The sequence below is a fragment of the Triturus cristatus genome, chromosome 3_2, assembly GCF_964204655.1.
Source record: "Triturus cristatus chromosome 3_2, aTriCri1.1, whole genome shotgun sequence".
Lineage (NCBI taxonomy): Eukaryota > Metazoa > Chordata > Amphibia > Caudata > Salamandridae > Triturus > Triturus cristatus.
Window position 1 is genome coordinate 250148808 of NC_140584.1, and position 72089 is coordinate 250220896.

A 72089-nucleotide genomic window follows, 5' to 3' on the forward strand; every position below is an offset into this window, starting at 1 on the left:
GGTCCAAACTGGAATGGCATGGTGAGCAAAAAACCGATGGATTTAGGCCCAGATATTTGTACTGGGGTGAATGTATTACATTGTTCTGCAATCTGTCCATCAATAGTTCTTTTCAGATTTGTCACCCCAAGATGGGTATGCTCAGACGTGAGTTCCGTGCTCCCCATGCCACTGGAATCAAGCTATCCTGGCTGAAGAGGGGTGAAACCCCGAAACCGGACCTAGGATGCTTGTTTCCAGGCAAGGGAGGACCTGGCCTGGCAGTTCGGGCTGGACTGTTCCCATTGGGCACAGGGTCAAGACTGATTTGCATATGGCTGGGTCCAAACTGGAATGGCATGGTGAGCAAAAAAACTATGGATTTAGGTCCAGATCTCTATACTAGGGTGAATGTATGAGATTGTTCTGCATTCTGTCCATCAATAGTTCTTTTTGCATTTGTCACCCCAAGTGGGACGGGTATGCTCAGACGTGAGTCCTGTGCTCTCCATGCCACTGCAATCAAGCTATCCTGGCTGAAGAGGGGTGAAACCCCGAAACCAGTCCTAGGATGCTTGTTTCCAGTCCACGGAGGAACTGGCCTGCCAGTTCGGGTTGGACTGTTCCCATTGGGCACAGGGACAAGACTGATTTGCATATGGCTGGGTCCAAACTGGAATGGCATGGTGAGCAAAAAAACGATGGATTTAGGCCCAGATCTCTGTACTGGGGTGAATGTATTACATTGTTCTGCATTCTGTCCATCAACAGTTCTTTTTGCATTTGTCACCCCGAGTGGGATGGGTATGCTCAGACGTGAGTCCCGTGCTCGCAATGCCACTGGAATCAAGCTATCCTGGCTGAAGCGGGGAGAAACCCCGAAACCGGTCCTAGGATGCTTGTTTCCAGTCCAGGGAGGACCTGGATTGGCAGTTCGGGCTGGACTATTCCCATTGGGCACAGGGTCAAGACTGATTTATATATGGCTGGGTCCAAACTGGAATGGCATGGTGAGCAAAATAACGATGGATTTAACCCTGAGTTCTCTGTACTGGTGTGAATGTATGAGATTGTTCTCCATTCTGTCCATCAATAGTTCTTTTTGCATTTGTCACCCCAAGTGGGACGGGTATGCTCAGACGTGAGTCCCGTGCTCTCCATGACACTGGAATCAAGCTATCCTGGCTGAAGAGGGGTGGAACCCTGAAACCGGTCCTTGGTTGCTTGTTTCCAGTCGACGGAGGAACTGGCCTGGCAGTTCGGGCTGGACTGTTCCCATTGGGCACAGGGACAAGACTGATTTGCATATGGCTGGGTCCAAACTGGAATGGCATGGTGAGCAAAAAAACGATGGATTTAACCCCGAGTTCTCTGTACTGGGGTGAATGTATTACATTGTTCTGCATTCTGTCCATCAATAGTTCTTTTTGCATTTGTCACCCGAGTGGGATGGGTATGCTCAGACGTGAGTCCCGTGCTCGCCATGCCACTGGAATGAAGCTATCCTGGCTGAAGGGGGGTGAAACCCCGAAACCGGTCCTAGGATGCTTGTTTCCTGTCCAGGGAGGACCTGGCCTGGCAGTTTGGGCTGGACTGTTCCCATTGGGCACAGGGTCAAGACTGATTTGTATATGGCTGGGTCCAACCGGCAATGGCATGGTGAGCAAAAAAACGATGGATTTAACCCCGAGTTCTCTGTACAGGGGTGAATGTATGACATTGTTCTGCATTCTATCCACCAATAGTTATTTTTGCATTTGTCACCCCGAGTGGGACGGGAATGCTCAGACATGAGTCCCGTGCTCTCCATGCCACTGGAATCAAGCTATCCTGGTTCAAGAGGGGTGAAACCCCGAAACCGGTCTTAGGATGCTTGTTTCCAGTCCAGGGAGGACCTGGCCTGGCAGTTCGGGCTGGACTGTTCCCATTGGTAACAGGGTCAAGACTGATTTGCATGTGGCTGGGTCCAAACTGGAATGGCATGGTGAGGACAAAAACAATGGATTTGGGCCCAGATCTCTGTACTGGGGAAAATGTATGACATTGTTCTGCATCATGTCCATCAATAGTTCTTTTTGCATTTGTCACCCCGAGTGGGACGGGAATGCTCAGACGTGAGTCCCGTGCTCTCCATGCCACTGGAATCAAGCTATCCTGGCTGAAGAGGGGTGAAACTCCAAAACCGGCCCTAGGATGCTTGTTTCCAGTCCAGGGAGGACCTGGCCTGACAGTTCGGGCTGGACTGTTCCCATTGGGCACAGGGTCAAGACAGATTTGCATATGGCTGGGTCCAAACTGGAATGGCATGGTGAGCAAAAAAACAATGGATTTAGGCCCAGATCTCTGTACTGGGGTGAATGTATGACATTGTTTTGCATTCTGTCCATCAATAATTCTTTTTGCATTTGTCACCCCGAGTGGGACGGGTATGCTCAGACGTGAGTCCCGTGCTCTCCATGCCACTGGAATCAAGCTATCCTGGCTGAAGAGGGGTAAAAACCCCAAAACCGGTCCAAGGATGCTTGTTTCCAGTCCACGGAGGAACTGGCCTGGCAGTTCGGGTTGGACTGTTCCCATTGGGCACAGGGACAAGACTGATTTGCATATGGCAGGGTCCAAACTGGAATGGCATGGTGAGCAAAAAAACGATGGATTTAGGCCCAGACCTCTGCACTGGGGTGAATGTATTACATTGTTCTGCATTCTGTCCATCAATAGTTCTTTTTGCATTTGTCACCCCGAGTGGGATGGGTATGCTCAGACGTGAGTCCCGTGCTCGCAATGCCACTGGAATCAAGCTATCCTGGCTGAAGCGGGGAGAAACCCCGAAACCGGTCCTAGGATGCTTGTTTCCAGTCCAGGGAGGACCTGGCCTGGCAGTTCGGGCTGGACTGTTCCCATTGGGCACAGGGTCAAGACTGATTTGTATATGGCTGGGTCCAAACTGGAATGGCATGGTGAGCAAAAACACAATGGATTTAACCCTGAGTTCTCTGTACTGGTGTGAATGTATGAGATTGTTCTGCATTCTGTCCATCAATAGTTCTTTTTGCATTTGTCACCCCAAGTGGGACGGGTATGCTCAAACGTGAGTCCCGTGCTCTCCATGCCACTGGAATCAAGCTATCCTGGCTGAAGAGGGGTGAAACCCTGAAACCGGTCCTTGGTTGCTTGTTTCCAGTCCATGGAGGAACTGGCCTGGCAGTTCGGGTTGGACTGTTCCCATTGGGCACAGGGACAAGACTGATTTGCATATGGCTGGGTCCAAACTGGAATGGCATGGTGAGCAAAACAACGATGGATTTAGGCCCAGATCTCTGTACTGGGGTGAATGTATTACATTGTTCTGCATTCTGTCCATCAATTGTTCTTTTTGCATTTGTCACCCCGAGTGGGATGGGTATGCTCAGACGTGAGTCCCATGCTCGCCATGCCACTGGAATCAAGCTATCCTGGCTGAAGAGGGGTGAAACCCCGAAACCGGTCCTAGGATGCTTGTTTCCAGTCCAGGGATGACCTGGCCTTGCAGTTCGGGTTGGACTGTTCCCATTGGGCACAGGGTCAAGACTGATTTGTATATGGCTGGGTCCAAACTAGAATGGCATGGTGAGCAAAAAAACGATGGATTTAACCCTGAGTTCTCTGTACTGGGGTGAATGTATGACATTGTTCTGCATTCTATCCACCAATAGTTATTTTTGCATTTGTCACCCCGAGTGGGACGGGAATGCTCAGACATGAGTCCCGTGCTCTCCATGCCACTGGAATCAAGCTATCCTGGTTAAAGAGGGGTGAAACCCCGAAACCGGTCTTAGGATGCTTGTTTCCAGTCCAGGGAGGACATGGCCTGGCAGTTCGGGCTGGACTTTTCCCATTGGTCACAGGGTCAAGACTGATTTGCATGTGGCTGGGTCCAAACTGGAATGGCATGGTGAGGAAAAAAACGATGGATTTGGGCCCAGATCTCTGTACTGGGGAAAATGTATGACATTGTTCTGCATTCTGTCCATCAATAGTTCTTTTTGCATTTGTCACCCCGAGTGGGAAGGGAATGCTCAGACGTGAGTCCCGTGCTCTCCATGCCACTGGAATCAAGCTATCCTGGCTGAAGAGGGGTGAAACCCCAAAACCGGCCCTAGGATGCTTGTTTCCAGTCCAGGGAGGACCTGGCCTGACAGTTCGGGCTGGACTGTTCCCATTGGGCACAGGGTCAAGACAGATTTGCATATGGCTGGGTCCAAACTGGAATGGCATGGTGAGCAAAAAAACAATGGATTTAGGCCCAGAACTCTGTACTGGGGTGAATGTATGACATTGTTCTGCATTCTGTCCATCAATAGTTCTTTTTGCATTTGTCACCCCGAGTGGGACGGGTATGCTCAGACATGAGTCCCGTGCTCTCCATGCCACTGGAATCAAGCTATCCTAGTTAAAGAGGGGTGAAACCCCGAAACCGGTCTTAGGATGCTTGTTTCCAGTCCAGGGAGGACCTGGCCTGGCAGTTCGGGCTGGACTGTTCCCATTGGTCACAGGATCAAGACTGATTTGCATGTGGCTGGGTCCAAACTGGAATGGCATGGTGAGGAAAAAAACGATGGATTTGGGCCCAGATCTCTGTACTGGGGAAAATGTATGACATTGTTCTGCATTCTGTCCATCAATAGTTCTTTTAGCATTTGTCACCCCGAGTGGGACGGGAATGCTCAGACGTGAGTCCCGTGCTCTCCATGCCACTGGAATCAAGCTATCCTGGCTGAAGAGGAGTGAAACCCCAAAACCGGCCCTAGGATGCTTGTTTCCAGTCCAGGGAGGACCTGGCCTGACAGTTCGGGCTGGACTGTTCCCATTGGGCACAGGGTCAAGACAGATTTGCATATGGCTGGGTCCAAACTGGAATGGCATGGTGAGTAAAAAAACAATGGATTTAGGCCCAGATCTCTGTACTGTGGTGAATGTATCACATTGTTCTGCATTCTGTCCATCAATAGTTCTTTTGCATTTGTCACCCAGAGTGAGACGGGTATGCTCAGACGTGATTCCCGTGCTCTCCATGCCACTGGAATCAAGCAATCCTGGCTTAAGAGGGGTGAAACCCCGAAACCAGTCCTAGGATGCTTGTTTCCAGTCCAGGGAGGACCTGGCCTGGCAGTTTGGGCTGGACTGTTCCCATTGGTCACAGGGTCAAGACTGATATGCATATGGCTGGGTCCAAATTGGAATGGCATGGTGAGCAAAAAAACGTCGGATTTAGGCCCAGATCTCTGTACTGGGGTGAATGTATGACATTGTTCTGCATTCTGTCCATCAATAGTTCTTTTTGCATTTGTCACCCCGAGTGGGACGGGTATGCTCAGACGTGAGTCCCATGCTCTCCATGCCACTGGAATAAAGCTATCCTGGCTGAAGAGGGGTGAAACCCCGAAACTGGTTCCTAGGATGCTTGTTTCCAGTCCTGGGAGGACCTGGCCTGGCAGTTCGGGTTGGACTGTTCCCATTGGGCACAGGGTCAAGACTGATATGCATCTGGCTGGGTCCAAATTGGAATGGAATGGTGAGCAAAAAAACGTCGGATTTAGGCCCAGATCGCTGTACTGGGGTGAATGTATGACATTGTTCTGCATTCTGTCCATCAATAGTTCTTTTTGCATTTGTCACCCCGAGTGGGACGGGTATGCTCAGACGTGAGTCCCATGCTCTCCATGCCACTGGAATAAAGCTATCCTGGCTGAAGAGGGGTGAAACCCCGAAACTGGTTCCTAGGATGCTTGTTTCCAGTCCTGGGAGGACCTGGCCTGGCAGTTCGGGTTGGACTGTTCCCATTGGGCACAGGGTCAAGACTGATTTGCATATGGCTGGGTCCAAACTGAAATGGCGAGTAAATAAACGATGGATTTAGGCCCAGATCTCTATACTAGGCTGAATGTATGAGATTGTTATGCATACTGTCCATCAATAGTTCTTTTTGCATTTGTCACCCCAAGTGGGACGGGTATGCTCAGACGTGAGTCCCGTGCTCTCCATGCCACTGGAATCAAGCTATTCTGGCTGAAGAGGGGTGAAACCCCGAAACCGGTCCTAGGATGCTTGTTTCCAGTCCAGGAAGGACCTGGCCTGGCAGTTCAGGCTGGACTGTTCCCATTGGACACAGGGTCAAGACGGATTTGCATATGGCTGGGTCCAAAGTGGAATGGCATGGTGAGCAAAAATAGATGGATTTAGGCCCAGATCTCTGTACTGGGGTGAACTTATGACATTGTTCTGCATTCTCTCCATCATTAGTTCTTTTTGCATTTGTTACCCCGAGTGGTACGGGTATGCTCAGACGTGAGTCCCGTGCTCTCCATGCCACTGGAATCAAGCTATCCTGGCTGAAGAGGGGTGAAACCCCGAAACCGGTCCTAGGATGCTTGTTTCCAGTCCAGGGAGGACCTGGCCTGGCAGTTCAGGCTGGACTGTTCCCATTGGGCACAGGGTCAAGACTGATTTGTATATGGCTGGGTCCAAACTGGAATGGCATGGTGAGCAAAAAAACGATGGATTTATGCCCAAATCTCTGTACTGGTGTGAAAGTATTACATTGTTCTGCATTCTGTCCATCAATAGTTCTTTTTGCATTTGTCACATATTACATCACTCATGACATGGTCAGTGACATCACTGATGACATCACTGATGACATCTCAAATGACATCACTAATGACATCATCCAGTGAATGTGGGCTTCTATAAAGTTTAAATATTTTTCATATATATCTATGCCAAGGTGTATTGAAGAATGAGTGGATGTAGAAGTTCCTGAATGGATTATTTAGTAGATGCATGACTGACTGTATAAGTCACTGTTTGAACGTATGCTACTGAATGCATGGGTTAGTGACTAAACTGTGTGAATGTCTATATTAGTTTCTCAGTTGTTGTGTAAGCAGGTGCATGGGTTGCTGAGTAGCTACATCAGTGTCTATGTGGGTTATTGAATGATTGCATGAGTATCTGTATGGATGTCTGAGTGACCATCTGGGTGGGTAGGGAGTGTCTGACTCTGTGCATACATGTCTGAATAGCTGATTCACTGGTTCTATACTTTCAAAAGTGCATCTCGGAAGGGCTGTATAGGTAGCTGACTGTGTACAGGTGTGTTGATTAGTGAATTGATGTCTCAATTGTATATTTGTGATCAACTATATATGTTTTTAGACAGTATATGTGAGTGTTGGGGTGTATTTTTGTCTATATGTGAGAGAGAGTGATTGCAAGAGTGTCTACATATATGAATGTGTACTTGTATTAGTGAATGTATAAGAGAGTAAGTATGTGTTAGTATCTATATAAATAAGGAAGGTGGTGGGTGTATAAATAAGTCAGGTGGTGATATATCTGCATAGGTGAGTACATGGGTGTGATTGATTTTTTGCATAACTGAGTAGATGTGTGAGTAACTATGTATCAGTAGCACTTTGTGAATGTATGTATAGGTGTATGAGTGGATATTGTACTGATGTAATGATGAGTGACAGCATGTATGAGTGACTCTATGAGTATATGTCTAGCTTACAATATATAGATAGCAATCAGTGGATGGGTATCTAGTATCTGGTATTGGTGTGTCTATGGTTTTGAAAATGGTAGTCTGTATTTAAGAGTACATATATCAAAGGTTGTATTAGAGTGTGAGGAGGTGTGTCAGACTATCACGTGGATTGTGTCATCAGTGATGTCATTTGAGATGTCATCAGTGATGTCATGAGTGATGTCACTGACCATGTCATGAGTGATGTAATATGTGACGTCATCACCAGTGCATTGCGGGCACCCAAATTATTGTTAGCTCAACTAACTATAACGGGTGATTTTCTCTGGTTATATAGTCAAATGTCCAACTAACTATAACGTCTCTGAAACCTATGTTTTTTTCAGTGAATATATATATATGTATATATACCAAGTAGGTGGTTATAGTAAGGACATAGTTTCCATAGGAAAAGCATTTTTTGTTTTGCCAATATCTTTGGCGCTGTTGGACAAATATTTGCAAACATTTCAAAACTAATGGCCCACTCACATTAGCTGCTATGTTGAGAGTTTCAGGGTGATTCGTCAAGCAGGGGCCAAGAATAAGGGGGGTTCTAAAACGCGTTTTTTCCATTTTAATTTCAATAAGAAACTGTTGATTCAGGTACAGCCTGAACTGCTGAAAGGAATTACACCAAATTTGGCAGAAAGGTAGCTGTTGGTCCAGAGTGCAATCATTTTTGTTAAATGGCTTTTTAATCGGTAGTCTTGTTTGCAGAGTGGTGGAGAGAGGGGGTGGGGCCTCCGACCAGCCTTCAAGAATCCTGCTGTGCTAGATTTACTAGAGGCAACAGGAGGGCTTCTGGGCCCCCAAGAATCCCCAGTATCCAAGTAGACGTCCTCCCCCAACCAGCACTGCGCCAGGAGGCACGCTTGCAGAGTGGTGGGGAAAGGGGCGTGGCCAATGAAGGCCTCTTAGTAATCATGGTCTGTGGGACTTAATGGAAGTACCAGGGGGGCTTGTTGACCCCCAAGGACCTTCATCATCCAAGAGGACTCCATCCACCAACCAGCTGTGCACCAGGAGGTATGTTTGCAGAGATGTGGAGAAAGGGGGCATGGCCTCTAAATTCCCCTCAGTAATCACACTTCATGAGGCTTATTGGAGGTAACAGGAGGGCTTGTTGGACCCCAATAACCATCAGCACACAAGGGGACTTTATCCCCCAAACAGCACCACAGCAGGAGGCATGGTTTTAGAATAGTGGAGGAAAAGCATGTGGCCTTTTAACTTCTCTCGGCAATCCTGCCATGTGAGACTTACTGGAGGTAACAGGAGGGCTTGTTGGTCCCAAGGACCCTTTGGAGCCAAGGTAACTTAATCCCTCAACAAGCACAGTGCTAGGAGGTGTGTTTGCAGAGTTATGGAAAAAAGGGATGTGAACTCCAGAGACTTGCAGCTTTTTGGGGTATAGGGGGCCATGTGGCCCCTGTCCCCATGCCAAATGTGGTCCCAGGGACCATATACCCTGTGGCATATCTTCACTTGTTGGTACCCTTTTCCCACCCAGGGCAGCCATATTCTAGTGATGGGACCACAGGAGGAACCTCAAGGCTCCCACAGTCCCTGCCAGCTCCATGCCTCTTGCAGGAGCCGGCATTGCTTTGACAGAGAGGGAGCTGCTAACATTCAGCTTCCTCTGTTAAAGCAATCATGCTCGCTTTCAGCAAGCGAGAGCATTTTTGATGCTCTCGCTTCCTGAAAGCTATTGCAGTGTCTAATGGCTAGGTGGCAGCGGTAAAGTTCCCACCAAGCCATAGCAAACAGCTGAGTCCCTGGGGTGGGCACCCCGGGACATAGCCCTGGGGATGACAGTTCCCAGGGACATATATTTTTCCAGGAGGGGTTCTGCCTGGCCCCCCCCCATTTGACTGCACAGCCCTGGGGAGGTATGGGTCCCCGGGGTAGTGGGGGCCGTTCGGCACCCTGTCTTTAAATATAAAGAGATTCCCCGTGGAACGGCTTTGGGGGAACGTGTACCTCTCCCGCATTAATGCTGGATTTTGCCAGTTGGAAGTTGCGGTCCCTAGGGCTGCAGGGAGCCATGTGGGCCACCACATATCTTACAGATATTGCCCTGGGGAGGTGAAGGTCTCCATGGCATGGGGACCCAACATTTTTATTAATAATATACGTGGTGGTCCCTGGGGCATAATAAGCACTGGGGGGCAGGTGCACCACCCTCCATTACATATGCAATGCCCCCAGGACCTGGCCCACCCGGGGACCCAACAAGGAACCCTGCGATTTGTATTGCTTTTTTTTTATTCTCAGTGGGATTTCCACATCCAATGCGGCTCCCACTGAAAATTTGAAAAAATATATATTTTTGGTCGCTGCAGAGTCCTTGTGCGTCTCCCCATGAGCCCTAGGGTGTCAGGGTGTTTCTACCCTGCCACCTTTTTAAAAAAATGTTTTTCCTGTGACTGGTTGGCAGCGAATCAGATCTCAGCATGAGATAGAATGGGTCACAGATCCTCCGTGTCCCCATATTTACAATTGAACATTTCTTTAAAGAACTCAGCAAGTACTTAACAAATTTACATCATTTATCAAAAGGTGGCTTTCTGGACCAACAGCGAAATTTCTGCCAAAGTTGGTGTAATTCCATTCAGCAGTACAGGCTGTAAACGTATCTAAAGTTCCTATGGAAATTACCATGGTGAAAATGCATTTTGGGCCACCCCCCTTTTTCTCGGCCCCCGCTTGATGGATTATCCCAAAATTTTCAAGACAGCAGATGAAGTGAGTAGCAAATAAGTTTTGAAAAATTTGCGACGATTCGTCTAATGACACCAAAGTTATTGGCAAATGAAATAAAGATCTTCCTATGAAAACTACATCCTTACTATACCTACCCACTGGCGACCGCCAGTAGGTCATTTTTCAAGAGTAAAACATTATGCCAGCTCATCATTGCAGTTTCTTCCTTTCAGTGTGCTATTTTACCACTCAGTAATTCCCGTTGTGTTACCTCTTACAGTATATGAAATGCAATTTTGCCGTTGAGTAAATCGGCTTTTGATTAAACTGGTTGTAGAAAATAATGCATAATACCATGCAGTAATTACACTCAGCCTGACTCGTATTCTGGGCCAATAGGTTTACCGAAATGCCATTACAAGTCAAACATAACATGTTTTACAGCAGCTAAAATGTTGGTTTAATACGATTTGAATCAAAGTTTGACTACACATTATATCTAAATGAGTTTGCAATTTTCTAAATGTATTCATACTAATCTGTTTAATTTTAAACCTTCTTTGTTATTAGGACGCATCATTGCCAAATAATGAATAGGATGACACAAGCCAACAGCCACAATACTTCCTCTACAATTCTCTTTGTTGTGTAAGGATGTGATGATAAATTGCACCCCAGCACCTGAGTTCTATGTGCCACAGAAAAACCAAAATGTTGCTGCGGTGCACTTAATAGAAAGAAGTAAGATTGTTTTCGAAATACAAAAAACACAGCGAATTTGCAGCCATGGCAATAAACAAAGGGGCTGATTTACAAGCCCCTTGTGCCTCATTTGTGCCTCCGTTGCATCACTTCTGTGGCACAGCAGTGGCATAAACCTTGCGCCACATTGCGCCCTATTTACAACGTGACGCATCTAAAGCATGTAAAGCCCTGCGCCACATGAAACCTGCGTCAGGTTTCATGCGGGCGTTACGCCGCAGGGTGGGCGTTCCCTCGCAGGTACACCTCGTAAACGTGATGCACATTGTAAATGCGGCGCATCTGTGGTGGCGCACGTGTGGTTTTGCCTGTTGCAAGTGTTCTGGCGCATCCCTGCTGATTTGCAGAGATGTGCCAGACCTTGTAAATATACCCGAAAGTCCCTGCTCTGTTGACTTTATTACAGTATTTTAAGAAATGGGACTTTAATTATGCAACTTGTTTTACTACTTCATAATGAGCTGTTTCTGACGATTTTTCCTTTGCATTACATTGTTTAGTCTTGCACGTGCCACTGACATAGCCTTTGAAAATGGGATGTTATCTTCGTATGCACACATGTCGTAGTATGCTCAGTGATTTAAATGTATGAATGATAGCAGTTGAAAGCAATTGTATTGCAATGACCCAGTCATCTGATCAATTTTCAGGCTAATGACGAGCAATAATAAAATATATTTTTATCTCTTTTTTTAACAAATTATAGATAAATTAAATACATTTTATGAACTCTAGCAATAAGTTCTGTTTTCGAATAAGTGTGACATTAAAATTCCATTTTAATAATCCCATCCTTCAAGCTTTGCAGACTCTTAAGGTATTAAAACAGAAATTATCCTAAGCAGTTACATTATAATGTATTTAAAGATTAGACATTTCATGCTGGATATTAACAGCAGTACTTTCGGGAAAAGACAACTCTACTGGAGGTATCTGTCTTAATGCGCACACTTTTAAATCCTGGTTGTGCTAGGTTCAAGATCTTTGTAGTCTAATATTTTCAAATTAACATTTAATTTTGTAGTCAGGCCGAAAAGTTTGATGGTTTCTAAAATGAAGTTTATTAAGGCATGGATGACACATTTAAACATACAATAACATCAAATATTCCTTTTCACCCAATTTTAAATGTTTTGGAGCTTGTACAAAAACATTTCATTTAAGTAGATGCAGAAGCAATGAAAATAATTCTGAAAAGTATTACAATGTATGAATATTTTTCCTTAAGTTTCTCCATTTGGTAATGCCTGTGAAGCCTGATTCCCTTAAAGAGAGTTGGGCCTCATTTAGGCTTGGCTGGCATTGTATACTCCTCTGGGCACTGGCGGAAGTGGAAACATTTGAATGGATTGCATCATATAGTTTGCATGTTAGAGGTAGCACCATGAGTCACCAATTCTTGCAAACATTGGTGGATTTTCTATTAACTTCCAAACCCAAATCAGGCATTAGGGCACTACAACTCCAAATCTTCTTCGAAAAAAGTTGTGTTCTGATAGGCCAGAGTCCTGCAGCGTTGGGATTGGAAAAAAAATTCTCACTCACAATTATAGCCATCATTATTTCAAAGCACTAGAACTTTTTTTGTATTGGAAATAATGGAACTTCCAGAGTACAAGATGTTTCACAAATTTGCCAAAAATTGAAGTGAAGGGGCTTTCTGACTTATTTGAGGTACAGGTTATATATTTAAGTGAGGAGGTCTTTAGCCAGCGCTGGCTCATTTGAGGCTAGCATTGGATCATATCAGGAGTAAAATGTTTGGCCACTTATGTAAACATATAAAAAGAGAGCACAAAGACCACTGATTCCAGGAAAGAAGCAGGAATTGAGCTTGTGACTTACTTTTCTCACAGCAGACTTCTTTTTGGCATCAGAAAAAAGTCACAAGAGGCCTCGTTAGGATTGCTCAGTTTTTGTCCCAGTGTTCATTCTCCCTCAGAAGTTACCAATACTTGCAGGAGGAGTGGCGGGGAATACAAGGTGTACCTTGATGATATGTTCAGAGATGAGGAAATACTGTTGGAATCAGTTATTCCACAAATATTAAACCCATTTACATGACAATTGTTCTTCCTCTCTCTTTTTCAGGTCGTGATTCTACCTGCTTTCACCAGGCAAAGTATATGGGAGAAAAACTCACAATCCGTAGAGATACTGCAGAGCTCATCACTCTGATTGAGCCTCTGACTCTCATTACTAACCCCACCGAACCTACCAGTGCATTCCTAATTAGTGCCTAGGAGAAGGGCACAGTAAAATAGGTTATAGGTTGCATGCAAATGTGCTGCCATTCCAAAAAGAAACACCTATGAAGAATATATGATTTAAGTATGCCATTTGGTATATAAAGCAAACTTTGTGGTATCAGAGGCTGCATCTTTGGTGACGTTAAAAAGTAGGCAGAATTATCTAGCTGGTTCAACTACTACTTGCAGTAAACGAATCAGGGTAAACCAACGTAGTTTTAGAACCAATGTATATCTAAAGGCATAAGAAGATCAAGCACTATTGCTTCAAAGACTGGTATGTATATCAGGAGGCAGTAATAGCAATATTATGTTATGTTACAGTTTCTTATAGAGTGCATGGATACCCAGACACGGGCTTCCCAGCACTGACAGGAGTCATGAGATAGATAATATGCTGGTTATGTGAACAAATGAATCTTTAGTTGGCTTCTGAAGCTGAGTATGGGGCCATTAGCTCTTAAGTGACTAGGGAGGGAGATCCAGAGCTTAAACACCAGATAAGCAAAATACTGCCCTCCACTTCTAGCTCTTTTGATTCTGGAGGTGGACAGGAGGAAACGGCTTGTTGACCTTAGATCTCATACATTGTTATGTGAGACAATGAGGTGACTAAGTATGTGTGGGCACTAGGTGTGTTTTACTTTGTGTGCAATGCAAAGTACTTTAAAGTATATCTTTTTCATTCTGGTAGCCAATGACGGCTAGCCAGGGCTGGGTGTGCAGACTGTGATTTTGGAAGCTCAGCAGAACTCGAGCTGCAACATTTTTAATAACCTGCAATCTTCTGGTGACATAGGCAGGACTTCCAAGTTAGAGCGAGTTGACATAATCAATTTACAACAGTATAAGGCCTTGTATCGCTATTCTCTGGGTTTCTGCGAGGACCCATTTGCGCATCTTCCTAAAAGCTCTCAGGAGACAAAAGCATGTCCCTGCCAATTTCCTGGACTGGGAGGCCATGGTGAGGTCTTTATCCAGGAAAACTCCCAGGCTATTTACTTCCGCTTTATGGAAGGGGCAGTCACCCAGGCATGAAGGCCAGATAAGATGGTCCCAGAGGGAAGGGTTGTTCCCAACCACTATGACGTCCGTCTTGCTGCCATTAAGTTTAAGGTAGCTGTTGGCCATCATTTTATTCACTTGTTCCAGGCAGCTGGACAGATTTGCTGCAGTTTGACTGATATTCGATGCAAAGGAGAGTACAATCTGAATGTCATCGATGTACAACACCATTGTAAAATCAGATGAGCAAATCATATCAGCTAAATGACACACATATGCATTAAAAAGTGTGGGGTGCAGGGATGAGTCCTGGGGCACTCCTCATTTGAGCTGATAAACTTCCGACAAGCAGGGTCCTTCACTGACCTGAAAATGTGGTTATCAAGAAATTATGTCAGCCATTTTATTTCCTTACACGCAATTCCTAGTGCTTCCAGCCTGTATCGAAGGAACAGTGTCAGAGGCGGCGCTCAAATTAAAGTGGATGAATGTAGCTGACCCTCCTTGATCTAAAGTTTTCTTGAGGTCTTCTATGGCCAACAAAGGAGCAGTCTCAATATTGGATCCAGGTTTGAAACTGGTTTGAGTCTAATGGGAAAGGTTATAGGTTTCCAGAAAATTGGTCAGGTAACCGTTAACCAGTTTCTCTAAAATCCTACTGACACCTGGGAGCTATTGGTCTATAATTCTCTGCCTTGTCCGAGTCGAGGGAGGGCTTTTTTAGCAGTGGACTAATAATAGCATGCTTCCACTGATGAAGGGGCTTGTCCACTTTCCAGCGGTAAGTTATACATGGTAGTCAGGACGAGTACAATTATATCGCCTCCTTTCAGCATAATACCGATGGGAGCTGGGTCCAAGGGTGATCCAGACTTAATTGTGTTTGCTGCTTCCTGAATTATTTTACTGCTTAGTTGGGGGAAAGTCAAGAGAGCTGGAGAGGCACTACTATCTAGTGGCAAGATGCAAGTCTAGGTCCCCTAACCTTACTGGGGAAGAACTTGGCAAGCTACTCACAAAGTTCCTTGGAGGTGAGAGGACCTGCTCCCACAAATTTAGGTTTCAGGAAGGGATTTACAATTACATAGATTTCGTTGGAGGCTTGTAAGGAATGGGGCATCCTGTCAGCAAAGTCCACTAGCCTAGCTTTCCTGATTGCATGCGGATATTTTTTCAATTATTTTTAATTAATAACCTTCCTCTCTTCATCATTTTGTGCCCTTCATTTCCTTTCCTCTTTCTTACATTCCTTCTTTAGCTTCCTGATCTAGGGTGTGAACCATGTAAGATTGGCCTGTTACAAAAAGACTTCTGCAATTTTCTTGGGATCAACATCTCTAAAGATGACTTGATCCATTCCTCAAACGTCCTGTAGATGGTGTTAACATTTCCATCCTGGCTCCAAGTGGAGACCTGCAGTGCCTCTACCCAGCATGCAATGTCAAGTTTGAACCACTGTCTGGTCAGTTTGGCACAGGGGACACTGGGTTTAAACAATTCTGTCTTTTTGATGGAAAACTCGACCAGCAGAGGATCGGACCAAGGTAAAGTTCAGGGGTCATTTGCCATCAGTTTAGTCAAGTTCATAAAAATAGGGTCAAATATATGACCTTTATTGTGTGCAGGGAGCATAACTAACTGTGCAAGCTGAATTGCTGTTAGGTCGTGTTTAAGATTTAATGCCAGTATGCAGGTGTTATCGTCCAAATGAATGTTTAAGCCCCATCGCAATGTAAAATTCTCTGAGTGAAGGCTGTGTAATGCTCTGATTTCTGGGACGGAATGAACAAATTCCACGGCAGGCCCTGGAGGTCGATAGAAGAGCAGGCCGGAAAATGTAATTTAGTGCGAAAGTTTAATAGTGAACATCAGGTGCCGCAAGTCATTTTGCTGTGCCGCTCTGCGTTAGTTTCAAAGCACAGGGATGCAGCATATTTACAACAATATGTCGCATCTCTGTGCTTACCCCTGCGCTGGTGCACAAACCGCTGCCATGGTGTAAGGATGCCTGCATTGTGGGGAGATTGTTTTTGTGCAGGAAGGGGCACCTCCCTACATGAAAACAATCAATTGAGGTGATTTTCTCTTCCAATGCGTGCTGTAGAATGCAGCACGCATTGAAAGAGGAAAAAAACGAGGAGAAATTAAAACATTTCTCCTCGTGGCACCTTGCTACGCCACCCCTAGGGTGGCGTAGCATTCTGACACATTTCCAGATTTACGATTTCTCGTAAATCTGGAAATGCAACTGTGGAGATGGGTACACCCACAGCAACACCCATGTCTCGCCCCTAACACACAAAGTGTTGCGTGAACAGGGGCGATATTTACAAGCACAGGTTAAGTCTCGCAGGGTGACTTTACCTGTGCTTGTAAATATCACTCAGCAGGATGCGCCACCAGTGCGTCATGCAACTTGATGCACCGGCGGCGCAAGGGGCTTGTAAATCTGCCCCATGTGTGAATGGTTGAAGAAGAGTTCCAATATGTGAATAAAACAAATGTGCATAGGGTCATGTTTATTGGAATATCGTGCAGAAAGTAGTGCATGTATCTGAACATATTTTTGGGATTATTAAGTGGAAACATAGCTAGAAAGTATTTGACGTATGCACACACTGTGAGATAAGTAATAACTCAGTTCTATGTACGAATCATGGAGATAGGAATGAGTTTGAGGTTTCTTCACAGTTATTAGGAGTTAGTAAGAGCCTCCAGCTCTTTGCTAAGTATGAATTACTTGCTTCAGAAAGGGATTTTTTGCAGTTACTTTCTAAAGAGTGACAGAGAAAGGGTGAGTGGTAAGATAGTTACAGAATCTGCAGGTGTAGATTTTGTTTTCTGATTTGACACATGTGCCTATGAAAAGTATCCAACTTCAATTCTTTGAGTTTGCAAAGAGTGTGGCTTAGATAACTAAATAGAGGGTGGAATATGGTGTGACCTGACAGGGCGACAGTAGTGCAAAAACTAAAGTGAAAGTGACCAATCGGTTGGATGCTTTTCATGATTACGGACAGTACAATCATGTTCAAAATATGTAAGAGGCCCATTAAAATGTGCTCATTGTAACTGCTGTCATCATAGTCTTATACGGACTGGAATGTCATTGTTTGGTCAATTTTCATGATCAGACTTCTCTAGGTAAAGAAAAGACGCTCAGTAAATAATCTTTTATTCTTTGATTGTTTACCTTCATCAACTGAAGTAATTATCATAAGCTGATTGCAAATCAAGGAAACCTTATTTTCCTCCAATTTTCTGGACTATCAGATGTGCTGTCATTGTGATACTTTTTCCCATTCCATAATCAGTGCTAAGTCCCTTACCTTTTCAACAACCCCTTCTGAGTTTCAGTTTCAATACCTTATTATTAATCACACTTTGCACGTCTTGCTTTAGTTTGATACAGTTACTGATAGTGTACATGGGACTGACAAATGCTACTGACGGGTTTGTGCCAGCCACAAATGAATCTCACATGATAGCTAAAGTGTCTGAAACAGCTAGGAAGCTTCTGTCAGGTCCGTCTGAGACTATCTCTGGAACATAGTCAGGGACTTCGGCAAAGACTGGTGATGGAGTAGAAAAAGTAAGCAGAAAGAGGAGTACAGCGTTGGCCTGAATCACACAGAGAGAGTTAGAGAAGAAAAGGGATTCAAAGGGGAAGCCTACACAAGGGAACAAGATGGTTATGACTCAGAAATTGGACTGAATTTGCACACTCAGAACAAGACCTTAAATGGATCATTTTGGAAAAAATACACACCCCTGTGGGTAAGGACCCCACGACCCTTAGAAAAAAGAGGGAAGTCTTCTGGATATATTATCTGAACTCTGTTGCTCAGGGTCTCAATGAGGTTTGTCCTTGGGAAAATGCTATAACATGATTGGTTTTGTTGTAAACTATCAGTTCCTTCTTTATTTGCTTCATTGTTCCCTTCAGTCCCCTGATAGGTCTCCTTCTTCAGGTTAAGAGTTCCCCTCATTCCCGGGATTCGCATAGCATTATTCTCTATTTATTTTCCATTGCCTATTGTTGATTGTTTATTTTATTGTTGTCTTTAGTGTTGTATCTAGGCTAAATTTGTATTTGTTTTTGCTTATTTTACCAACAGTGACCCCTTTGGAATCCTTCCCTTAATTCCACTTACTCTTTAATTATGTACACCTACCTGGAGATTCTGCGCTTACTATCCTGGTTATTCTATTAATTTTCTGTTCGGAGGGTTTGACCGGGCAAATTTCATTGGTTATATCCAATACCTCCGCCCTCTACTTTATTTCTATTTCTAATCATTTTCATTTGTTTTCCGGTTTCCCCTGAAATGCTGAAACATACGCGCTTATGAGAAGGGCGGGGATTGTGCCTTGGTTTTCTCGTACTTCGCTCCATTCCAATATGGCCACCAATGTTGTTGGCTCCTACTGTTTTGCATCTTGAGTCCTTTTCTTGTTTCCATACCCTGCGTACTCTCGCGTGACCTTGCATCCTCGGCTTTGCAATTGGCCCCACTATATTTAAAACCTCGGATCTTAAAGTTCAGATCCCTTGTGGTACCTTGGCTCATCATTGCTGCCACGTTTTCGTCCGAGCATCACGCCTATCGACGGTAAGACACTCCCCGACTCTGTTTATTTGTTTAATCGTCCTCCACTCTATGCATGCCGCGTTTTTGGGCTACCTTAACTCACTAGCGTAATTAGCGCGTTCCCCAGTTTCTGCTCCCGCTCTCTATCTCTGAGCGATTCATCTATGAACAGACTCTGCATTAAAGCCACTGAGCGTTTTCCTTAAATCCGGAATAGCCTTAGTTCTTTTGTTCTAATTCCTGATTTTCTGCATTGGCCCTTTCATTGCCAGCTTCGCATACCACCTGAAACAGACTGTCCCCTCGTTTCTTCCAGGCTCTGCATCCTATGGCCGGATTTTAGATGCTCGTTACTTTCATCAGTCTAGCTACGACTGCGACAACCTATCTGCGGTGTGCTTAAACCTATCGCCCCGCTCTACGGCGGCTGTCCCTGCCTGGTAAGCGCCCTGCCTACGGTACTCAGTCTGACGTATAGTTATGCCTGGACCGTTTGTTAACTGACCTTATTTTTCATTATTGCTTATTTCCCTACAGGAACAGTTTTGCTTGTGGCTCCGGTCCTTCCTGATACCCATACCCTCTACTTTCAGGGTAATCTACCCCTGACCTTTTAAAATTCCTGCTAAGTAGCCTCCTACTGGCCGTTTTTCAAGATCGTAACCTATCGGACCCAGCTTTGGGTAAGCCGTATAAATAAAATAAAAAAATTCCCTACCTGTAAGCCTCAGCATTCTTCCTTATCTGTACCCTCCGTCCTTTTGGATGGCTCTCATCGTCTCCAAGGTTATCTCACTCCTTTGTTCTCCATTTTTCTTTCATAGCACTGATGTGCCTTTTTACTTGATGCATATTTATTGCTTCTCCAACATTATCTAGAAGAATTGATCTGTAATAGCACACTTGATTGAAAGGTATTGCCTTCGTTATATTTATTTAATTTTGTTTATATCTTTCCCTCTATAGAGTTTTCTTAATATCTCTGTTTCTTATCATTTTTGGGAGATCGGCTGGCCTTATTTGCACCCTTTTTGAAATCATTCCTCCTGCACCACCGGTGACCCTCTGGTTTCTCGTTGATACTTTGTTTGTTATTATTCTGTCTCTATTCTATTTCTTTGGGTGCATCCATCTAATAACAAATCTACCAGTTTGTTCTCATGTTATTTATATCTCATTGACTTTTGAACCTGGGCCTCCTTGAATTGTACTCTTGATTCTTATCTTTTTAGTCCCTACGTGACTGTAGTGATCTTTTTGTATCCTAGAGAGTGCTGAATGAGATAGTTTGATGCAAATATACTTTGAGCAGATTGTCCTTTCCAAAAAATCTTCGATTCCTGATATGTTGTTTCCCTTTTTTTACTCAAATAACAGGTTTCCCCTGTGTTGTCCCACACGCATTCCATCACCGTTGCCCTGATGAAGGTGTAGCCCTGTTTGGGCAACCACCGAAACGTGCGTTGGCTCTTGCTTTCTCGTGCCTACCAGAAGACTCTATCTGCCCCTATGAACTGGGAGTGCACGAGCCTGTTTGAATTGCTATCTTGCTAAATTCATAGAGTGCTGATGTTACTTTTAAACCTTATTGGAAATTAATGTGTATAATTTTTGTACTTTTGCCTGTCTTGTCCTATACATGAGTATGATGTTTGAATGAGTGTGTGTATGTTTGTTCTATGTGTGGGACTCCTGTTTCTGTATAAAATTGATTATATGTTATATTGCCTATATTTTGTGTGCAAAGAATATCATCTTTATTACTGCCATTAAAATAAACTGTATTTTGTTATATTTCTTTTTGTCCTCCTTATCTTCTTGAGTCTGTCTTGGCCCATGGCTCTTTCCTATAAATCTGACCCAGTATTGAGCATAGTGAAATCAGTTGAGTGTAGACAGTGGGTTCTTCTCTCTTGATTTAAGACTCAGAAAGGACAGGCACTTATGAGGCAATTTAGCATTCAGAATAACTAACATCCAGGACAGATGGGCAAGACAAATATACAACAACATTAACAATAAAGGCAATGTGGGGTAAAGCACTCGGAAGCTCCACATGGTTAGATTGAAGCGCAATAACATCTTCACCCACAATTGCTGTTACAGAAGCTAACTGCAAATACTCACATATAGGGGTAGACAAGAAACACCACCTAGGTTGTCAGTTGTGCCCACAGAATCTGGTGATAAAACAGGAACACACTAGTAGGTAACAGCAAGGGTGTAGAAGTAAATACACAGCCACCATAGACAAGGACCTAGCAAGGAGGAGAGATTAAAAGAATAAGGGAAAAACAAAGGTCAGAGTTGATAAAACGTAAGAAACAAACCCACAAGGATACTAGAAGCTAAGACTTCAGGAACACGAAGACAGCAAGGACGAAACTGGAAGAATAGGTATATGGAAAAAAGGGCAGGTGCTGGGAAAAAGTAAATACAGAAGAAGAGAGACTACAAGGGTGCACTAAATATTCCTGGTTCAAGAATCAAGGAAACATGGTTGCACTGAAGGCAGTGATAGTTCAAGGAACAAGGAATTAACTGTAGCTCAGAAATCAAAGAATCAAGTTACAGGAAAAAAGAGGAAAAGAAAGGGCACCCTTGGCAGAGAGGAGGCAACAAACATACATGGGAACTAGAAGCAAGAGGCATAGGAAGACAGCAAACTAGGAACTGGAGCAAAGGTAATGGGAAGTAAAGCAGGAACTGGAAAAGGGGAAATGCAGGAGAGAGGCTTTGAGGGTTCACTAAAAAGCGTTGCTTCAGGAGTCTAGGAATAGCTGCATCTTAGGAATTAGGGTATTAAGGTAACACCAAAGGCAGTGCTAGTTCAGGAGCAAGGATAGCTACAGCTCAGAAACAGGAATCAAGTTAACACTGAAGGCAGTAAAAGTTAAGGAACAAGGATAACTGTAGTTCAGAAATCAAGGAAAAAAGGAATAACTATAGCTCAGGAATTCTGGAAACAAAGACAGCAAAAGTGCAGGAAACAAGAGTCAGTCGCACAGGAACACAACTACCGTGACCAACACTGGACTCAAGGGAGCTGGCGCTTAAAAGAGCACACAGAAATCACATGCACCAGGTGTGAGCAGGCAAGCAGCAGCCAGCCACAGGTGGGCAGAATTCCTTAACCCATCTTTGGACTACAGGTGTGGAGATGAAGTAGTGAGCAGGAGATTATAGGTTATGGAGTTTCAATCATGAGCAGACTGGCTTCCACAAAACCCGGCTTGGATTGGGAATGGATTGCAATTTCCAAATAGCATCGAAATGGCTGGAAGTCGGTGTATGCATACAGGGGTGAGTTCAGAAGCTTATTAGAACACTGGAAAGTCCCACAATTCAGCATCGTGGTGGGGGGCACGAGAGCATAAGGAGCGAGTCATGACAGCCACTTATTAAATGAGCATATGGAAAAACAACATGCGCTTAAAACCCTCTAATTCCCTACACTTTTATAGTGGCCATCACAGATGTCGTGAAAGAAAGTCAGAGGATGCAGTGGCAGAAAGTTGTGATGATAATGTCAGATGTGTCAAGTGGTCATCCTTTCAGAGTTCCATTTCAGCATTGCAAAGGTGTCTTTGGTTCCTAAGTATGAATGCTTCCTAGCTGGTAGCTATCTTCTCCTACTGTCTCCTTTTTAAATATAAGTGAGAACGTGAGAAGTTTCTCCCACTGTCTCTTTTTTAAAATATAAGCGACAATATGGACTGCATTAACAAGAAGAAGAACCAAAAGAGCCTATTTTGTCCAATCACAGAGCGTATTGTACATTCACACTGAGAGAAGATTGCATTTGGTCATTTTCAAAATGTATGACTTTGTGTGAGCACAGAATACAAAATAAGCATAACACAAATTGTCATGATTAAAACACTATCTTGCCTTATCTCACTAAATATGCACACGTTTTTGGAAATGTAATGGTGGCAACTTAGCAAAATAAAATGCAATTTAGAACATAATGAGAATTACAAATAGTACAATAATCATCAAATTAAGTTTTCAGAAACATTAATAAAATGTGTTCTGATTGAGATTGTGAATTTTATTTTCCGACCCTTTGCAGTGCTGAATTATGTGGCTCACAGCCTGGGTAATTCTTTAAATGGAAATGTTACTTTTGGATGATCATCTAGTATTTATTATCTTCTTAAAACAGATAGAAGACTCATAACTTTTAAAGGAAGGTGAATGGGTGAAGTCCTTTGTCTGTATGTCAGATCTGAGTAGCTATGGTGCTTTGCCAGTGGAAGATCTACCTCTTATGGCACTTATGCATTTGAACACTTTGATCTAAGAAGCATTTGAACAAATTCTTAGCAATCTTTGCTAAAAAGATTTGGGAAACCAGACAGTACCTCCTGTGAGACTGCCTCTTGCCACCTTGCTACAAAAGGTATTTGAAGGGCTAGGCTTGATTGTTCTCTAAGTTATAGTAAGTTTTGCCCGGGTTGTATACAATAACTTTAGAATTTGTAATGTTTGTGTAGTTTAAGCTTTTCTCTATAGAAGTAGTGAAACACATTTTCATAACTATAATTGATCTTTAACATTTGTTCTTTTAATTGAGTTTCAATGTTTAAAAAAAATAAAAATGTGATTCAAATTGTCGAGTGGAGTGTGGTTGAATGGAGTGTCTTTGAGTGGAGTGTTGTAGAGTACAATGGAGGAGAGTAAAGTAGAATGAAGTGGCATAGAGTGGAGTATTGTGCCTTTTGGTGTCATGGCGTACAGTGTCGTGATGTACAGTCGTGTGGCACACAGTGTAGTGGTGTAGAATGTCATGGTATACAGTGGAGAGGCATAGACTGGGGTGGCATAGATTGGAGTGACGTTGAGTGGGGTGGAGTCTCGTCGAGTAGAATGAAGTGACATAGTGTGTAGTGGCATGTCACAGAGTAGAGCGGAATGTCATAGAATGGCATGTCATAAAGTGTCTTGGACTGGAGGGGCTTAAAGTGGAGTGGTGTACAGTGGAGTGATGTGATGTACAGTGGAGTTGTGTGTCATATAGTAGGGTGGCGTGTCGTAGAGTGGAGTTCCATTTCATAAAGTGGAGTGGCGTGGAGTTTCGCAGAGTGCACTGGAGTGCCGTAGAGTGGAGTAGTGTGCTGTAGAGTGGTGTGGTGTCTCATACAGTGGAGTGTCATGTCATACAGCAGAGTAAAGTGGAATGGCATAGAGTAAAGTGGCATGCAGTGGAATATCAGACAGTATCCTGTCATAGAGTGTCGTGGCCTGGAGTGTCATGGCATAGTGTCATGGAGTACAGTGTTGTGGCATAGAGTGGAGTGGTGTAGAGTGGAGTGGCATGTTTTACAATGGAGTGGCATGTGGCAGAGTGGAGATGCATGGAGTGTTGTAGTGTGGAGTGCAGTGTTATTGAGTAAAGTGGTCTTTTGTTGAGTGGATTTGCATTTCATAGAGTGGAGTGACATGTCGTCCAATGGAGTGGAGTAAAGTGGAGTGGCTTGTTGTAGGGTGGAGTGGCATAGAGTGGAGGGGCATAGAGTGGAGTAAAGTTTTGTAGAGTGGTGTAATGCACGGTGAATGGCGAGTCTGAGAGTACAGTGGAGTTTTGTGTTACAGAGTGGTGTATCATAGAGTACAGTGGAATGTTGTGGTACAGAATGGCATGTCGCACATTGTCTTACAGTGGACGGACATAGAGTGGAGTGGCCTGTCATATACTGGAGTGGTGTGTTGTAGAGTGGATATAGCTATCATCCACAAAGAGTCCCTCCACTGCAGAGCAGCCACCAACATCACCCCATTATAGACCACCGCAATTTCAACCTCAACACAGACCACAAGTCCATCATCAGGGGCACCCTGACATACAGACCACCAGGACCACACCCCCGACTTTTGCAAGGACATCTCTGACTTTCTAGCCCCCCCTGGCCATATGCTCAGAGAGCTTCATCTTCCTCAGAGACGTCAATTTCCACATCAACATCCCAAGTAACCAAAAAACTGCAAACTTAAAAGCGAGCATGAACAAATTTGGCCTCATCCAAATCGCTACTGACCCCACACACTTTAGCTGGACACACTCTAGCCTCAATCTTCACTGCCAGCAACAGAATCAAATACAGCCATACCTGAGATATCACCTGGTCCAAACACTCAATCGCCCACTTCACCATCTCCACCACCCCCAACACCGTCACAGCACCTCCCATAGGACATAGAGCAATGTAATGGAAAATCTATGGACTAACACCCACAACACCACCCCCGCTGGACACCACCAATGACCTCAAGGTGGCTGCCCAAAATTTCAAAACCTGGATCACCAAATACGCTGACATAGTTACACTCCTCAAACCCGCAAATCAAGGTAGACCTTCCAAACACCTCAGCTAGTTCACTCCTGAACTAAAAGCCTCCAAATGCAATTGCAAACAACTAGAAAAAGTCTGGCCCACCAACAAAACACCCAGTAACCGAGCTAACTTAAAGTTGCTCTCAATAAATATCACATACACCTGAAACACTTTAAAAAGGAAGCCCTAGCCACCTGCCTCAAAACTAGCTCCAATCATAGCATGGAACTCTTCACCATCAGCAAAGAGTTCACCAACCCCTCAACAACCAAGCACACCATACCTCCTTGCAGGAGCTCTGCATCACCCTTGCAGACTTCTTCTACTACAAAATCTCAACCATCTACGAACACTTTGACCCACAACCAACCGGTGATTTCAACAAACTCCTTAACAACAGTGACTCCACCTCAAACACTATAATCATTACATGGGATCAACTAACCACATAAACCACCGGTACCATCATGAGTTCCATCCACTCAGGAGCACCCAGAGAACCCTACCCCCATCACATGTTCAACTTGGAGAGTAACTCCATCAGTAAGGAACTCACCACCATCCTCAAGTCATGCATCACCTCTGCCTCTTTCCCTGAAGGATGGAAAAAGCAGAACTAAAATCTTTTTCTGAAAAACCTACAGCTGACCCAGAAGAACTCAAGAACTACAGGCCCATCTCCGTGCTCCCAGTCCCAGCAATGTCCTGGAGAAAGCAATAAACAACAACTCTCAAACCACCTAGAGATCAACAACCTCCTTGATCCCTCCCAATTGGGATTCTGTGTTAATCACAGCACAAAAACTGGCCTAATCGCAGCCACACATGACATCTGAGCTCTCCTAGACCAGGGAGAGACCGCACCCCAGATCCTCCTCAACCTCTCCGCAACCTTCAACACTGTGTCGCACTACACCCTCCTACACAGACTCCATCAGATGGGGATCCAAGGAAATGCCCTTAAATCGATTGCTTCCTTCCTCACAGGAAGAACCTAGAGTGTCTGTCTCCTGCCTTACAACCCCGGCTATCTGTGGTGTTTCCCAACCATGTTCAATACATGCATGGCCCCCCTTGCCACGCTGGTCAAATACTAAGGAGAAAACATCATATCATATGCTGATGACACTCAGCTCATCATCTTCCTATCCTAAAACCCACTAACACCTTTTCAGCTATCACTTCAGTCAGGATTCTACACCTGATCAAGTATCACCACGAATAATGGTGTGAATGCTTTGCACTATACCTAAATTGTATGACTACAGTTGCCATCACTTTCTTACTTCATATGGGGCACAACACTGTTGCGTGCTCTGTTATGAGGTGGTTTATAGGGGAAAGTGGAGTTCTTATGACAAGATGACGATCACTGTTTAATATCACTGTTTTGTTTTCTATTAGGTTGGCCATTACATCTACAGGTAATTCACCTTTAGGTGTCAATTGCGGCATATCGTGGTTAGTACACCTGAATAACACACATGCAGTGTAGATAGAGAAACTCACATATTTGGTCCTGAAGAATTGCCACCTGATCAATTTGACTAACAGGCAAGAAACATGTCGACCACAAGAGACTGAGAGCAACACCTTGAAACATCACTTCATGTAGTCGCCACTCCATTTTTTAGCCAGTTTGGGAGACAGGATCATTAAAATTGCTCTGCCTGATCTTCCATTTCCTTTCTTAATCCACACGGTCTGTTGACCTCATCCTCACACGCAGCTACACTTTTATGTCCCTTACACCCACAGCACCAAATGGCAAGGAATAAAAGATCTCCACCAAAGAGCCCCTCATAGGGTGCCCGTCAGGTAGTGCAGCACCGACCTGAAGAGGAGTATGCAAGCTTGACACCCAGCAGGCTGGGTGTGTGAGGGCCCTAATTCCGAAAGGAGGGATTCCCATTCCCTCTCTTCTTAGAGCACAACCTATTGTCTTACTGTAACTTCACTTCCACCCCTCCCTGTTAGGAACTGCATTCCCGCTTAGCTTTGATCTTAATTGGGCATGTATGCTGGACCTCATAAAAGCCCTTAGCCCCTCTTTTTTACTATATAGTGTCATGGTGTACAGTGTTGTGGCATAGAGTGGAGTGGCATAGAGTGGAGTGGCATGTTTCACAATGGAGTGGCATGTGGCAGAGTGGAGATGCGTGGGGTGTTGTAGTGTGGAGTGCAGTGTTATTGAGTAAAGTGGTCTTTTGTAGAGTGGATTGGCATTTCATAGAGTAGAGTGACATGTCGTCCAATGGAGTGGAGTGAAGTGGAGTGGCATGTTGTAGAGTGGAGTGGTATAGAGTGGAGGGGCATAGAGTGGAGTAAGGTTTTATAGAGTGGAGTCATGCACAGTGGAATGGTGAGTCTTAGAGTACAGTGGAATTTTGTGTTACAGAGTAGTGTATCATAGAGTACAGTGGAATGTTGTGGTACAGAATGGCATGTCGCACATTGTCTTACAGTGGACGGGCATAGAATGGAGTGGCATGTCACATACTGGAGTGGTGGGTTGTAGAGTGGAGTGGTGTGTAATAGAATGGAGTAAAATGTTGTGCAGAGTATGAGAGTGGTGTATCATAGAGTGTCATAGACTGGAGGAGAGTGGCATATAGTGGAGGGGCATAGAGTGGAATACAGTGTTAAAGAGTGGTGTGGCAGAGACTGGAGTGGCGTAGAATGGAGTGGCATGTTTTACAATGGAGTGGCATGTGGCAGAGCAGAGATGCGTGGAGTGTTGTAGTGTGGAGTGCATTGTCATTGAGTGAAGTGGTCTGTTGTAGAGTGGATTGGCATTTCATAGAGTGGAGTGAATGTCTTACAATGGGGTGGAGTGAAGTGGAGTGGCATGTTGTAGAGTGGAGTGGCATAGAGTGGAGTTAAGTTTTGTAGAGTGGAGTAATGTACAGTGGAATAGTGCATCTTCGAGTACAGTGGAGTGTTGTTTTACAGAGTGGTGTGTCATAGAGTACAGTGGAATGTTGCATTACAGAATGGCATGTCATACAGTGTCTTACAGTGGACGGGCATAGAGTGGAGTGGCATGTCATATACTGGAGTGGTGTGCTGTAGAGTGGAGTGGCGTGTAATAGAGGGCAGTAAAATGTTGTGCAGTGTATGAGAGTGGTGTATAATAGAGTGCCGTAGACTGGAGAAGAGTGGCATATAGTGGAGGGGCATAGAGTGGAATACAGTGTTGTAGAGTGGTGTAGCAGAGAGAGGAGTGATGTGCCATACAGTAGAGTGGAGTGGCAACTCATAGAGTGGCGTGGCTTACAATCTCTTACAGTGGAATGGCATAGAGTGGAGTGGCGTAGAGTGGAGTGGCATGACATAGAATGGAGTGGCATATTGTAGAGTAGAGGGGTGTGTCATAGACTAGAGTGGAATGGAGAGGAGTGGCATGTTGTAGAGTGTTGTTTGTTGTATATATATATATTTGAATTTCCATAGGTACTGATGTACTACGTAGATAGTTTCAAGGGAGTACCGCTGTAAACTTTTAAAAACGTATGAAACACTAAAAACACTTTTCTCTACCTCTAGAGAGTTTTGTAAAGTGCCTCTCTTATATTTAGACATTCTTGAAAAGACTGGTAACCTAGATTTAGCGTTACAAGCCAGAACAACCACTAACTGTGGTCTAAATATTATGGCTGCCTTTTAATTTTGTAAGTGCTGCCATCAGCCAATAATATTGTATTTTTTCGTCAGCATGTACCGCTGTATACTGCAAAATTACAGCGGTATGACGCAGCCCAACATATAACTACATTTGTGAGCCTTATAACTTTAAAACTACTGATCAAATTCGGATAAAATTCTTAAAATGACTATTTCAACCCCATAATCATTTTCTGACATATTTCATCTAATTCTGTTCTGAATAAAAAGTCTATGGAAAATGCATTGGTGGAAAAAAGTGTTTTGGAAGCCACCTTTTTTCTTTGCATTCCCTCAACTTATAACCAGTCAAAGTAGAAAAAGGAATAGGCCTGCAAGTTTTCGTGAAAATTCATCAAACGGTTTCATAATTAGTAGCTAGTAAAAATCTGAGCAATTCTTATCCCTATAAATCCTAACTACAAAGATATGTGGGCTGTGAAAACCATATAAAACATACCTTAGTACATTTGTATTGTTGATGACTTTGACCTTTCATTAGACATGTTTTCCAAGAAAAGGCCCATGGTAACATACTTTATGCAACTTTAAAAGTTGACTTCAGAAGAAGATAGAAGAATACTTTGTGATGGCCAGTCCAGGTAAGTTTTTTGATTGTTTTTACTCTAATTTCACTGCAAGTGTTTATTATCACGCCAATTAATGGTCACCTTCCATGGTTGAACAATATGATTTATAGCCTAAAATCAATTCAATATCCAAAGAAAATAAAAAATGTTTAAAAAGCACAGCACTTTCTGTTAAGAGACGTTAGAAGGGTCCACTGAAAAACACAGCAGGTAGTAGTTGTGTAGATGATTCTGCATGGCCACTATATGGCAAGACTAACTTTCACCACTGTAGCATCACCACGGGATGTATGACGTTACAACGCACACTTTTACAATGCATGCACTTACAACGCATTTTTTACAACGCAAAATCCATTACAACGCACTACACTTATAACACATGACACTACAATGCATTTTTAAAAACTACCTTTACAACGCATACCATTACAACGCATAATATTAAATTGCATTTAAGGTAAGTATTAGATAGTATATGGGTAAAAATTACTTTTCTAACTCCAGGGGGTGCAACAGTAGGGTAAGTGTTGGATAGTATAGGGGAAAAAATTACTATTCTAACTCCAGGGGGTGCAACAGTAGGGTAAATGTTGGATAGTATAGGGGTAAAAAATACTATTCTAACTCCAGGGGGTGCAACAGTAGGGTAAGTGTTGGATAGTATGGGGGTAAAAATTGCTATTCTAACTCCAGGTGGTGCAACAGTAGGGTAAGTGTTGGATAGTATAGGGGTAAAAATTGCTATCCTAACTCCAGGGGGTGCAACAGTAGGGTAAGTGTTGGATAGTATAGGGGTAAAAATTACTATTCTAACTCCAGGGGGTGCAACAGTAGGGTAAGTGTTGGATAGTATAGGGGTAAAAATTACTATTCTAACTCCAGGGGGTGCAACAGTAGGGTAAGTGTTGGATAGTATAGGGGTAAAAATTACTATTCTAACTCCAGGGGGTGCAACAGTAGGGTAAGTGTTGGATAGTATAGGGGTAAAAATTACTATTCTAACTCCAGGGGGTGCAACAGTAGGGTAAGTGTTGGATAGTATAGGGGTAAAAATTACTATTCTAACTCCAGGGGGTGCAACAGTAGGGTAAGTGTTGGATAGTATAGGGGTAAAAATTACTATTCTAACTCCAGGGGGTGCAACAGTAGGGTAAGTGTTGGATAGTGTAGTGTAATATTATGCGTTGTAATGGTAGGCGTTGTAATGGAATGCGTTGTAAAGGTAGTTTTTAAAAATGCGTCGTAGTGTCATGCGTTGTAAGTGTAGTGCGTTGTAATGGATTTTGCGTTGTAAAAAATGCGTTGTAAGTGTAGTGCGTTGTAAAAGTTGCGTTGTAAAGGTTGTTCCCCATCACCACGCCTTTGACCATCAAGCAATCAGTGACCTAAAAGCTCAGAGGTATAACAGTGTTCAGAAAATACATGGATGTTCTTAAAGACCAATAATTGCTAAGCATGTTCTGAAGTGAGGAGAGAATAAACTAATAACCATAAAAATCACAACAGTAATTCATTCAAAATAAGACAAAAAGAGCACTTTGTAGAATATAGGAGAATAGCCACCCACAGGGTCACAGTCACTCAAAGTTAAGTGGACATGAACTGACTGACTTCATATTCCCAGAATGAGGTTTCTCTCTAAAGCATCACTTAGCAATCCCACGGTCACCAAGCCAAAAATCTCTCAAGTTCTGGTTACAATTTGTAGAGAAAAAACAGATAAAGCACTGCTACAATCACACATGAAATCAAAAAATAAAAAACAATCAGAAGGGCCCTTAGTGTCAAGAGAAGTTGTGAGGAAAGTTGGCTATAGGCAGAAGCAGCTAGGTATATGCAGAAGGAGGCCACTGGACATTTTATGGTGAGGTTGAAGTTGGTTACCAAGGTCTTAGCCTAAAGTAGCAAAGCAATCTACACCTCGTCAGCTTGAGCTGTGGAGGTGCAATGACAAAAGCTCAAGAAGGGATAACATTATATAATTGGCATAGGAATGCAAATTTGCAAAGTTTTTTGTGTGCAATCTTCCTGAAGGTCTATGGAAATCTTTTCAGCTGACAACGCAGGTCTGTGTGCCCTAGGCACCTATCAACAATCTAGAAACTTGGGTGCCCATGGATAGAAGCTCTTTCAGGCGGATTTTGGACAGCCTTAGATCTCGTTCTCCCAGGGACCCTATCCCCATCACTGTGCTTCAGAAACTCGAACAGTCCTCTCTGTTGTTAATTATAGAGTTGCTCAATGCTTCCTTAAAAGAAGTAATGGTTCCATCTGCATGGATGCATGGAAGCACGCAATGGTTCTCCCACTTTAATAAAAAGCTAATTTCTAATTTCCGGCCCATTTCCTTGCTTCCGGCCTTTTCCAAAAGTTTGGAAAAGCACATTAAAACTCAACTGATGTCATTTGATGAATCCCAAAAATGTTTGCATGGCTCACAGTCTGGTTTTAGACCAGTCTTCTCAACCGAAACTACTCGGCTCGGAGTCACAGAAATGTTTCGTAACCGTGTTGAAACTGGGGACACTGTGGCTCTCATATTCCTGGATTTAAGTGCCGCGTTTGACATGGTTTCTCATACTGTGCAGCTGCAAGCTCTGCAATCACTGGGAGTGACTGGTTCTGCACTCAACTGGCTTGCTGATTCTCTGACTGATCGCACGTTCCATGTCTTTTCACCCACGGCCAGATTCCAACACAAATTTTCCACCTTATGGGGTGCCTCAAGGTTCCATCCTTAGCCCTCTCTTATTTAACATCTATATCAGGCCTCTGGCGACGATTGTCGAAGATGCTGGGTTGTCCGTTTTGTCCGATGCCGATGACACCCAGATTGTTTTCTCCCTTTCTGCTGAAAAGGCGTCTAAATCATCATCCCTTCAGTCTGGGCTGAGGAACATAGCAGGCTGGATGCAAGCCAACCAGCTTAAACTCAATGGTGAAAAGACGGAGGTGCTGATTCTGGGTAAGAACAAAGTCCTGTGGGGACCTTAACACTGGTCGCCTGAAATGGGCGCTCTGCCCCAGCCTAATCATCAGGCTCAGAATTTAGGCATCATAATCGATGACCAGTTATCAATGAAGCAACAAGTGGTCAAAGTGTCTTCAACCTGCCTCACCATACTCAAATGGCTCAGGAAAATCCTTTGGATGTTGCCTTTGTCTATGCAACGAACCATGGTCCAGGCTCTTGTCACCTCAAGCCTGGACTACGGCAATTTTTATATCTAGTAGCTAATAAGGACATTTTATGTAAATTGCAGATGGTGCAGAATGCGGCGGCTAGGCTTCTTTGCAAGGTTCCTAAAACAGTTTCCATCACAGGCTCTCTTCAAGATCTTCATTGGCTCAGGGTTGAGAATCACATTAAATTCAAAGCCCTGAGCGATATGTTCAAAATCAAATTTGGTAAGGCACCCCAATATTTGAATGCCTTAGTTCACCCTTATCTTCCATCACGTCCTTTATGTTCTGCCACTCAGGCTAAATTCACGGTGCCTAGGACCAGATTGTCACGAATGGGCGGTCGGTCATTCTCTTGTCTAGGTCCCTCTTTGTGGAACTCCCTCCCTATGTCACTTTGAACTGAAACCATAAATGAGATTTTTCATAAGTGTTTAAAAACCTGGTTGTTCAATAAGTAGAACACTTTCTTTTTCTGTTCCCGACAGGCAGTGCCGGGAAACCCTTGGGTATCTGTGCACCTTATAAGAATAAAATAACAGAACATAACATAACGTGTTTGCTTTTTGTCACATTCTTATGACAATTGCTACTTTTGCTACAATGTTTTGCAGCATACACAGGTATTTACACTAACAAAACAACCAAAGTGTTTTGTATGAGATATACCTGGTGGAAAGCAGTTGAAATTCCATTGTGAGGTGAAAACAGGGCTGTAATGGGTACACAGGTTTTAGGGTAAATCCTTAGGGCCTCATTTATGAGACTCCTTGCGCCTCCTGAACGTCACTTTTTGTGACTTTCCGTTGCGCAGAAGCATGCATGATTTTTATCAGGCAGCAATAACCCACTTTTTTTGTCTTAATGCTGCCTGGTAAATATCAGTCCCTTTAACACAGTTAAAGGGGCGTGCAATGGGTGTGCAATGGGGGTGTTCCCAGCAACATCCATGTCCTTTTGACACTGCCCCAGATTTATGAGAAATCGTAAATCTGGGGCGGTGCCAAAAACTTACGCCTCCCCAGGGGCGACGTAAGGGAGGCACAACGATAGAAATATCTTTATTTCTCCTAGTTTTTCCTTTTTCTATGTGTGCTGCTTTCTGCATCACAAATAGAAAGAAGAAAAAGCCTCTTGTGATTATTTTTGTACAGAAGTTTTCCCTTCCTGTACAAAAATAATCATCTCCACAACGCATGCACCAGTGCACCATGGTGTAAAGGTGCCTGCGTTGGCGCACGGCTGCCCATTGTGCACCGGCGCAGGGGAAAAGGACAGGAATGCGCCGTATCTTGTAGATACGGCGCACTCCTGCCATTTTCTTCTGCCGCAGGGAAGCGCAGCAGGAAGGCCTGCTGCGCTTCCCTACAGCAAAACCTCATACATGAGGCCCTTGGTGTCTAGAGGACCAAGGACTGAATTTAGGGGTTGATTGGTAACAGACAGCACTGAGGGAATACACACAATCTTCTTGTACACACATATCTGATGACTCCCTCACCGAACCCCCTTTAAATCGTCCGACTGAGTGTCAGTCTTATTTGCTAAACTCACTCAGTACACTAATGTGCTGGTATGATCACATTTTCCAGGATACTGGTAGAACAGTTCAGCAAAAGGTAAACTTGCAGTAAAATATTCTGCCTACATGTGCTATTTTGAACAGAAAGGCTCCACAAATATTAAACGTTCATAAGACCAATTCTGTGTACATTTTCTAGCATGGTTGAGTTTGATAAGTGTGTAAATTATATGTTGATGTAGTGATAATTATCTCCCAACTTGAAGAAAATGTTTGCACGTGAACGTAAACCGGTAAACTTCAGAAAATAGGAAATGGTTGCGAAAGGGAATTTCATTAAGAAAAAAGCAGATGTCTAGAAACTTTTGGATTTATTATTTAATCTTTTATATTAGTGAAATTTTTACTTCCAAATATTTCAGCTTTCAGTTTGAAATGAAGCAATGACTTTAAACATTTCATTCAATTAATTTAAAGCATAGGGCGATGGTTTTGCAGACAAAAGACTCCAGGTCCTCACCTCTTTATGGCAATGGGAATCCATTCTCACTATCAATCAGGGTTGAGAGGAACAGCAATTGTACTGAGTACACTATGATGGCTCGCTAGAGAGGACAAAAACTAGTTGCTGAAACAAGAAATATCTGATACTTTACAGTATGTTATATAATCAGGAAGCACAATTCTGCTGGCCCATTTCCTGAACTAGAGATAAATTATCCCCAGCACACGTAAACAGAAATTTAAGCTAGTAAGATTGCACGTTGTGAGTAAAGATTAAAGAGAGTTGAGTAAAGTTTCGTAATTTTCTTTCTTTTATTGTCAAGTTCTTCCGACAGCCAACACGTGCCCTGTACTCAGTGATACACAAGGAGCGACCTTGAAAAAGAAACACACACCATAACGGATGCAGGAATCCTGATTTCGGGGACGCATTTGGATCCCTTGGTCTTCCTCTTAAACAGTAGTGGGACGTTGCTAGGAACAGAACCCCCTTTTCTGGGTTGGAATTATCACCACAAAATAAATCACTGTCAAGAAAGACATAGCCTTGATAAAGTCGCGGGAGATTACCCATTAGCGACGAAACACATGTCGGCTGCCAGAAGAACTTGACAATAAAAGAAAAAAAATTACGAAACTTTAATCAACTCCGCTTAATCTTTGCTCACAAAGTGCAATCTTACTAGCTTAAATGACTGTTTACGTGTGCTGGGGATAATTTGTCTCTTGTTTTTGTTAGCTACGGCTGATATCTTTGGGGGGATCATTGGTGCTCCTCACCCTACAGCACCGTTACTAATAATAACGAAGCTTGCATACCTAGATGATAATTTCCTGAGTGGCGGCATCATTCCTATACCCAACCGCTACCTTACAATTGTCATTTCTTGAACTACTTCACTTCAACACTTTTTCATTACATATAAGCAAGAAAGGGAGATTGTGATCTAATATTGTCGCTCTAAAGCCTCAAAAGCATATATACACGTTGATTTATGAGTATCTACAACACAGCAATAGTTCTGTTAAGTATGGTTTCGACTGGAAGCCATTAGTATGAATACCAGATTTGTAAATTGATAATTCACTACTACCATGTCAGTGAAGTTATTTATCAGATCTCTGATGTTTCCAACAGAAATACTCACTTTCTACTAAGTACTAATCTGGTACCACAGCAAGGGGTACCAGATAATTGCCCGGCCTTTTGCCCATTTAACTCACTTCACCTCAGGAGTGAAGGAAGCTGTGGAATGTGTATGGTGTTCTTCAATCTCAACTGTCATTTTTCTGGTTACCCACAGGTTAGCAGGCACCCATGGATGGCAAGAAACTTTTATCTGGGCTCCTGATGCTCAATAGCTCCTACTTTCTGTGCAGTGATGACTCTCAGCTCTCAAATTTAGAGCTTAGAGTACGGCAAGCAGATGAGGAGGGAGAGGAAAGTCTCAGAAGTTGATGAGGGAGGATGGCAAAACACCACCTTGAGGTGGTTTAAAGTTAGATTTGAGTAGGTTCTAATAAATATCAACTCTGTCGGAACAGTGTATCAGGCAAGCAAGTTAATTTTTTCAAATTTTGATGGGAAGTGGATGGCACTGTTGAGGCTGGCCTGGAGGGTGACAAGACACCATATATTGCTTCCTATTTTTTTAATTTGGCTGAGGAGCATTCTGTTGAGGGTGGTTGAGTAGGGCAGTAGGATGAGAGACATTGCTAATATTTGTGTAGGAAAGTATTGTGTCTGCCATTATTCCATTAGGTAAAATACTAATCAAAGTTCTAGTCCGATTTGGGACGGAGACTCTCCATTAAGTCTCAATGTTTTGCAAACTATAATACATAGGGGCATAGATATACTAAGGACATGCATTGTCCTTGCATCAAGCAACTCAACGCAGGGCAACTCAAGTCCTTATGATGAAGTGATATTTACTAAGCTTTGCAATGGACACTTTTTGCTGCCTTTTGTGACTTCATTAAGAAGTTTAATGCAACGCAGCGGCTTCCTTGCTGTGTTGTGTTGCATTGTGTGAAATCTTGGTAAATCTGGCTAAAAGTGACACATTTTCGAAATCATTTAAGCACTTATGCCACCATTCCACTGGGTTTCACTGTATTATCTTGGTTTTCAAAGATTTATTGGTTGAGCATGTATAAAGGAACGTTTTCAGGCAATTAGCAATAAATCAAGTTTTGTTTCCTTAACCATGGATCTGTCCACTCCACGTTAGATTTGTTGAAATGGCAACCACCAAGTAATTTTAATTCTTGACAACCTCGGTATTGTTACTTCTGACTAATAATAAGGTATGTTCCTTGTTTATGCCTTTGTAGGACAACATCATATTTGTTTTGATGTGTTTGCAAAAATCCTGCGAGCTTCATGAAAGATATGTGATTGATTCAGCAATTACCATAAACCAATTTTGGTTTGGTAAAACATGGCCTGGGAATCTACATACAACAGATAATCTGATTGATGAGACTCAATCTCAGATGTAAAGGGTTACCTTCTTTAGGTTGTCACTCAAATCATCCATTAAAAGGCTAAATTGGAGAGGGGTGTGGTTTCACTGCAGCGCAAGATGGCGGTGTGGTGCTGAGCTTCGGTGCAAGCAGAGAGTTTTTCGCATCAGTTGGGCCGCTTACTCCACAACCAAGATGCGCTACTAGCTGCAGCACCTTCAGAGAGGCTTGTGAGTCTGTCAAGGTACCTCTCTCTTGCCACCTCATCTCCGTTTCTTCTATTGCTGGCTCAGGGTTATTTCTCCCCAGAACTGATGCCCACACCATCATTTTCTAAGGTGTGGGCGAACACTGCTATTGGAAACAGGTTTGTTTTGGCTACAAAATGTTTATTTTCAATATAACTTGGTTGATTTCCACACTTTTGCATCTGTCCCTGCGGGCTTCTTTATCTTTATCCATTATCATTCATTCTACTTCAATGTATAATGCAAGGCATACAGCTTCATGGGGTGTATTATAAGCATTTCTCATAGAGGAGACCTCTCACGGGATTGAAATTGCTGAGGTTATTGAATTTCTCTTTAAATTAAATGAGATTAAATTTGTAGATTTATATAGCACAGCTTATCAACCATGAAGGTATCTAGGTGCTGTCCATTGGCACAGGGAGCTAAAGTGATTTGCCCAGAATCACAGGATGTTGCACCTATGCTGAGACTCGAACCGGGATTCCCAGCTCCTAAGTCTGCATCTCTGACTGCTGCACCAGATCCTCACCCATGGACACCTTTAACTTCACCAGCCGACCATGGAGTTTTCACTCATACTATTTTTACGCCATGCTAACGGCATTTTTTAGTGCCTTTTTATCCTTTAATGATGCAACAGACTCCTCTATTGTTTTTCACCTATATGCAATGATTATTTTCCCCTGTGGCATTGTCATTGACTTGTCTAACATTATACAGTATATGAGGAAAGCAAGGAGACTTAAACTTAAACCACAAGCAGCTATTTAGGAGCTGATTTAACAGTACTAATCTTAGGACCTCAAAGCGACCTCTGCAGCCTCACTTTTCCTTTGTCAGTGGCAGGACCCTTTTCCAGCCAACATTGCTGATTCTCCTGCAACATCAACCCACCCCCCTCGGAACCCAGCCCATACCCACTGACAAAAGAAAAATGCAATTCCTCCTAATAAACGCCTGATTACGCCACAAACAAATCACATAAATCTGAGATATCATCACCTCCCTCAACCCCGACATCATCTTCCTCACCGAGACATGGCTCAACCCTGCTTCTGCACCAGACATCGCCACAGGCATTCCCAGTGGCTACGCGATCATACTCCAAGACCTATTCAACAAACAAGGAGGTGGTATAGCTATCATCCACAAAAAGTCACTCCACTGCACAGCAGCCCCCAACATCACCCCATTATGGACCACCTCAATTTCAAACTCAACACAGACAGCAAGTCCACCGTCAGCGGCACCCTGACATACAGACCAACAGGACCACAACTCTGACTTCTGAAAGGACACTTCTAACTTCCTAGCACCCCAGGCCATACACTCTAAGCACTTCATTTTCCTCAGAGACATTAATTTCCACATCAACAACTCAAGTAACCCAAACTTAAAAGAGAGCATGAACAAACTCGGCCTCATCCAAATCGCCACCGACCCCACGCACATAGCTGGAAAAACTATGGACTCAATCTTCACTGCCAGCAACAGAATTAAATGCAACCATACCTGAGAGATCACCTGGTCCAACCACTCAAGCATCCATTTCACCAACACCACCACCCCCAACACCACCATCGACCAGACAAGCAGCTCCCATAGGAGCTTGAGCAATGTAATGGAAAATCTATGGACTAACACCCTCAACACCTCACCCCTGGACACTACCACCGACCTCAAGGTGGCTGCCCAAAATGTCAACACCTGGATCACCGAATATGCTGACATAGTTACACTCCTCAAACCCGCAAATCAAGGCAGACCCTCCAAACAAACCAGCTAGTTCACTCCCGAACTAAAAGCCTCCAAATGCAATTGCAAACAACTAGAAAGAATCTGGCGCACCAACAAAACACCCAGCAACTGAGCTATTTTAAAGTTGCTCTCAATAAATACCACAAACACCTCAAAAACTCGAAAAGGAAGCCATAGCCACCTACCTCAAAACTAGCTCCAACCATAGCATGGAACTTTTCAGCATCAGCAAAGAGTTCACCAACCCCTCAGCAAACGAGCACACCATACCACCTTGCAGAAGCTCTGTGACACAGTTGCAGACTTCTTCTACTACAAAATCCCCACCATCTACGAACACTTTGACCTGCAACCAGTCAGGGACAACTTCAACAAACTCCTCAACAACAGTGACTTCACCTCAAACATTATAATCACTATGGGGGATCAACTAACCACACAAACCACCGCTACTATCATGAGTTCCACCCACTCAGGAGCACCTAGAGTCCCCTGCCCCCACCACATGTTTAACTTGGGGAGCAACTCTATTAGTGGAACTCACCACCATCCTCAAATCATGCATCAACTCGGCCTCTTTCCCAGAAGGATGGAAAAAGCAGAAATAAAATCTTTTTCTAAAAAACCTACTGCTGACCTAGAAGAACTCAAGAACTACAGGCCCATCTCTGTGCTCCCGGTCCCAGCAAAGTCCTTGAGAAAGCAATAAATGACAACTCTCCAACCATCTAGAGAATAACAACAACCTCCTGGATCCATCCCAATCGGGATTCTGCACTAAACACAGCACAGAAACTACCCTAATCGCAGCCACACATGCCATCTGATCTTATATACAATAATAATATTAATCCACATTTGTAAAGCGCGAACAATCACCCATAAGGGTCTCTAGGTGCTGGTGGCCATCAGGAAGATTAAGCAAGCTATTGCCCAGAGTCACATGGTGCTGGGCTAATCTGGCGCCGGTGCCGGGGATCGAACCGTGATCCCCAGATTCCGGAGTCAGTCGCTCTGGCCGCGGCGCGAAATCTCTCCAGGGAAAGACCTCACCCCTGATCCTCCTTGATCTCTCCACAGCCTTCGACACTGTGTCACACTATACCCTACTACACAGACTCCATCAGGTGGGATCCAAGGAATTGCCCTTAAATGGATTGCTTCCTTCCTCACAGGAAGAACCCAGAGCATCCGCCTCCTGCCTTACACCTCAGGCCCAAAGAACATCATCTGTGGTGTTCCCCAACGGTCGTCAATGTGTCCAACCCTGTTCAATACATGAATGGCCACCCTAGCCACAGTGGTCAAATCCTAAGGTAAAAACATCATATCATACGTTGACAACACTCAGCTCATCCTCTCCCTATCCTAAAACCCCACTAACACCAACACAAATTTCCACAGGTGTATTACCAGCGTAGCCAGCTGGATGCAAAACAAATGTTTCAAACTCAACTCCGACAAAACAGAGGTACTCATCTTTAGGAGCTACACCTCTCCATGGGACAACTCCTAGTGGCCAGTGGAGCTGGTTCCTTTTCCCTCTCCCACTCTCACAGACCATGCCAGAAACCTCAGCATCATACTCAAAAAGCTTAACCATAAAGAAGCAGATAAACACTGTTTCCTGAGCCTGCTTCCTCACCGTCCGCATGCTCCCGAAAATATTCAAATGACTCCTGATCAGCACTAGACAAACTGTCACCCAAGCCCTCATCACCAGCTGCCTGGATTTCAAAAACTCCTTTTATGAGGGTATCACCTCACAACTACTGGGCAGAAATGCATATTAAACTTAGTGCTAGTGGTACAGAATTCAGGTATGAGGTTGTCAGGACACCCAGACAAATGGCCTGTCCTGTTACGTGGCTGGTGTATCAATTGCTTAAGCGCACCATGTCTCAAGTCACAGTCCACGAAGCTGGACAGGAGACAAACTATCTGGAGCCAGGATGAGCCCAATCCACCAGTAATCCAACAAGGACCAATAGAATTGGGATGCAGGGTGTTTTACCCCAGAAGACGTGAGGAATTGAAGTAGTGATGTGAGTCCGTCATGCAGAGAGGAACTTAGCTGCATGGCATGCCTCAGCATTTTAGTCATAGAGCCATCTGTCTTCAAAGCCTCCCCATATGTATAATATATTCCTACATCCTTAAAGGGTTTTATTTCACTTCTCTGCCAAGTTAACATAACAGTTAGAGGAAGTGCAGACAAGGTGGTAGAAGAGGTGGTGAGCCATTGGGGGGGGGGGGCATAGTGATAAAAACTCCTACCACAACACAAAATAGAGTTTTGCCTATGAACCTGTGCCCATTTTGTCGAATATTATGGCTGGAGGCACAGGGATGAACCACCTCTCTAGACAAAGAACTGGGGGGTGATGCGTGTGACTGGTCAGAGTATGTTGAGAGGGTACAAGAGCTAATTTTAAACAGTTCGGACAGGTCAGATTTATTCTTTGGCAATCCTCTCACAAAACCTAGTTTAATACTAAGAACAAGTAAAGCCAAAGGCATGGGGCTGCAAAATACCAGAATTCAATTGCAAAAATGCAGACTCAATCATATTGGAAGTTTTGCTTTGTGTGGGTTTTATGCAGTAAAATAGGAAAAACACCAGAAACAAAATAATAAACAAAGTAGCTGTATTTAGCCAAACGTTTCAGAAACCATCGACATTGAGGCTCTTACAATGTTAAAAAGCTACTTTCATATGGATTGTTCCTAGTTGTTTCCCAGCTGGAATCAGGCAAATGAAGTGTAAACACTTCCAATCTTTAAATGTCCTTGCGTGCTAGCTGTCACTTAACTCTCAGTTTTATAGCTTCAAGTTCGTGTTGCTCTGGGAATTTTCCATCAAATGAATAAATATTAGCTGGCACACAAACAGTAAAACCTCTCCAAAAACAATGTATACATGAAGAAATCTAACTTGGAGGTGTACTATCAGCTCCAGATCCCTTTGGCTGACCCCAGCTCATTGAAATTGAACATTAGTTAATAGACGTGTCAGTCTTTTTGTACATTACACATACTGGTATTCATGTGTTCAGACAAACTTTCCTACCTTAACAACGCGTTTTTAGGGGCATATTATCGAGGAAGAGTGGTAAACATCGCTAAGCGCACTTAGCGCATTTCTGTTTATCGCCGTCTATCGCTGAATTACATCGCCGTGTTAGCAGCATATTATCAACGCTTTGCGAACTGGCGATGTAATTCCAGCGATAGACGGTGAGAAACAGAAACATCGCCTGAAATCCAGTGATGATTATGGAGATGCTTGCTGATAGTGGAGGGTGATATTAATATGGCGATCCACCTCCCATTATCAGCATAGCTAAGTAGAAGAAAAAGCAGATGTAAACTTCATGCGATAACCGCGGTCAGTGCGGTTTTTTACATCGCTGGGGCCGCATTGTTAATAGTGCGAAGGTCTGTCTGTCACGTAAATCATGCAGACATTGTGAGGAACGCCCATTTTGCATGTCATTAGAGATAATAATCGCTGACATGCAAAATGGAGAGAAAATGACTACAGAATCAAGGAAACACACGTTAGCGTGTCCTTGAAAATAGTGAGATGTTTATTTTGCCGCTTTTCGGCCCAAATCGGCCGCTAAAGCGGCGAAAATGGGCTTGTACAGTGGTTTAAATGGGCCGGCACCTCCGATTTTTTTTGCCGTCAGTACCGGCACTTCTCTGTAGCCAGGGAGAGTACCGGTACCATGATCAGCACGGCAGGCGCAGATTAGGTTTCTCTTCCAGTGCAGGGCAGATGCAGCTCTGCTTCCGAGGAGCTTGTAATGAGTTAATCTGTTTTAGTGACATAAACGTATTTGTCGTGTGCTTTGATATGTGCTGCAATTGGTACAGAAGTCATTATGTATGATCATATCTTGCCCTTAGACCCGCCCCTAGCCCCGCCCACTTGCCACACCTCTATTTTAGTGAGTACCTGCACTTATTTTTCCCCATTTAAAGCACTGGGCTTGTAAATATGCCCCTTAGTATTACAGGCCTCATACAGGCAACTGCAAGAGATGTTGTTCATCATTGTCTATTATGGAGCAGCAGGCCATCAATCCTTTTATTCAATCATATCAGTTCACGCCTAGAAGCCGCCACAACTGCAGGAGCAGAACACATTCTGTTCTTGTAAAAAGCATTGGAAAACGTGCAACGTGTTGACTCAATCATGGCTGAAAATATAAGTGGCCGCACAACGACTTAGCATTATTGTTTGTAGTGACTTGATTAACGTGATTGGGGTATTGTAGGTATTGCTCTTGGTTTAGCGCTAATATAATAAGGAAGAACAAGAACGATAAAGGCGATGTACAAATGACTGGCAAAAGCAAGGAGAAAAGAGGCATGACAGATAGAAAAGATAAAAACGATGAAATTACAGCAACTTATTAAACATGGGACTGAAATAAAAGATTCAAAATCATTTGAAACTGCTTTAGGGGTGTGGTTTTGGGATAAACTAAAAAGGCCACCTGTCAGCAGAGCTTTGCATTTGGCCGAGCACTGCTTCCAGAACAGAATTCTTCTGTAGCAGAACATGAATAGTCAGTCTGATTGGCTGGGTGTAAAAAAAAGCGATTTTTTCAAGCAGGAGGATAGCAGTTAATGTTTGCAGCGTTGGCTGGTGCCACCCGACATTTTGTTTTCGATGAGTGAGTCACGCTGATCATACTTCAGGGGTTGAAAAGTAGCAATTTAATCCATCAAACACAATTAAAGTGACTGAAACAAATTGTCTAGAACTTTCCGTGCTTGTTCGAGTACAGAATATTTTAAGGTGAAATGGAGTAGTATTTAAATGTCTCATATACCTTGGAACAATGCAAGACATGTATTTATTTAATCTGTTGGGAAATTAAGCAAACGTGAAGATATTTCTTTTAATGAATTGACATTATATGAATAGTATACATTAATGAACAGGTCATCATTTATACTAAACAAACACTAACACGAAACTGCTATATTCCATTTGATGTTTTGGATGTGCTTTTGCCGGCAGAGTTTGAATACAGGAATTTTTTTTTAGATTCAAACATTAAACTAAATCGAATCCAAGCCTCTGCACCGTAATTTAACCTCTAACGATTAATATAACCTTAAGTCACAATAACCTCAATATTTTTGTATATTACCCCATAAAGACTGATTTTCGAAGCACCTTCATGCAGTGGCCATCCACAATATGATATGACAACCTGACTAGTTTAATAAGTCGTTAATAATTAATAAGTCGTTATATATGAACACAACTAATTTTAAACTTTACCTGCTGCTATTTGCTTGGTTGCACCTCGAGGGCTCCGTGTAGCGGATCAAGCGCTCACGTGACGCCCTCCTGCCGGCTGGCCACGCCCACCTTCAGGCCACGCCCCCTTCCCGCCCTTACGGCCACCTATAACAATGTGCCATTTTAGAACGCGCAGCGGACGAGCGCAGCGGGAGCGCCGACTTCGCGCCGAAGTCGCGCATAAGTCAAGCCCGTCTGCGCCCGTCCGCGGCCGATCGGGGCCAGGGGCACGACACCATGCCAAAATCCTGTCCTATTCGCCTAAGGACCTCATCGCCCTTCAAGGCCCTTGGCCACTCCCGGATTCCGTCCATAGACTCGTCTCTTCACTAGGCCTTGCCCCTACCCTCCCCACACCTCCGCTACCCCCGCTACGCACCCCCCTGTTACCCTGCCCCCCCCTCGCCGATCCCTGTCCCACGACCCCAGCACTGTCTGTCATCCTACTTAATACCAGGTCAGCGGTCAAGCACCACCACGAGTTGTACGTCCTACTCGACACCGAGAAACCGGACTTACTGCTCCTGACCGAAACCTGGTACTGTGACTCCTCCCTCCCCGCCCTCCTGGCTACCCTTCCGCCTTCCTACGTGGCCCTACGTGCCGATCGTCCAGCGGGCAGGGCTGGCGGTGGGGTCGCCTTAATCGCCAGGTCAGATTTGCATTTTCTATCACTTCCTTTTCCCCCTATGCTCCCTGCTGACTTCTTAGTAGTCCGCTCCCTCTTATCCTCCCCTCCCATCACTTGCCTTCTCGTGTACCGCCCTCCTCAGCCCTCACCTTCATTTTTACCTGCTTTTCAAGACCTACTGGCCAATCTGGTGGTCAATTATGCCTCGGTTCTGGTGCTGGGGGATTTTAATTACTGGCCCTCAGACCCACACGAGTGCCCTGCCTCAAAGGAATTTACAGAATCCTTACTATCTTTCAACTTCGTGTCACATATAACTGTCCCCACTCACTCTCACGGGCACACACTCGACCAGGTCTGGTCTCTCAACCTTCCATTGGCCTCGGTGGCTGTCTCTCCATGCCCCTGGTCTGATCATGCCCTCATCTCCTTCTCCATCCTCCACAACCCACTTTCCAAAACCCCGCGTGCCAAAAACACCTGGGCGCGGAACTGGAACAGGCTGGATCTCCCCTCCTTGACCTCCCTGCTCCGCAATTCCATTCCCTCCTTCTCTGGCCTATCATCTGCCTCTCAAGCCAAGGCCATTAACACCTGGCTGGCTGGAGGTTGCGACTCAGTGGCTCCCCTACGTCGCATTTCCATTCGCCGACTCAAGGACTCCAATAGATGGTTTAACGACCACCTAAAAGAACTCAAACTGAGCGCCCGACGGGCGGAGAGGCAGTGGAGGAAAGATTATAGCCTTTCATCCAAAACCCACTTCCTGGCATCACTGGCTAAATATAAATCAGCAATCCTGGCTGCAAAAACCGACTACTTCTCCACGAAAATAACGTCTGCCGACAACAAACCCAGGGTAATCTTTGGCATTGTGAATGACCTGGCATTCTCTGACCGAACTTCGTCCCAAATCCCTCCCTCCCAGCCCCTCTGTGATCAACTCAATCACTACTTCTTGGACAAAATCACAACTATCAAGGCTAATATCCCATTACCCTCGTCTGCTTTTGTTGATCCCTCTCCCCCCACCGTCCAGAACCCTCTCACCCTCATCCCTCCCCTCACTCAGGAATCTTTTCTGGCAATACTCCCCAAAGTAAAGTCGGGGTCTTCGGCGGACGTCTGCCCCGCACGCATCTTACAGCAAATCTACTCTAGCTGCCCTGATCCCCCTATCGCCTTCCTTAACAGCTCCTTGGCTCAGGGTGTTGTGACCCCTGCACTAAAGGCCGCCACCATAGTGCCTCTGCTGAAGAAACCCGGCGCGGACCCTTCCATCTCGGCTAACTTTCGCCCCATCTCCCTGCTGCCCTTCCTGGGCAAGGTGATGGAACGCCATGTCACCGCGGTACTGAGCGCTCACATCGAGGCGAATGGGGGGCTGGCCTCTCGCCAGGCAGGATTCCGCCCCAGGCATTCGACCGAATCGGTCGTAGTCTCAGTCCTAGACAACCTCAGAAAGGGTATGGATGACAACAACCACCAGGCACTGGTCCTCCTTGATCTCTCCGCCGCCTTTGACACGGTGGACCACACCATCTTACTTGCCCGTGTCAAGGCGGCCGGCATCGGGGGATCAGCTCTGGTCTGGCTCTCCTCCTTTCTGAGGGACCGCACTCAGGCGGTCCGACTAGGCGATTTCACCTCCACCCCTCTCTCTGTCACCTGCGGTGTTCCCCAGGGCTCCTCTCTCTCTCCCTTACTCTTTAATCTCTATATCTTTCCTCTTATCTATGCACTCCAGCAGCTGGAGGTCACTGTTTACAACTACGCGGATGACCTCCAGCTCATCTTTGATCTGTCCCCCTCTCCTCTCTCGGTCTCTAATTTCCAGTCAACTTTGACATTCATCAGGGACTGGATGAACCACAACCATCTTAAACTGAACCCTGACAAGACCAAGCTGGTTCTCACTGGTGGTTCATCCAGCCCCTGGAACTCTCTTTTCTGGCCCCCCTCTCTTGGCCCGGCACCATCCCCCTCCACCGTGGTCAAAACACTGGGTGTTAAAATGAATAATCAGCTCACTCTTCACTCACAAATCAGTTCCGTGGTTTCCTCCTGTTTCCTCACTCTCCGAACTATCCGCTCTGTCTCCCGCTTCTTCTCTCCCCAGGCACTTAAGACCATCATAGCCGCCCTGGTAATCTCACGATTGGACTACGCCAACGCCCTCTATCATGGCATTCCAGCGTACAGCCTGCGTAGACTCCAAACCATCCAGAACCAGGCGGCCAGGCTGATATACAGCCTTCCACGCTACCACCACTCCACCCCCCTTCTAAAAAAGCTTCACTGGCTCCCCGTGAAACAACGCTCCCTTTTCAAGATCGGATGCATGGTTTTTCAGGCCCGCCAGGGCACTGCCCCCGCTTTCATCGCCTCACTAATTAAACCCTATGTCCCCGCTAGAAATCTCCGGTCTTCCTCCAAGTCCCTTCTCCAGACCCCCCGCTTCTCACGCAAAAAGTGGGGCGGTTCTAACTTCTCAACTCTGGCCCCTACTTTCTGGAACTCACTTCCAGACAATCTCCGTTCTGCAACTCAGTATCTCTCCTTCCGTAGAGACCTGAAAACTTTCCTCTTCAGCCAGGCTTTCCCCGCCTAATACTTACTCCACCCTTCCATGGTCTTTCTTCCTCAGTTACTGAACCTCCAGCGCCAAGAAACCGCAAGGTGTACGCTGCGCTCTACAAGTGTTTTAAATTAGAACTTACAAGAAGACCTCTGTACTACATGCTCCGTCCTCCAGCATCGACTCTACCCTCTCCATGACGAAGCAGGTCAACGCCATCTCCTCCTCCTACTTCAACACTCTCCGCATGCTTAGCAGGATCTTCAAATGGATCCCCACCAAAACAAGAAGGACGGTCACCCAGGCCCTCGTCAGCAGTAGACTGGACTACGGAAACGCGCTCTACGCAGGAGCCCCGGCCAAACTCCTGAAACAGCTTCAACGCATCCAGAATGCCTCCGCACGCCTGATACTTGACATCCCTTGCCGCAACCACATCGCACCCCACCTGAGAGACCTGCACTGGCTCCCTGTCAACAAGAGGATAACCTTCAAACTCATCACCCACGCACATAAGGCACTCCACAACACTGGACCAATGTACCTCAACAGCCGACTCAGCCTCTACACCCCCACCCACCAGCTCCACTCCGCAGACCGTACCCTTGCCACCGTCCCCCCGCATCCGGCGGCAGATCATTCTCCCACCTCGCTACCAAGACATGGAACACCCTCCCCTTCCGCCTACGGCAGACCGAAGACCTTCTGACCTTCAGAAGACTTCTCAAGACCTGGCTCTTCGAACAGTAGCAGCTTCCTTCCCCCCAGTGCCTTGAGACCCTCACGGGTATGTAGTGCACTTTACAAATGCTATGATTGATTGATTGATTGATTGATTGATTGATTGAAATGGTATATTTATACATAAAAGGTAAAAAAGTATCCACCATCACCTGTGTTTCTTTTTAAATAATGTGAAAGTCCTCTGAGAAAAAATCAGTATATGTAAGAGCCACATAGGAAGCTCTAAATTAATCGGTTTGCTACAGAGTAGAGAATATCTGACGTGGAACTAAAAATAAGTGAAATTCAGGGTAAAAAGGGAACATTGAAAGACAGGATTAGCAGTAACAACACTTAAAAAGCAGGAGGAAGATATGAAGAAATATAACCAGAGAATATAACCAGAGGAACAATCCACAAACTAATGGTTTGCCAAAAATTCATAAGACAATGGTTGGTTCAGTGGCTTTCATTACCACCCATCACATCAAAACACAAAAACAGCTTTCATGGTCTGGTAATTGGCTTGTTTTGATGCATGATGATGCTGACATGACAACAAGAAGAAGGAAATAAGTCTTTGATATTCAATATGCTAATTGTGTTCAGCTAATTTGATTGGTTGAAGTAAATTTAAATAAAGGGGTTTTATTTTTGTTTTTCTCTGACAGGCCTCGCAACATTCTTTCGCCCAGATTTCATTATGATTTTTTCTTGTTGCATCTCACTGAAAGTGCCAGAAGAGAATAAGGGGATTTTCCCCTTACACCTTCACCATTCCTAGTTACTAGAACACTTTTTGGCCTTGTTCTGTTTGTCTTTTTTCGGATGAATCTGATTTTTCTTTTTCTTTCCTTCATTATCTCTTCTGACATGAGGTCTTTGATCTTCTTTTCAATGTTTTATGTTTTGCACATATGGATACTAATATAAGTTATTTTAAATTATTTTACAAATATTATGTGTGTTTTTCAGACATTATATTGTTATATTTTATTTAATGATTCAGGGGAATCATTACTATGTAATGGTATTAGGAAGCTCTGTTAATAGGCAAGTAGTTATATATTTCGTCTTTCTAAATTAAATATTAGTGTTACCCTGTTGGACTTGGCCCTTTTGCAGGGTCATCCCTAACCTTTTTGCCTTTCTTCTAGCTTTTTTTCTGACATGGGTTAGTTTTTTACCGCAGACACGCGCGAATCTCAGAGGAGAGGAGAGGTTGCTGCTGTAAGCTGCCGCTGCCGAGGCCGAGGCCGGTAATTAACGACCGCGGCATCTGAGGGCATCTGAGGGCAACCGGCAACCGGCAGCAACCAAGTACAGCCGGCATCTGCGTTCTACACGGACTCCTGTGGCCCTTTCACATTTCTTACAGCCTGCCCGCCGCCAGCCTACCCAGTGCTGTCAACATCGCCGCCGCCCCCCGCCGCCCCCTGCTCCTATTGAGCAGGAGCCTGCTCCAGCTGGGATACGGCTGGTGCGTGTTTGGTGCACAGTGCATAGTGGGCGGACTTGCGGGGGCAAGGTCAAGGGCAACGGAGCACAGAGGCGCTCCTCTAGCCCCCGTGCGGCGCTCTCTGCGGTCCAAGCAGGAGCTGGAGCACCAGGAGTGCCAGGAGTGTCGGCTGGCGACCGGCCAGCCAGAGCCTTGCTGAAAACCACCAGATCCAGGCAGAGCCGTGCCAGAAGCGGCAGGCAGTGTGCAATGAGCACGCAGAGGCGCTGGTGTCCAGCAGGGAGCTGCAACGAGCAGCAGTAGCAGCAGCAAGTGGAGCCTAGCCGCCACTCTCCACGCCTGCGAGCAGTCAGCAATCAGCAATCAGCAGCAGCGAGCGAGGAGCAGGCGAGCTGATTACCCGGAGCCCGTGTCCGGAGCATTACAACCAGTGCCCACGTTATCCGGCAGCCGGTAGCCTGCTCCCTGGTTTCCAGTCTGCGGGGTGTTCGTGGAAAAGCCTGCTGGGGGGGTGCTGCCGTGCAAGGCACACGGGAACAGAGTCTGAGCAAGGGGGAGAGGCGGGCAGCCACCCCGGGAGGGACCGAACACACACACAAGGACAAGGACAAACCGGTGAGTGGTGTATTGGTGTGTTGGTGCGAGGGGAGAGGGGAGCTAAAGGACTAGAGTGCTCCTACTGAGACAACCACATCACGGTCAGGGGGCACCCCAACCCCTACCCAGCTTCCGCCTGCTACCTTCCACCGGTTGTCGGTCCTCACAACCCAGGCTCAATAATCTAACATGAGATCTGGTAAGGTCCGAGGGAGCCAAACGAGCCAAACGCATAAGGGAGGTCTAAATAAGCGGAAACAAAGGACAAAATCATCTAAAGGGGAGTTTGAGGCACAGTCAGATATGTCCAAACCTTCAGAGGAGTCCCCCCCTCCAGAAATAATTGACCTAACAGCTTCAAGCGAGTCAGTGGAGCCAGTTCAGGCCCATATTGTTACAACTACACCTAAACAAATAAGACCTATGACGAGCAAAGAAGGGGGAAAAAAAACGAACATAACCTTGGTTCAGCCTAAAATCTATACAAAATTTTGCTTTTTAAAGAATCCAGGTGACATTATATTTTCTAAGATCAACAAAGTATCAGGCCTTCAGTCACCTCTCGAACCGCTCCAACCAACTTTAAATCACCATCCCAGCGACAGTCAGGGCCGACTGGACGACAGCTACAGCAACAGCATCGGCAATAGCAGAGAAGACAAAAGCTTAATATCTATAATAATACCCCAAAAAACTTCAACACCTCAGCGCAATAATCTCCAAACGGGGCAAAAGCTTGTGATGGCAGACATCCCGGTAAGACGGGAGATGACCATAGATGCCAACTTAATACAAATACATCGGCCAAAGGAAGCCACGGCTTTGTTACCATTAAAATGGGAAAAGAATATTGCTAACATTAACACTAACACCGAAAAAGTCAGCATGAGCAATGAATTAGGCCAGGAGGGTCACGAGGGTATAAGCAATGATGAAGAGGGCAGGAGGAAAGAGGAACCTGAAACCGCTCCAGCAAGGTCATCGGGGATGGAACCCTCATTAGTAGTCCTTGATATAAAAAACAACACAGCAACACCAGTACCTAAGGCGTTAGAAGTGACGGGAAAAAAAGATGGAAGCCAGAAGATTTGCACTCCAGAAGTGATCGAAATCTCCTCTTATCTAAAGAAAGAGGAGTGGGAGGATCTCATGGCGGCATATCCCATAGACCTAAGCACAAGTAGGCTGACCAGTGAGTTACCAAAATGTGGAACGGTCCTCCAGCAGACAAATACAACAGGAACGGAGGGGCCAGAAACAGCGCAACTCTTCAAAGTGTCACCCGTGCTCCAAGAAGCGGGGCCCAAAGTGTGTGATGGGAACCAGGATGCATTTTCAGCTCAGGCCAGACAAGAAAGCGCATGGCCCAGTCTCCTCAACACAGTACAACTCCTGGTGGATGCAGCACAATATCAATCGGAGAAGATGGATGCCCAACTAACGCTGTTAGATACGTTGGCAGTATTTGTAGTTGCAATAGACGGGAAGCTGGGCACACTAACCTCGCTTCTTCAAAGCAAACTGAACCAACATGTGGATACCAAAAGGAGAAACAACATTGATTGTGAATGTGGCCCAATCATTGACAAACTGGCCACTCTGCCAACAGTAATGTCAGACTTATGCGGACATCTAAAACAATCTACAGAACTTAGCCAGAAGATCAGCAGTGGTGCACCGGGCTGCAACAAACCAAAAGGACCCGGAAAAGAGCCTACTGCACGAATAGGGGTGGCTGAGGATGACGCCACCGCCGGCAAAGATACTGCCGCCATACGGCGCGATGAAACAACAATGATCGATGGGCATGACCATCAAAAAACGGTAGTGAAAATCCTGGACACAGGGGAAAATAGGACTGAGAATATAACACCTCTATCTGCAGGTGTCGAAGACGACGCGGACACAAACCAGAAATCAAATGCCAAACAGAGGAGAGCGAAAAAACGCAAAGGGAGGAAACAGAAGCTCTGCTCCAAACGTGAAGGCTTTAGGCAACTTTTCGGGCAAATTAAAACTGCAGAACAAAGCTCGAGCAATCTGGTTGAAGCAATATCACCGAATCACGAACAAGAAGAAAGAGTCGGCATTATCGATGACACCGCCCAACCAGCAAATAAAACCTTAGTGAAGATAGCAGCTGATCCACAAAGCAATCAAGCAGTGGCGCCCTTACACTCCGGGTCCAAAACCACATTGGTTGACTCCGGGTCTTGGAACCGACTAATACCTAACATCTGGCCTTGCACAAAACCCATGGAAAGCCCAAAAGCCCCTACAAGTCCAAGGGAAGACAAAACAGGAAGACAGGATCTAGGACTAACCAAAAATCAAATATCAGCCATTACCAAAGAAACGGTGTCAAAATATCTACAGGTGGACCAAACAATGTCAACAATTGCCCCTGTAATCCTGACTTTAAACGAACAGCTTCCACGCCGCGTAATCTCTGATCCGCCAAATGATGCAAGTGATCTAATTTCAGTATGGGAACACAACCGAGAGGGCTATCGGGTACCAGCAAATACAGCTAGCAACACGAAGCGGCCAGCAACACCAAACAAGGACAACGTATTTGGAGGTGCTATCGATCAAGGGGAAGCCTCGGATGCAACATGGTTCATCCCGGATTTTACCTCCAAAGGAAGCCACGACACCCTCAACAGAGGCAATATCTTGCGATTATTGGCCCATATTCCTCCATTGTCATCTGTGGTAAGCTCGGACCTGAAGGCTATCGAATTCATAGTTGTGGATGGTATAGGAAAAGAAGCAACGAAGGCGACCTGGACCTCGGCAGACATGGCACGAAAGATCCTTCTGGAATCTGAGACCTTTAAAAACTGGGGCATCACGCTGAAGCCCTTTACAAAGCCACGATACCCGGATGTACTGTGCTCTGAGAGAAACCCGAATCCGAGGGTGCATACAAAAGGTAGCAAAATCTCGGTTCTCAGGGGTGCTGTCGGGCCAAGCCGTACTGGCAGCAACAGGTCGAGCGAACTCACTCTCGGAGTACGACAGGAAAGACAAGCTCCTAATGGGTGGCAGGAACAAAGACGGTTTGTGAGAACCATAACAAACAGCAATTGACAAGTGCAGGGGCCAATAACGGAGAACTTGCAGGACCAATTGCGCTTATGTTCCTGGAACATAAATGGCCAAGCATCCAAAATGCTTGACCCAGACTTCATAGCTTACATTCGATCCTTTGATCTAATAGCGCTACAAGAAACCTGGCTTGCCGAGCCTCCACATCTGCAAGGATACCTACGTTTCTTCTCTGGCGCAAAGAGCTTAGCTAAGTACGGTCATCTAAGAGGAGGTTTGGTAACATATGTAGCTACAACCAGCTTTGCGATGGCCAAAGAAACCGGGCACTCGGCGACAGCTGCACTCGCAGTTAACCTGACTTTGACAACAGGACAAGGCAAAACAACTAATAGCTGCATTTTGGTTAATGCTTATATTCACCCCAAAGGAAAGAAAAAAGCAGCGAGGGAGTTATATGCATATATTGAAGAGTGCATTACGGGGGAAAAAACAGGGAATTTAGTACTCACGGGGGATTTCAACCTCAATCTTATGGGAACAACACAAGAGGAAGGTACTACGGCACAAAATACTTTCTGGGCTCTACCACAACAAAGCAAGCCACTAATAGCCACTCAATCAAAATTGGGAAAGAAGGTACTGTGGGCACTAGAAAACTTCAACATAAGGGCATTAAACGGCAGGTTTGCAGGGGACAACCCGCCAGCTTCAACTTTTCACTCAAAAAAAGCGAACAGCACGCTAGATTATACCTTCATGTCACTCCCACTTTTCCAATTCGTAATATCCTATCAGATTGGGACCCAAACAGATAGCGATCACTGCCCTCAGGAAATCATTATGGACCTTGCTAAGCCAACTTACGAGCGCTCGACAGCCCCCAAAGAGTCCATTTATACCGAAAATTTTAAAAAGATCAAGTATTCGACCGCAATGGGCGAATTTTTGACTGGACTGGCAAAACAACACCATTTGGAGCGCACGGGCCCTAATGAAGTAGTGAAATGGGTGCAGTTCACTACCACCTTGGGACAATATGCAACAAAATCTAAACCGCGCACAAGGACAAATAAGTTAGGCACCCTCCCTCAATCACACAGAGTGAAAATTAAAGAAATAAAATATTCAATCTCCAAGTTAAGGAGAATAGTACAGCAGGATCACAACAACAAAAGGATGCTGTATCAACTCTCTGAACTAAAAGCCTCATTAAAAAAACTTAAGTGGGAAGCAAATAGAACCTTAGAGGAACAACTCTGGGCAACCCTTCATGAGGACATAAAAAAGAATGATGGTGCAAGGTTTTGGAAAACAATAAATTCTTTAACGCACCCTGCAAAAACGGAGATATCATCAAACATCACAGAGGCAAGTTGGGCAGCATATCTCGAAAACCATTTTAACCGAGATCTGTTGGCCAATCAGAACATGAACAATCCTTTCCCTGTGCGAGCCCAGGACGACGGCAATAGGTTACAACGGTGCCCAATTGACCAGGACACGGCGGGAGACGCAGATTATATTTCCTTGGTACCCATAATAAAGCGGCAAATAAAGAAAGGTAGAAGGGAAGGCGCTCCGGGTCCAAATGGGATCCCGCCCGTCCTCTTCAAACAAGATATGGATTACTGGGCAGCGGCACTTGAACCTCTCTTTCGGGAGATCAGACACACAAACCTCTTGCCAGATACTTGGAAGGGCTCCATTATTGCCCCCATATACAAAGCAGGGGATAGGGGCCTTCCTCAAAACTACCGGTTAGTTGCCCTAATCGATAACGATGCGAAGTATTTCGCAGGTCTAATTTTGGAAGAACTAAAAGAATGGGCTACGAGGAAATCTCTCATACCTGTCAATCAAACAGGCTTTGTTAAATCAGTGGGGACGACAACAAACATACTGACGATGGGTATGCTTATTGATAAGGCAGAGACAAAAAAACTGCCTCTGCACCTCTGCTATATAGACTACAAAGCAGCATTCGATAATATTAATCGTAACCTACTATGGACAAAACTCAATGATTGGGGTATCCCAAAAGGCTTGTTGGAGCTGTTAATTAATTTACATACAGACACTTGGATTCAGATCAAGGTGGGGGACGGCTCAATGTTGTCAAGGCGGATACAAACTAATAATGGCCTCAAGCAGGGCTGCGTGCTGGCCCCCACATTGTTCAACCTGTTCCTGGGGGACTTGGTGCCCCTACTAAACAACTGCAATTCACACTCGCCAAAATTAGGAGGCCTCAATTTACCATGCCTCTTATATGCAGACGACCTGGTGTTAATAAGCCACACAAGAGTTGGGCTTCAAAATCTTCTGAATATGACCCAGAAATATTCTGAGTTAAATGATTTAACAGTGAACCTCGAGAAAACGCAAACAATGACAATCAGTAACAACAAAAAGAAGAAAGTTTTCTTGTGGTTCTGGAACAACACCCGAATTAAAGACACCTCGTCGTATAAATATCTAGGCGTGAAGATTGACAGTGGCGGCCAATTTAGCGAACAAAGGGCTAGCATAAGAGGCAAAGGCACTGTTCTGGCAATTGCCTTAAAAACATTAAATAACAACCTCTCCGGCCCTTCTCTGTCCCCCTTACTACATGTTATACGTGCCAAACTGTTACCAACACTAACATATGGGAGTGAGGTCCATCGAGGCAGAGATGCCGTTATACTTGACAGCACAATCGTGTCGGCATATGGAATCATCTTCAGCCTTCCAAGGCGATCCTCCCCAGCACAGATCAGACTGGAGTTTGGAATTCGGTCACAGCTATTGGCACGACAGGGGGCATATATCTGCTCCTGGGATAAAATAAGAAAAACGACCGAAGGGACGCTGAACGAATATCTATGGAAAGAGCTAGAACAGACCCAAAATTCACCAGCTGCAAAACACCTTGAAAAAAGCATAAGGAACACCGGGTTGGCAGGGCTCTGGGCGTCCCCTGTAGATCATAAAACATTCAACAAACTGGTGAAAAAATCGATCAAGCTACAGTCATGGGTTCAGGATAAAGCCATCCTATCAAAAAGATCTCATGCTTGGATGGTATTAAATACATACCTGACACAAGCCTCCCAGCCTTACCTTGCCTTAGGTTACACAAAAAAAATCAAACTGTGCTTTTTAAGATATAGATTGGGCTTGTTACCATGCATCCTCCATCTTCCTCACTGGCTGAGACCGAAAGCAGGCACATTATGCAGGTTATGCGGCAAAGGGGCAGAAGACATGCTGCACCTGCTATGCTTGTGTGAGGAACTGCACGAAGAAAGGAAGCTCCTGCTGAAACGCCATTTCATTCTACAGGGGGTACGCACACGAAGCAATGCAGTGCTAACCTGCTTTTCAGGACAGGACCCTCAGCTGAGCTGTAGATTTGTGAAATTTTTAAAAGTAGTAGAAAAAAAACTAGCAAAAACTGATCCATGATTAACTCAGCAAAACAGGACATTTGATTTAACTTACACAGATGAATTATTTATGCTGTAGATTTGTAACGAATTTTATTATGTGTTATTGTATCGCATTGGTTTTAATTAACTGTGCAATAAATTATAAACCGTAAACCGTAAAACCGACATGGTGTTGGTAGTTTTAGGCCTCTGGGCACTTTAGCACTACTGTCCAGTGTAAAGTGGGTGTGCACTCTGTGTTACATATGGTAAGAGTGGTCTACACTTGGTTGGCCTATTTAATTTACCTGTCAGTCCCTCGTAAAGTGATGTCTCATATACCCAGGGCAGGTAAATTAAATGCTACTGGTGGGCTTGCAGCGCTGATTACGCCACCCACCAAAGCAGACTTTCAAACCTATCTCAGGCATCTTCAATTGCAGGGCCAGTGCGTGTTACTGCCGCTGTGACGTGGCACCTAAAGTGTGTGCCATGTCCGTGACCCCCCTTTGATTACATGTCAATCACTCCTAAGGTAGGCCCTAGCTAGCCCTATAGGCAGGGTGCATTGTAGGTAAAAGATAGGACATGTACCTTAAGTGTGTGACATGTCCTGGTAGTGACAAATAGCCATTTTTGGTTTCTCACTACTGAGGGGCTGCCCTCCCATAGGAATGCATTGGGGATTCCCTGATAAGTGTTTCAATGGTAATTCCTGATATGAGAGGAGCAGCGTGGTCAAGTTTAGTATTTTTGGAATGGTAATAAGAAATGTTGCGCAATGGTGTGTGCAGATTTATTATAACTATTTTAGATATGCCACATTTAGAAGTTGGCATTTATGTGTGCTATATGTCTGCCTGCCTGATGTGAATTGCATGTCTGGCTTTTGAGTGACAGGGGCTGTGATATTTTAGGATGGTGTCTAATGTGACTGTGATAATGCTTAGGTCATTATGGTACCAGTAGTTACTGGTTGTGTTTTATATTTATTACCTGCATTGTGATGGTTCTGACAGTGGCCTGATTGGCCCTGTCTAGTATATCATCCCCTGTAATATTGCCAGTGCCAGTTGGCACTGTGTCAATGTATGATTATGTTTCTAATGTGTTTATGACAATACAAAGGCTATTTTTATATAACCTTGTGTGGAGTTTCTTTTGCAGTGTGCCTAGTGTGTTGCTGCTGTGTGTGTGTGTTGCGCAAACGCTTTACACATTGCCTCTGGGATAAGCCTGACTGCTCGTGCCAAGCTACCAAGGGGATGTGCAGGGGTTCTCTTCAGCATGTAACTCCCTTGCCCTGACTAGAGTGATGGTTTCTGCCTGGCTTTGGTGCAAGCCTTAGCCAACCAGAAATCCCATTCTAAAATTGGTTGTCAGCTGTGAGGATAGGACTTGCGTTTGCGCAGTACCACAGCGACAACTGGTTGGACTACAAACTCTGCATTTAGAGAATCACATGTTTGGGGATTATTTCTATTGATTATTTTTCTCCTAAAACTGTCATTTTTTGAATTGTGTTCTCCTGTTGAATTGTGGGTTGTGTATCTTGCCAAGATGGGGTTAACCTATAATGAGGATAACCTTTTGGAGTACCCCCTGGAGGAGAGAGAAAGTGATAGGGCAGGAACGCCAGTAGGTGGGGAGGATCCCATAGATAGTGAGTCCCTTCCTGGTTCCAGTGCTGGGGGCAGTGCCCCATCCTGTTCCCTGTCCCCATAGGAGTGGGTGGATAGGAGGGAAGAAAGGAAGCATCAGCTGGCATTGGAAAGGCTCAAAGTGGAGCTAGCGCAGCAGAGTGTGGAGGAGAGAAAGCTCGCTCTGTTGGATAGGTTATCCCCTGAGTGTAGTTTGAGTTGTCTGGATTCACCAGTGAGGGTGGGGTCCAGTGGTGGCAGCAGAAGTGATTCCAGTGTAGGAAGTCCCACTCCCAGAGCCCAGAAGATGGTACCTAGTTCCCAGGAGGAGGGTGTCACACCTGAAGGGTAAAGGTTGATATTTAGGGTCAGTAAGAAACTGTCTACCCAGTCTTGGAGGGAGTTTTTGGATGAATGTTGTGATGCCCTGGATGATTGGGTTATGGTTAGCACAGTAAATGATTTTGAAGGGCTGTTCAATCTGGTTGTCAGAAAGCACATGTTCAATAATTGTTTTCCAGGGTTTCGCCAACACCTGTTGGGGTGTAAATTCTCTGATCCCAGGGAGCTTGCACGGGAGACAGACCTCTGGCTGTGTGCTAGAGGGTCTGAAGAGGCATTGGGGAGTGATCCCAAAAGGAATGGCTCAGGTATCTTTCGGTCCTGTGTTGTGAAAGAGGTTCAGAGTAGCCCAGCTAGGTCCCAGTCAGTGGTAGGGGTGTAGGGGCTCACGTCCTGTCTCAGTGGAGAAGGAGTGTGTGTGGGACTGTGAGTCCCAAGGTGCCTGAAAACCAGTCTCAGGGCCTGGAGGGTTCCCTAGGGGAGCACCAGTTTGGTGGCCTAGGCTGTACTTGCAGGCCATTGGAGCAGGATCTCCTAGTGTCAGGACAACCTGGAGCATCTGTAAATGAGGCTCCAGTGGTTCTGGTGTCTGGTGGTGCCGCTCCAGTTGGGAGGGTGCAGAAGTCCAGAGTGAGGGGTGAGAGGGAGATGTGTTCCCCAGTGGGAGAACCAGTGGGCCAGGGACCAGCCAGAAAGGCTGAGTCTCCTAGAAGTAACGATGGCGACACCACTTCTGTCCTGGGGGATTTTCATGCACTGTCAGATGGACAAGGGTTGGGAGATCTGCGCCAGGCAGACTGTGACACAACACATTAGTGATGTGTTACCCTCGGGGGCGTACTATGTGAGTCCCCAGAAGTCCTGGTGTGCCAGGCAATTGCTCAACTGTGGGGTTCAGCCCCTAGGTTGGGAGGCCAGGTTCAGGATCTGCCTGACCTGGAGGGAAGGACATCTTTAACCAGTGTCCTGACCAGTTTGGCTTCCAGGGGTACCACTCCAGTTGGTAGGGTGCAGCACTCTGGAAGGGGGTGCAGAGGGAGGGAGCCCTCGCCTCTGACTCTGGTGCAACCTGCAGGTTTAGAACCTAGATTGGGAGACCACCAATTTGTGATCAAGAGGAATCCCTGCCAATGAGAACAGCTGAAGATGACTGAGGAAAAGTGCTGCCATTGCTGTGTGTCTGGGGGCTGACCTGCAGTTACTGTTTCTACTGAGGAGAGATCTAAAGGATTGTGCTGTGTGCTTTGTCCCCTGCTTGAAGAGGAACTGTGCTGTGTGCTTTGTTCTTCTGAAGACAAGAGTCTCCAAGGGCCTGAGTGAGCTGGCCTCCTGTTAGGAAGTTTCAGCTGGTGGGAGAATTGTGTTCTGAGGGTGCCTCTCGAAGGAGGAAGGTACAGAACGCCAGAAGAAGAGGTAGGGGGAGGAGAGCCTTGCCCGTGACTTCTGGTCAACCTGAGGGTGCGATCCCTAGATTGGAGAATCAGTGGCAATTTAGAACTGCGCTGATGGGAGGATGAGTGGAGAATGACTACTATGTGCCAGGGGTTACTGCCCCCCACTCTGTGAGTTGACAAGGACCAGATGCATCTGGATGGCCTAGGGCCTGGTCCTGGCCATGGACATCTAGAGAGTACCAGTGGGGTAACATAGTTGGTCCTGAGAGCTTTGACAGAGGGAACCACATGGGTTCAGAGTGGTGTAGAACTGGAGGGTGTCCCTGCAGTAGTGGGCCCACGTCCGTGTTCTATCGCCCAAAGCAGGGAAGCCCATCCAGGTGGTGATTGATCTACCCTGCGTTTTGGCTTGAAGGGCGTTGTGTTGGTCATCCCTAAACATTTTGCCTTTCTCCTAGCCTTTTTTCTGACATGGTGTTGGTAGTTTTAGGCATCTGGGCACTTTAGCACTGCTGTCCAGTGTAAAGTGCATGTGCTCTCTGTGTTACATATGGTAAGATTGGTCTACACCTGGTTGGACTAATTAATTTACCTGTCAGTCCCTTGTAAAGTGGTATCTCATATACCCAAGGCTGGTAAATTAGATGTTACTAGTGGGCTTGCAGCGCTGATTGCGCCACCCATCAAAGTAGCCTTTCACACCTATCTCAGGCCTCTGCCATTGTAGGGCCTGTGCGCGCAGTGTTACTGCCACTGTGACGTGGCACCTAAAGTGTGTGCCATGTCCCAGACCCCCCTTAGACCACATGTCAGTCACCCCTAAGGTAGGTCCTAGCTAGTCCTATGGGCAGGGTGCATTGTAGGTAAAAGATAGGACATGTACCGTAAGTATGTGACATGTCCTGGTAGTGACAAACAGCCATTTTTGGTTCCTCACTACTGAGGGGCTGCCCTCCCATAGGAATTGTATTGGGGATTCACTGATAAGTGTTTCAGTGGTAATTCCTGATATGAGAGGTGCAGCATGGTCAAGTTTAATATCTTTGGAATGGTAATAATAAATGCTGCGCAATGGTGTGTGCAGATTTATTATAACTATTTTAAAAATGCCACTTTTAGAAGGCAAAAGACACACAATTGACGGACGGAATGCAGAACAAATCAAAACATTCACCCCCAGTCAAGAGATCTGGATTAAATCCATCATTCTTTTGCTCACCATGCCACCCCAGTTTAGACCTGGCCATATGCAAATCAGTCTTGACCCTGTACCCCAGTTCGGGCTGAACTGTTCCCATGAGGCACAGAGTTAAGATTGATTTGCATATGGCTGGGTTCAAATTGGAATGGCATGGTGAGCAAAAAACGATGGATTTAATCCCAGATCTCTGTACTGGGGTGGATGTATGACATTGTTGTGCATTCTGTCCATCAACTGTTGTTTTTGCATGTGTCACCCCGAGTGGGACGGGTATGCCCAGACGTGGGTCCTGTGCTCTCCATGCCACTGGAATCAAGCTATCCTGGCTGAAGAGGGGTGAAACCCGGAAACCGGTCCTAGGATGCTTGTTTCCATTCCAGGGAGAACCTGGCTTGGCAGTTCGGGCTGGACTGTTCCCATGAGGCACAGGGTCAAGACTGATTTGCATATGGCTGGGTTCAAACTGGAATGGCATGGTGAGCAAAAAAATGATGGACTTAGGCCCAGATCTCTGTACTGGGGTGGATGTATGACATTGTTCTGCATTCTGTCCATCAACTGTTGTTTTTGCACTTTTAGAAGGTGGCCTTTTTGTGTGCTATATGTCTGCCTGCCTGATGTGAATTGCATATCTGGCTTTTGAGTGACAGGGGCTGGGAGGTGTGTATGGCTCCAGGAGGGGCAGGGTGAGTCAGCACTAGGCTGAATGTGACATCTGCATTGGGAGTAGTGGGAGGAGTAACCCCCTGACCCTGACTATGTCTGTGCCTAGCCTGTACACTGCTGGCTCCACCCCCTGTGGGGTGTCTTATCACCAAACCCCACCTAACAAAGGGGAAGAGGAGCCTTGTAAACAAAGTGCTCCAATTTCCCCCTGAACCAGTTGCATCTGGTTCCCCCAAAGCCCTGTACTGTAGACAAAAGAAAATGAGTATAAGTATAGGGGTTGTGACCCCATGTTTGGGTGTTGTTCCTGAACTTGCAGGGGGCATTCTGATGCTGGGGGCCCAGGAGGAACCGCCACGAGGGCTTTCCTCCCTGCTGGAGGGCCCTGTCTGCTGGCCTCCCTGGGCCCAGCTATGCCCCCTTGAACCCTGAAGAACTCTTGCACCAAGGGAGCGCTTTACTTCAAAATTCCAGGGGAAGAGGATCGTGTGGGTCTTGCAGCGCTGAGCTGCAACTTGTTTCGAGGGAATCCTGACGTAGGGACTCCCCCCATTGATGCCAGGAGAGCGGGTGCCCACCCTGTATTTTGCCTGCCAAGCAGGAATCTACCCCGCTTTATAAATATTTAAATTGCTGTTGCCCACCCCGCATTTGGTGCTGACCTAGAGGGTGCTCACCCCGCATTCACCTTTTTGCTTCATGGGTGCCCACCCCGCAGTGATGATTTTATTTTGGCGAGCGGGTGCCCACCCCGCTCTTATGCTATTTTAAATGCGGGTGCCCACCCCGCGATATCTTCGAGGGAAGCAGAAGCCCACCACACAAAGCGGCCAAAGGGGAAGGGAGCCGCAGTCAGAAATCCTCACCGGGCTGCTGCTAAGCATGACCTGGAAGCCAGGCCGCTTTGCCTGGTTGTGGACAAGGCCTCGTGCCGTGCAGGAAGTGCTGAGGAATCTTGGAGGCAGGGCTCCTGCAGCCACGGTGTGAGCCCTGAGTGTCATGCCTGTCGGAACGGGGCTCCCATGAGTATGGGAGAGCCCTGCGGTGTGCCTGGAGGGGCCTGGAGTGCGGGACCAGCCGCAAGAGAAGATGGAGCCTCCATGTGTAGCCCGGTGAGTGAGGGCTTCGCTTAGCAAATTGTTGGTACCGGTGTCTGTTCTTGTCGCAGCTGCAATGTTGGGGCACATTTTTTGCAGGACCCCAGTGGGGGCTCAGTAGGCCGCGGGGTGCCCACGCTATTTTTCATTTGGCAACATTTGTCTTGTAGAGCCCAGAAGGCACAGAAGTGACAGCACCCCTTTTCAATTTGTTCCCTCAGGTGCGCCGCCGCAGCAGGCAACTGCAACGTTGGCCATAATTGTTTAGAGAATCCCATTGGGGACCCATAGGGGCCCAAAGGGCACAGTGAATGCCAATGCCCACATTTTTACCCACACAGCTGCACCGCAATTAGCGGCAGCTTCCACATTTAGGCCTGCGCAATTGCGCACTTTTGGGATTCTGCTGCATTGGCAGTGAACCCTGACATTTTGGGACAGAGGGATTTGAGCCCCAGCGAAAGGGCAGTTGGCCAGGGGGTCAGTTCTATGTTGGTAGGGCGCAAGACCCTACTGTGATTGCGTAATGTGATGTATGCTTGTGATGCCTATGACATAATGTGTTTATGATTAGGATGTTTATGCATAATGTGTTGATGCTGGTGAGGCCTAGTGCGTAATGTGTTTATGCTAATGAGGTTTGGGCCTAATGTGGATGTGCCTAATGTCATGCTATGATATTTAAAGATGGTGTCTAATGTGACTGTGATAATGCTTAGGTCATTATGGTACCAGTAGTTACTGGTTGTGGTTTATATTTACTACCTGTATTGTGATTTTTCTGACAGTTGCCCGATTGGCCCTGTCATGTATATAATCCTGTGTGAATATTGCCAGTGCCAGTTGGCACAGTGTAAATGTGTGGTTGTGTTTCTAATGTGTTTAAGACAATACAAAGGCTATTTTTTATATAACCTTGTGTGGAGTTTTTTTTGTGGTGTGCCTAGTATGTTTCTGATGTGTGTGTGTGTGTGTGTATGTTGCGCTTTACACGTTGCCTCTGGGATAAGCCTGTCTGCTCATGCCAAGCTACCAAGGGGCTGAGCAGGAGTTATCTTCAGCGTGTAACTCCCTTGCCCCGACTAGAGTGCTGGTTTCTGCCTAGCTTTGGCGCAAGCCTTAGCCAACCAGAAACCCCATTTCTAACATGCTCCAATACAAAAATCTGTTACCCAAAGTTGTCTCTAAACTCAGGTGAAGTTAGGTAGAATATTTTTTATTTTACTAGCATTGTACAGGAGCAAGGGCTCTATTATCTTGTGCAACAAAAAGTCGGATATAAAATTGGTTTATCCGGAACATGACAGCATGGTTGGTAGATTACGGTACATATGAAGGTTAATCATTTACCAATAACCATTTTTGACAGTTATGGTCAAATTCAATCCACTGCTTTCTTCTGTGAAGTAATTGGATACAAACCAAAGGAATACACTGCAGATTTATCAATATTTAAGGATGCCATAAACAGATCATTGATCGATGCTTAGATAGGTATTCTAAATTCATCTACATTTCTACTAAAATGCAAAACACCTTTAGGAGACTTTATTCTTACAGAAATTTGAAAAGAACCATGTAGGATTTAATATGCTGAGGTATGATAAAATATATCTTATTCTCCTTTTCAGACAACACAGACAATGATTGACTAAACCTTTACGAGTAACTACTCAGCTCAAGTTTTTTAGTTTGATAATCAGGCTGGTTTTATCTCAGATCACAAAATAGGCACAATTGATAGAGATATTGTTCCAACCAGGAATTAAGTATTCTAAGGGAATTTAGTAACTCAACAATAAAAAAATGCTCATTCATAACTATTCCAGAATGTTTCTGATGTGTTTTTCACATTCAGTGTCACCAGACATTGATAGTTTAATTCAAGACACCATTAAGTATAGTTAAGCTTAAAAACTGGTTCAATTAGGTTCATAAGAAAGTGCTAGTGATTTGTTCTTTTATCAAATGGAAGGTATAATAGAGGATATACAGCTGGTAAATAACTTGCAGAATATTAGACAGAAAAAGAATGTGCAAAAATGAGTCTTTACTAAATGATGAAGGCAAAACTAATTTATTTAGTCGGTTTATATCTCTTCCTACAAAAGATTGCTTCTAGCAGTCTTTGCATTGATGAATGTCAATCACCACTTAGTATAAACTTTAAACAATTATTTTGTATTTGCATTAGAGGAATATAAACATGGATGAAGTTACCAAAGAAAATCACATGGTAAAATGCTATCTTTCTAGATAGTTTCAATATTGTTCTTTAGGGTGTTGAGTACAAAATACTTAAAACAAATATGTTGGAATCGCAAAGCCTGCAAACTGCAAATGGAGGGAATGAGGTAAAGAGTGTTTTTCAATGTACAAATCCCTGACTCATACAAGGGGTTCTGTGTTCCATTATGAATCCCTCTCTGATTTGGGAATCACAATGAAATATATCAGTACTTTGCAACAGCAATTGCTGTCAGGTAATATAGACTGAACACCCAACCTGGGGTGGTATCTGATTCACAAAGGGGCAGTTGTTCCAATATTTGAGTTTCACATTGGGAATCAACACTTCTGTCCTAACAGTTCTCTAAGGGACAACTCCATGCACTCCCATGTCTCTCTAGACAGAAAATCTCTTTTTTTAAACAAATGCCTTCTTCTTTAAGATTCAGGGCTGTTTTCTAAAAGAAGATAATCTTATCTGGCAAGCAAACTCAGGAAAGGACGTTTACTGCCTCCTGTAGGCCTCCATCCCTGTATTAAGAGCCATTCATTAGGAGGTCCAATCTGTGTTTTGAATCATTATTAATAACATAGAAGGAAGTTTTAGAATTTCCTGATGGCAAAGGTTTTAGAAATGCACAATGTGATATGGAAACGGATGCTTGTGTTTGGATGTGACACCTACCTTTTTGGACCTTGACGCCCAGACTCCCTTGCTGCTGCTCTATGAGGAAGGAGGAGAGGCCAGGAACCACCCTACTTGGTGGCACTCTAACCAGCAGTGTGGGACACTTGTGTTTAGATGTGACACCTACAGTGGTGGCACTTCGACCCTCAGGTCTTCCACGGAACCTCTCTGGGGAAGAAGGAGAGACCAGGAATGTTGCACTAACTCACAGCCCAGGATGCACCCAGGTGAATAAGGGACCAAGACAGTCCCATCTGAGCCTTTCAGAGTCTGGAGGAAACTGGGCTGGGCCACTCCCTTTGGCTCATTTATTTTACATCATGGCAAAAAGGAATGCTTCTGTGTTTCCAAGGGTAAGAGAATTACTCCTCCCCTTTCAATAGAAAACCATCTGACAAAATCCATGAGTGTATTACATAAAGAATGTAACTTAGTGGTGGAAAGCCTGGGGGGTTAACTCAGTTTCTGGTCAATCTCAAGTGAAGACTCTACTCGAACAGCAAGACCAAAGGGAACTCCATGTGTTTATCATGCTTCTGTCTCTTTTGCCTCTGTTTCTGACTAACCATCTCACAGCCCACCTTCTCGCAAACAGAAATCACAATCTAAGAATCCACTGAAAAAACGAGTGATGTGAACTAGTGCTGCTTTGAATCAACTCTGCCCTATTTGATTTAACTAATGGCAAAATTGTGTCCACTGTAGGGGCCTGTGTTTGACCTCATGGTCACAGGTTTAAATCCAGGTGGGTCAACTCAGCCTTTCATCCTTCTGAGGTCGATAAAATGAGTACCAGTGAGTTGGGTAACAATAATTATATGTTATTCAGCACCAAGATGCCTATGGGCGAATATGCACTGAACAAATGCACATGTTATGCTGCGGTAGCTAATTCACAAGTCAAATCTTCATTAAATCTAGGTTCAGTGTAGGAAATGCTTATTAAGAATTAATTTGTGACTGCTTTTTCAAGGCTGCTCAATATTTAACTTTCCCGGGTTAATCTTAATGATAGCATGGCTAAAGGAGTTGGAGGGAGGGCTGGCCCAGGATATGACTGTGGACATGTAGGGAGTTCATGGGCTAAAGGAGGTTGTGGAAAAGGGGGAGCCAGATGTTGTAGCTGCCCCTGAGCCCTTTAAACTTTCAGATTCGCAATAATTAAAAGTCCTAATAGGAAAGCACTGGTGCAAATGGAATGTCAATTGATTTGTTTTCAGATAATATAGACATATGGCCCCCTTTAAATACCAATGTTACCTACCTGCTTCAGGCCGCAACTCAGACCAATCAACCAAGGTCTTGGACTTGTTCAATTATTATCCCCTTTTTAAAAAGGGTTGTCCTTTTTCCTTTTCCTGCCTCCCAGACTCTGACATTCCCCTTAGTCCTAAATACAAAAAGTTTAGGTTTGTTAATATACAACATCAGAGGGCTGTATTATTAGATTATTCCATCAATCAATTAATCAATCAATCAATTTAATTATTCAGTTAAATAAAACCATACAGATAAACCAAGGAGCAAGCATAAAACAATAATCCCAAAAATAAGGTAAAATATAATAAAACTAAAATACACCACTGCTACCATGTTAATTCCATCATTTAAAGTCCACCTTTCATACACTTTTTCATATTTCGGGTGTTTTTTCACAAGTGGTGATTCTCAGGTGTTTGGCAGTCTTCGGTTAATTTAATTGATATTTTTATTATGTAATTGTTGATATTTGTATCCTTATATTTACAGCTTTGAGGAAGTCATAGTACGCATATGTACGGACGAAACACGTGTTGGCTGTTGTGGAATATCTGGCTGTTGTGAAATATCTTTTGTGCGAATTGGGACACAAGATGAACTATTAAAAATATGTTTTGGGAAGATTTGTATTCCACTTGAATTATTTTATGGAAATTTTGGAGCACTCTGGATTTTTCAAAGGACACTGAGTATATCATTACTCCGACTATTGGTTTCATAACATCAGTTTGATATTTAACTGTTTATAACTTTATTATGGGTGTGCGGTAATAGCTGTTTTCTTCATTAATGTTTCTGGATAAGCTGTTTCTCAACTTACCAATGGCACTCCTGGGTAGTGAGAGCCTACAGCTTCCTCAGCACCCCGCTATACTTATAGCATTTACATACTGTATACGCCAATAATTGTTTTATAATCACTTCGTTGCTACTTATGAGGTGCGGTTTTTCCAATTGCGTTGGAACACTACTACCCTTTTGTATTATATCCACCTTTAAATTAACTCATTTATAGACACTAGGAAACAATACATGCAGTATTAAATTAACTTCTGGCTGTTATCCTTCATCATTTCAAGATATGAACTATTAAATATCCAAAACATGAATTATCTAAATATCATGACTCAGCCAAAGTAATGAAATATTCCCTCAGTTGGTCCTCAGTGGTAGTCATTTTTCCTCCTGATAGAATCCTCAAATTTGCAGTGCAAACTTTGCAGCCTCCTCAGGATGTTCCCACACCACCCAATACTGCCACTGTGCTCATTGGCCGTCTACTAAACATAGGACTCCATTCAAATTCTAATTCTGGGTGCCAAGAGAATACGTGGTACCTCACTAACTTGCGTCACTCAGACCCTCTATTTGTTTTCCCCTTAACAAGCATTGCAGTCAATAACTGTTGTAGATCCCCATACCACAATGCTTTCTTTCCTCACTTAGGGACTCATTTATGAGGAATAAGTGCAGGGCACCCCAGCAAGTCTTCTTGCTGCGCTGCCCTACGCCAATGTGAAAGGGCAGGAATGCACCGTAGGAATGCACTGTATTATGAAATACGGTGCATTCCTGTCCTTTCCCCCTGTGCTGAAGCACAATTTGCTGCCTAGCCCCAATGTAGGCACCCTTGCACCATGGTGCAAGGTTGCCTCTATTGCAGGCAGGATTGGAGTTGGTGCAAGAAGGGGCACCTTCTTGAACAAAAACAATCTCCTCAATATGCCTGCTCTGGGGAGGCACAAGGTTTACGTGATTAAGGAAGACAGCATCAAAGTCCATGGGTGCTGCATGGGAAAACCCACTGCAATGTCCATGGAACGCCTCCTTGACGTAGAGTGAAGAAGGCAGCGACTTGCACTGCTTTGTCTTACTTCATATCTATGAGGCCATGCAAAGGCAAGCGGAGTGACTTTAGGTTGCCTCATAGATAAGATTGTGAGGCTTACGCGGCCGGAACGTCAAAAACAGTGACGCTTCGTCTGCGTAAGCCTCTAATAAATAAGCCCCTGACTTCCTTTGGACTATTAGAACATCTGCACTGTAAACTCAACAGTAGGGAACTGTAGCCCGGATTCTTAATGCTACATCCAAGTTGTACTGAAAAGCTCCCTCCTTAGAATGGAAGCGCTTCACAGTTCACAACTACAGTAAGGCGACCCCAGCAACACCATCAAGCCTCTTTTTTCTCACCTATTATGTTCAGAATGTAATGATGAAAAGTTGTGAGCTGTAAATGTATATATTAGCCCTACATATCAAGAATCACCTTCTTCTCTTTCATATTTAAGTTCTTTGGTGTCTGTCTTCTGTACAGACATGCTACTATGAACACTATTTATACTCGAAAGACTTTGTTCCAAATACATTCATGCATCCATCAGGCTTTTGTGATTACTTAGAATGTTTGCCTGACTTTACCATTATTTTTAGCTACTACTGAGTCATAGATTTCTGACCTGGGCTACATGTGTACCTCACTCCAACATACCCACATGGCTAGCACAGTGAACATTTTAAAAAAGGCATGGAAAGAAAGATCTCATTCCAAACACATATTCTTAATTGTAGGAATTTTAGCACATGATTGGAAATCAGCCTATAAACGTTCATGTAGAAAAAACTTCTAAACAAATTAGGGACAATAGTAATAACTTTACAATTGAATGTGATATTAATTGGAAGGTAAATAGTTATTGCTATTGAACACTCATATTTGAATTCGATTTTTAACAGATTTTCTCCACATTGTACTTTGAAACTTCTAAAAAAAATGTAAAGGATATTAAAAAGCCAGGACTTCAGGTTGCAGTCCTTTCTAAAGATGCTTTCCACTATGATTTGTATCATCCAATCTATCACGTTGTTGTCCTTATATAACTGTGCCTCAGCTGAGGAAACTAAGGAAATGAACTGATATTGAGTAAAGCCTTCCCATGCCCCTTTTCTTTCAACAATGGCATTAACATGATATACACTTCACAAAAGACACATGGGGCCACACTGTCACCACTCATATGTGGAATATAAACAAAATACATAAAATACATTTTGTGACAATCACTTCAGTACCAGGATGATCCATAATTTCGTTATGTGACCTAGAAGTATTATTATAGTCTGGGGTTATTGAAGGGCACCAAAAAGAGCTCCCCCACTTTGGAATATTTTCGAAAGCGGGAATAGACAGCCGCTGAATAACTAAAGTAATACATTTAAGCAAAAGGAAATGAGAAATTAGAGGAACCAGGAGCTCAAAACAATGAGACATCCCTATGGCCACTTATCTATGCCACCTGATCTTTTCTTCCTTCCTCATGCCTTCTTTCCTCCCTTCCCCTCCCAAAAATAATACCACTAGCCTCCCAATCCTAATCCTCAGAGTCATAAAATCTTCCTCTGACAGTGATCATCCCTTCACTTCCAAGAAGGGGCAGAAAGGGCATGGTTAAATAAAATGGCAGATTCCTATTTGAAAGAAACCAAATGACGCACTTATTTTTTTTTTGGGGGGGGGGGATTCTAAAATTGCAAAGTTTCTAGGGAAATCCAAGTGTTCCATACTCAACGGAAGTATCTGGTATTGGCTTGAGCTACCGAATAGCACTTTAAAACTAGACATATTGGCTTTGCCAATGCTTGTTCAATATCGCAGCCTTCCAGAAATGCTTTTTATTGAATGCCTGAGACCACACAATGCTCTTTTGTTAAAGAAATGAGAGGAACAGTTAATAATCCATTTAACGTGCGAGGGCTACACAATGCAACGCATAGCAAATACCACTGAAGGTCAGAGTTTACCTGATTCCCTTTCAGAATACACAGTTATTGCAGACGAGTCTGTAACTCTTCTCCTTCACATAAGTAAACTCAAACTACATCCCCGACCCATTACAAATCAGGTCAGTCATTTCCAATGAAGTTTCGATGTTTCATTTTAAGATTTATTTTTATGCAAAAAGGTTGATATGGCTCAATCCTCGAGGTCGCACCTTGTGGGACAATAAACCTGTGCTTCAGTTCTCCAATCTAAGGAACAGATTAAATGTATACAGTTTTCAGAATGTAACCTCTTCACTAGAACTGAAATTCTGCTGTTTAATGAGTGAGAAATGGATTGCTACGTCATTAAATATATTAGGCATATCGGCTGCATTTAACGTGTTGTCACTGGATATCATGACTTGCCATGAAGGCTAATCACTAATTATCATTAATTTCTATATCAGATGCTTAAAAGTAGACACGTTCCCTGTATACAAATAAAGAGAATTTCATTTTCCCGAAGTGGCTATCACTCATGTGTTGATATATTCTCTGATTTTATGTTCATAGATGTCCTTTATTCATTCGGGTTAGATTACATCACAAATTGGAAATCTTGGGGCTCATTTATGAGCCCCTGCGTCACTTTTGCGCCACAGGTGCGTCACTGTTTGTGACGCACCAGTGGCATCAAACATGCGCCATGTTGCCCCATATTTACGAAGTGACGCATCTAGGTAGATGTGTCACTTCATAAACCCCTGCACTACATTATACCTGCGCCAGGTAGAATGTATGCAGGGTGGGCGTACCCCCACAAGAAAGGGTCCTAGGGGTGGCGCAGCGAAATCTATGAGATTTCGCTGCGCCACTTCTAGGACGCCAATGCGT